Genomic DNA, 72,089 nt, shown 5'->3' on the forward strand with positions numbered 1-72,089 from the left:
ACAGTACCTACCGACAGTACCTACCTACATAACCTACCTACAGTACCTACCTACCTACAGTACCTACCAACAGTACCTACCTACCTAAAGAACCTACCTACCTACAGTACCTACCTACAGTACCTACCTACCTACCTACAGTACCTACCTACCTACAGAACCTACCTACAGTACCTACCTACAGTACCTAACTACAGTACCTACCTACAGACCTACCTACCTACAGTACCTACCTACCTACAGTACCTACCTACAGAACCTACCTACAGTACATACCTACATACAGTACCTACCTACAGTACCTACCTACCTACAGTACCTACCTACAGACCTACCTACCTACAGTACCTACCTACCTACAGTACCTACCTACAGAACCTACCTACAGTACCTACCTACCTACAGTACCTACCTACAGTACCTACCTACCTACAGAACCTACCTACCTACAGTACCTACCTACCTACAGTACCTACCTACAGTACCTACCTACCTACAGAACCTACCTACAGTACCTACCTACAGTACCTACCTACCTACAGTACCTACCTACCTACAGTACCCACCCACAGTACCTACCTACCTACAGTACCTACCTACAGTACCTACCTACCTACAGTACCTACCTACCTACAGTACCTACCTACAGTACCTACCTACCTACAGTACCTACCAACAGTACCTACCTACCTACAGTACCTACCTACAGTACCTACCTACCTACAGTACCTACCTACAGTACCTACCTACAGTACCTACCAACCTACAGTACCTACCTACAGTACCTAACTATAGTACCTAACTACAGTACCTACCTACAGTACCTACCTACATACAGTACCTAACTACAGTACCTACCTACAGTACCTACCTACCTACAGTACCTATCTACAGTACCCAACTACAGTACCTACCTACAGCACCTACCTACAGTACCTACCTACAGTACCTACCTACCTACAGTACCTTCCTACAGTACCTACCTACCTACAGTACCTCCCTACAGTACCTACCTACCTACAGTACCTACCTACAGTACCTACCTACAGTACCTAACTACAGTACCTACCTACCTACAGTACCTACCTACAGACCTACCTACCTACAGTACCTACCTACCTACAGTACCTAGCTACCTACAGTACCTACCTACAGTACCTATATACAGTACCTACCTGCCTACAGTACCTAACTACCGTACCTTCCTACAGTATCTACCTACCTACAGTACCTACCTACAGTACCTAACTACAGTACCTACCTACCTACAGTACCTACCTACAGACCTACCTACCTACAGTACCTACCTACCTACAGTACCTAGCTACCTACAGTACCTACCTACCTACAGTACCTATATACAGTACCTACCTGCCTACAGTACCTAACTATCGTACCTTCCTACAGTACCTACCTAGAGTACCTATATACAGTACCTACCTGCCTACAGTACCTAACCATACCGTACCTTCCTACAGTACCTACCTAACTACCCTACCTACAGAACCTACCTACCTACAGTACCTACCTACCTACAGTACCTACCTACAGTACCTACCTACCTACAGAACCTACCTACAGTACCTACCTACAGTACCTACAGTACCTACCTACCTACAGTACCTACCTACCTACCTGCCTACAGTACCTACCTACAGTACCCACCTACCTACAGTACCTACCTACCTAGTACCTACAGTACCCACCTACCTACAGTACCTACCAACAGTACCTACCTACCTACAGTACCTACCTACAGTACCTACCTACCTACAGTACCTACCTACAGTACCTACCTACAGTACCTACCAACCTACAGTACCTACCTACAGTACCTAACTATAGTACCTAACTACAGTACCTACCTACAGTACCTACCTACCTACAGTACCTAACCAGTACCTACCTACAGTACCTACCTACCTACAGTACCTACAGTACCCAACTACAGTACCTACCTACAGCACCTACCTACCCTACAGTACCTACCTACCTACAGTACCTTCCTACAGTACCTACCTACCTACAGTACCTCCCTACAGTACCTACCTACCTACAGTACCTACCTACAGTACCTAACTACAGTACCTACCTACCTACAGTACCTACCTACAGACCTACCTACCTACAGTACCTACCTACCTACAGTACCTAGCTACCTACAGTACCTACCTACAGTACCTATATACAGTACCTACCTACCTACAGTACCTACCTACAGTACCTACCTACAGAACCTACCTACAGTACCTACCTACAGTACCTACCTACCTACAGTACCTACCTACAGACCTACCTACCTACAGTACCTACCTACAGTACCTACCTACCTACAGAACCTACCTACCTACAGAACCTACCTACAGTACCTACCTACCTACAGTACCTACCTACAGTACCTACCTACCTACAGAACCTACCTACAGTACCTACCTACAGACCTACCTACAGTACCTACCTACAGACCTACCTGCAGTACCTACCTACCTACCTACAGTACCTACCTACAGTACCTACCTACAGTACCTACCTACCTAGTACCTACCTACCTACCTACCTACCTACCTGCCTACCTACCTACAGTACCTACAGTACCTACCTACAGTACCTACCTACAGTACCTACCGACAGTACCTACCGACAGTACCTACCTACATAACCTGCCTACAGTACCTACCTACCTACAGTACCTACCAACAGTACCTACCTACCTACAGAACCTACCTACCTACAGTACCTACCTAGTACCTACCTACCTACCTACAGTACCTACCTACCTACAGAACCTACCTACAGTACCTACCTACAGTACCTACTACAGTACCTACCTACAGACCTACCTACCTACAGTACCCACCTACCTACAGTACCTACCTACAGAACCTACCTACAGTACATACCTACATACAGTACCTACCTACAGTACCTACCTACCTAGTACCTACCTACAGACCTACCTAGTACCTACCTACCTACAGTACCTACCTACAGAACCTACCTACAGTACCTACAGTACCTACCTACAGTACCTACCTACAGAACCTACCTACCTACAGTACCTACCTACCTACAGTACCTACCTACAGTACCTACCTACCTACAGAACCTACCTACAGTACCTACCTACAGTACCTACCTACCTACAGTACCTGCCTACCTACAGTACCTACCCACAGTACCTACCTACCTACAGTACCTACCTACAGTACCTGCCTACCTACAGTACCTACCTGCCTGCAGTACCTGCCTACAGTACCTGCCTACCTACAGTACCTACCAACAGTACCTACCTGCCTACAGTACCTACCTACAGTACCTACCTGCCTACAGTACCTACCTACAGTACCTACCTACAGTATCCTACCAACCTACAGTACCTACCTACAGTACCTAACTATAGTACCTAACTACAGTACCTACCTACAGTACCTACCTACCTACAGTACCTAACTACAGTACCTACCTACAGTACCTACCTACCTACAGTACCTATCTACAGTACCCAACTACAGTACCTACCTACAGCACCTACCTACAGTACCTACCTACAGTACCTACCTACCTACAGTACCTACCTACCTAGTACCTCCCTACAGTACCTACAGTACCTACCTACAGTACCTACCTACAGTACCTAACTACAGTGCCTACCTGCCTACAGTACCTACCTACAGACCTACCTACCTACAGTACCTACCTACCTACAGTACCTAGCTACCTACAGTACCTACCTACAGTACCTATATACAGTACCTACAGTACCCAACTACCGTACCTTCCTACAGTACCTACCTACCTACAGTACCTACCTACAGTACCTAACTACAGTACCTACCTACCTACAGTACCTACCTACAGACCTACCTACCTACAGTACCTACCTACCTACAGTACCTAGCTACCTACAGTACCTACCTACCTACAGCCTACAGTACCTACCTGCCTACAGTACCTAACTACCGTACCTTCCTACAGTACCTACCTAACTACAGTACCTAGAACCTACCTACCTACAGTACCTACCTACCTACAGTACCTAAGTACCTACCCTACAGAACCTACCTACCTACCCCTACAGTACCTACCTAACAGTACCCACCTGCCTACAGTACCTACCTACAGTACCTACCTACCTACAGTACCTAGCTACCTACAGTACCTACCTACCTACAGTACCTATATACAGTACCTACCTGCCTACAGTACCTAACTATCGTACCTTCCTACAGTACCTACCTAGAGTACCTATATACAGTACCTACCTGCCTACAGTACCTAACTACCGTACCTTCCTACAGTACCTACCTAACTACAGTACCTACCTACAGTACCTAACTACCGGACCTTCCTACAGTACCTACCTACCTACAGTACTTAGCTACCTACAGTACCTGCCTACAGTACCTACCTACCTACAGTACCTACCTACAGTACCTACCGATAGTACATACCTACCTGCAGTACCTACCGACAGTACATACCTACCTACAGTACCTCCTACAGTACGTACCTACCTACAGTACCTACCTGCAGTACCTACCTACCTACAGTACCTACCTAACTACCTACCTACATACATACCTACCTACCCTACCCCTCTGTGGAGAAGCCTGGCTGGCCATTGAGCCCCAGCCCGGCCATCCCCTCATCTATCAGTGACACCACTGGCTGACAGAGCACTTATTCACACTCACTCATGAATATTCAATTTACTCCCACTTCAAGGGTACAAAATATATATCTATACACAAGAGAGAGAAGGAGAGACATCCCTCTTTCTTTCTCTCCGTCTCCCTCTCTTCCCCCCCTCTTTATATCTCTCTCTATCTGTCTCTCTCTCCCTTCACTTTCTCTCTCTCTTGCCTCAGCTTGCATAACCAAAACACAGCAAGCAAATGTGGGCTCTAATTTCATGTGCATGTTTCATTAGAGGTGTCGACCAGTAGACATTTTTCCTGACACTTTGAGCAACTCCACACAATCCTGCACCATTTGCTGGAAAAAAAATCCCATTTGTCCTTTGTCAGCACAAACACTTTAATTTGATGCTTTCACTCTTGAGTAAGCAGCAGATCTCCTCAGAAGCCCTCAGAGACACAGGAAATGCATGTGGGTCCTTTCCTCTACCTCATCAGCAGCACACCAAATACTACATGGCCTCTATGTTTTATAAATCATTTGAATCATGCATAAGTGGAAATACTGTAGAGGGCAAAAGTGCAGGTGTGTCAGTTTTCAAGTGGCAAAAACATCACAATAACTATGTCTTACTTTATAAAATGGCCTTTGGTATGCTTAACTGGATTCAATAAAATAATATATGGTATGCTATACTGCATTCAGGAGAAGAAAAAATGGTATGCTATAGTGCATTCAGTAAAATATATATATATATAGTATGCTATACTGAATTCAGTAAGATGTATACAGTATGCTTTGCTGCATTTAGTTTTTAAAATATATACAGTATGCTATACTGCATTCAGTTTCAAAATATACTGTATGAAAGTAATAATGTACTGTAACATGTCTTATATTATTAAATGAGGAAACATTGACATACAATACTGATTGTAACAGTGATTGCATTTATGATCTCAGAAAGACTGAGCTGTACATATTTGGTTTTTCTCATCATAGGAAGTATACGACTGAGATGTGAGCCCACTCCATACTCTGAGCTGATCCCTGCCAGGACCTGCAGTCTGAGAGGAGCTCAGATACAGTGGTCAGCAGCTTCATGAAGCTGCTCTCTGTCCATCTTCTCGCTGTCCTTCCTTCCTTCCCCTTTAGTGTTTCTACGATGACTGGAACACTGTGCTTCTGAAACTCTTAAGAAATGCGATCATTTAGCAGATGTTTTGATCCGAAACAACTTCCAATTAATAGTAACTCATCCAAACCATCCAGATGGTATATTTGAAGTGTAGCCCATATGGGAATCAAACCCATTGCCTCGATGTTGCCACTTGCCAGCGCCGTACTCTAACCTACTGAGTCCTTAGGAACATGAACCATGTTCAATGTACAGTATATTATATATACACACACACAGGGCTTATAGTACAGTATATACTGAAACCTCCAGTAGGTCTATGGGGAGTCGTGGATCTGTCACAGCACACTGAGCTGCCAAGCCCCTGATGCCCCTCTGCCCTATCAGATACAGCCACAACATAGCAAGTGCCACTGTCTGACACAGTTCCACCAAACAGCCTGTCAACCACAGCCAATCACTTCCTCTGCTTTATACATAGCATAACGTTACACACAGGGTGACAGAGGGTTGGGGACATACTCATCAGCTGATATGTAATAACAGACCTACTATACAGTACCCGAACAAGAGATTCAGTACCATTCAGTACCATTCCTACCGACATCACACATTGTATAGCTTGCCTGGACTATTAAGGTTCTAGGATTTCCTCTGTAATGAATATAGCAATGAGGGGTAGATGTTTGGCATTATAAAACTTGTCAAGGTGTGCAGAATTGAAATAGCCCATTCTGACATGCATTTTATGGAAATCAGCATGTTACTCTCCAGGTGTGATGAGGCCTTCATTAGCTGTTTGTGATGGCTGCTGTGCTGTGGGTTGCAGCACGAGGTGAGCCACGTCACCGGGGCAATGAGTGGGCGAAGTGCAAACCTCTGTTCTCAGTATTTGCACAGCTGTTTCACAGTGTCGGCGAAAGGTAATTGTTTCCTCCCCATCTCATTCATATCCGCAGTAGTCTGTGACTGCAGGTGACTGCAGTCAGAGCAGGTAAACCTGAACAGGGAAACCTGTCTCTCCTGTGATTTCCTGAGAAGTCTACAATAATATCTCATTATTGACTCACAAGCCAGTGCCACTGAGCATTGAGTCCTTACACAACAGCAGCACCTAGTGGACATGTGCATAATTTTAGCTTGGAATTGGTGGCTCTGAGGTAGTATAATATTGTCTGCAGTTAATCGTAAATTTCTTAATGTGTGGGAATTCTTTCAGAAATTTCAATCAAATCAGCGCTTTTTGATTTCTCAGTCAGAATTGATCATTTGTAGTGTATACTGTAGGTGGCAGGTGCTGGTCTTGTGGCCACTTACATGGTATGTATACAACATCCTGCCACTTGGTGTCAGTGTGTCAATAGGAATTGCTGTCATGCTCTGTGACTGTCCCTTGCAGAGCTCAGAGTTCAGTGATATCCTAATCACATGTTTTATCTCCTAATGTTTTTTACATCCGCCAAGCCTGCAGTGACAAACTCAGTTCAGTTGAACTTTTCTTACTTGACAATAGAGATTTACTGCACCTGATAACTAGGAATAATAGTTCAAAATTGAGGGTGCAGTTAGAGAGTGACACATTTGATCATTTTTCTATACATTATCATGTGCACACAATATTGAATTAAAACGCCAAAAGCCAGTCGATTAATCAGCTGTCGAGATCCCCACAATTTGATGGGGGAAATCTGCACTTGACTAACTCATTCAAAATACAAAGTATCATGTGTTTTACTCAAGTGGAGGCCTTGGGGTGCCTGAAAAGTGGACAGACCTTCACACGTAACATCCACATACCTCTCCTTTCTAACTACAGCTCAACATATTGTCCTCCAGGAATCCTCACAATGAGAGTCAACTCTTTACTGTAAGAATTTGTTATTTTTTCAATACGTTCTTCAAGAATGCAATTTCCAATGGGAAGCCTTTCATTTGGAGTGGCAGAGCGCACTAAATGTATGATAGATGTGGACAGAAAGACACAATAGTTCACATTCAGAGAGAGAGAGAGAGAAATGTCATAGATTAACAGATTACACCATTTCAATTGTTCTCAGACCATTCATCACACATCTCTATTGTGTATCTGTTTCTTAGCTATTCTACCTCAAAATCCTATTAAACCATCCCATAATAGGTTTGTATTGAAGTGGCATAGGGAGGAAGTGGCTGAACATAATGTTTTAACGCTCCATGATTCGTTGCTGAGGACCACAACCGCCAGTTGAACAAGCTCACCACTTTTGGTTTTCCTTCATGCAAAATGCGAAGGAAACATTTCTATGAATTCAGGGAGTGGCCAAGGACCAAAGTTTGAGTTCAGTTTTAAACTTTAAAGTTTGTCATTTAAGTTTAGAATGTACGGTAGTCTCTATCAACATAAGTTGGTTTGCTCTATCACTGACTGAGTGAGTCCACAGTAGAGTCCAGCACAGTTTACATTATGCATTGGTGCTTTTTAGTGAAAAAGAGGTCTGAAATGAGCAGTGGATATGTATGAGAGGTAAGTAAGGTCAGACGGGTCAGTGGCAGAGTGCTCTGAGATAAAGCTAATAGCTCATGTTAGCCTGCACCAAGTGACTCCACCCCCCCACCCTTCTGTTTTTGTCTCAACCTAATGCCCGTACAACATTTATGGCGCTGCTTTTAAAGGCGGTCTCCATAGCGACGGTGTGAACCTCTCTCCAACACTGACCCTTTCCCCAGCAGAGGTTCTGATTGATGGTTAAAGGGGCGGTCATCAAGACTATCTGCTCTGGCCAGATTAGGCAGGACAAACATGCCCCCGAATGGCCGGCCAGGCAGGAATGTTTGTTAACGAGGTGAAATTCCACCATTTTCTGAACCGCAGATTTACAAACATGTACCCTTTAATAATTGCATAAATCTCATCTGAATGTATTCTTGTCTTTAGGTTATTTTTTAACCTTTGAATCATCTCTTAATCTGAATACAGGTTAGTCTTGTCTGTCAGAGGACTCACACAGTCGTTGTTAGAATTTGCCATATGGGCTCCTGAGTGGCGCAGTGGTCTAAGGCACCGCATCGCATTGCTAGTAGGCATCACTACAAAGCCCTGATTTGATCCCGGCTGTATCACATGATCGAGAGTCCCATAGGGTGGCCCACAATTGGTTTAGGGGAGGGCTTGGCCAGGGTAGGCTGTCATTGTAAAATAAGAATTTGTTCTTAACTGACTTGCCTAGTTAAATAACAACAAATACAAGTAGCTTTTGCTTTGTAGAGAATTCACTGGACTCCGGATGGTTAATTTACTGCAGGGTGCTAAATCAGGGACACACAGTGTTTCTTGGTAGTCTTAAACAAATCTACTTTTTTTAAAGTATACACCTCACACACATGGTTATGGGCTTAGAAAAAATAAGACAGCTGTACCATGTCAGATATAGAGTTTAAACGTATTCAATTTTGAGTTTACATCACAATATTACACTTTAAATATATCACAGAACACTAAAACATAACAAAACTGTTTGACATATAAACACCGGATTTTCTGTGGGTTTACAGTGATCTGGCCAGACATTCCCGAGCAAAATGTCCAGACTCCTTCTGTATCCCATGGATCTACCACTTCTATCACCTCTTTGGAAGATATCAGTCAGCAGCCCATTGTAGTAGAAATCACTCTGTAATGGAACGGCACAGCAGAACTGTGCAGGTATCCCCTCAACTCTCAACACATTGTTGCCCATTTTACATTCAAATCAAATCAAATGATATTTGTCACGTGCTTCGTAAAACAACAGATTACTCATGGGTCCTTTTCCAACAAATCTTGACATTTTTGTAAGTCATTTGACACTTTGTTTCAACTCCAGGTAGCTTTACGTATTACAGGTATGTGCAGTTATGTAATACCATTCAGCTTCATCATATAGAATCTTATTGCTGGACAAGACAAAGACTTTGGGGGTGTCAGTATCCCAGGGTGCCTGGGCATGCAACTGTGGGCTGGTGCTTCTGGGAAAAGTGTTCATCCTCTCACCACATGTAGCTCACTGGCTCTTTGTCTCCTCTGATGTGAGCCTGCCGAGCCCACTGTTTGACGTTTCCATGCCGTTCTTACAACCCCCAGGTTGTCATGGAAATACACTGGGTGGCAGTTGCCACAAAGTTAGAGTGGATGAAAGGGTTGAGACAAGATGGTGAAAGGGGGGGGGTCAATTATTCCGGGCTCTTTTGTGTACGTCTGCAACATCATAGTCAAATGTTGATTAAAAGAAGCTGTTGACTGCTTTACTATGGATATTTGTTGACACCAAGCTAAAGAAGGTGTGTACAGAATATTCAGTGCAGTTCAGAAGTCTAAATGTTGTACTTTATTAGTTTTACAGTACATGGATGTCTTAATGAAGGTAAATGTTTAATGTGATTCAGTCACATTGATAAAATATGTTTGATTTAAGTGTTGTCATGGACTTCTTGACATTGTAAAACAGAGAAACTTGAATAGCCTCACAGTCTCTCTATCCCCATCCTAGTCTCTCCATCTTTGTAGAGCAGTGTTGACTTTGTTTGAAACAAGGCTGCTCTGAGGAAAAGCCCACAGTGGCCAGACAAGGCGACTGAACACGTAGGCGCTTACATAGGGAGCCCAACACAACCAGCTTACAAAGCCTTCAAAAACACAGCATTCAGTACAGTGTAGACCAACAAACAACATAATATCTATTGTCTGTGTTGGTGTTATGTTTGTACTTGACGTGTGTATGAGTGGGTAGATGTGCTTGGGATGTACTGTATTTTCCCACTCCAGACCACAAGACAGACAGATATTTCTCCACCATTTCTAGTGTAATATAGAACTGTAATCATTATGTCCTTCAGTTTGCAACATTCTAATAACAACATCACTGTTTACAGACCTTCTCAGGTTCCTAACCTTGTCTGATGTATTGTACAGTATCTGACTAAAATCGATTGGGAGGTTACTGAAATACTGTCAGCAAATCAGTGACACTCTCGTCCCCATATCTACAATGACAGTTATGATCTGACATAGCTTATCAACCACAGTTTGTGTGTGGATAGGATCAGAATCAGGGTACACAATGTCACATAAAGTGCATCGGAGCCTCCTCCAAAGTCCTAGGCTCTTTCTTTACCATGAACATGCAGCTGTTAGGGAGGCGCTTTTTCAACCACACGTTTCTCTCCTTGCTCCTGATGTGGTTAGTCTGTTGCTCTGGGATCCCCCGGACAATGCTGTGGTTAGTCTGTTGCTCTGGGATCCCCCGGACAATGCTGTGGTTAGTCTGTTGCTCTGGGATCCCCCGGACAATGCTGTGGTTAGTCTGTTGCTCTGGGATCCCCCGGATAATGCTGTGGTTAGTCTGTTGCTCTGGGATCCCCCGGACAATGCTGTGGTTAGTCTGTTGCTCTGGGATCCTCCGGACAATGCTGTGGTTAGTCTGTTGCTCTGCTGGGTTATCCTCTGGGATCCCCCGGACAATGCTGTGGTTAGTCTGTTGCTCTGGGATCCTCCGGACAATGCTGTGGTTAGTCTGTTGCTCTGGGATCCCCCGGATGCTGTGGTTAGTCTGTTGCTCTGGGATCCCCCAATGCTGTGGTTACTGTTGCTCTGGGAATGCTGTGGTTAGTCTGTTGCTCTGGGATCCCCCGGACAATGCTGTGGTTAGTCTGTTGCTCTGGGATCCCCGGGACAATGCTGTGGTTAGTCTGTTGCTCTGGGATCCCCCGGACAATGCTGTGGTTAGTCTGTTGCTCTGGGATCCCCCGGACAATGCTGTGGTTAGTCTGTTGCTCTGGGATCCCCCGGACAATGCTGTGGTTAGTCTGTTGCTCTGGGATCCCCCGGACAATGCTGTGGTTAGTCTGTTGCTCTGGGATCCCCCGGACAATGCTGTGGTTAGTCTGTTGCTCTGGGATCCCCCGGACAATGCTGTGGTTAGTCTGTTGCTCTGGGATCCCCGGACAATGCTGTGGTTAGTCTGTTGCTCTGGGATTCCCGGACAATGCTGTGGTTAGTCTGTTGCTCTGGGATCCCCGGACAATGCTGTGGTTAGTCTGTTGCTCTGGGATCCCCGGACAATGCTGTGGTTAGTCTGTTGCTCTGGGATGCTGTGGTTAGTCTGTTGCCTGGGATCCCCGGACAATGCTGTGGTTAGTCTGTTGCTCTGGGATCCCCGGACAATGCTGTGGTTAGTCTGTTGCTCTGGGATCCCCCGGACAATGCTGTGGTTAGTCTGTTGCTCTGGGATCCCCCGGACAATGCTGTGGTTAGTCTGTTGCTCTGGGATCCCCGGACAATGCTGTGGTTAGTCTGTTGCTCTGGGATCCCCAATGCTGTGGTTAGTCTGTTGCTCTGGGATCCCCGGAAATGCTGTGGTTAGTCTGTTGCTCTGGGATCCCCCGGACAATGCTGTGGTTAGTCTGTTGCTCTGGGATCCCCCGGACAATGCTGTGGTTAGTCTGTTGCTCTGGGATCCCCCGGACAATGCTGTGGTTAGTCTGTTGCTCTGGGATCCCCCGGACAATGCTGTGGTTAGTCTGTTGCTCTGGGATCCCCCGGACAATGCTGTGGTTAGTCTGTTGCTCTGGGATCCCCCGGACAATGCTGTGGTTAGTCTGTTGCTCTGGGATCCCCCGGACAATGCTGTGGTTAGTCTGTTGCTCTGGGATCCCCCGGACAATGCTGTGGTGCCTCTTCCACATTATGTGTTCACCAGCACTGCTTTTATCACTCTGTGAATCATTGCATTGTAGTTGACATACCAGCGTACCAAGGTAGTCATGCCTCCACTGCATCCCACAACTCCTACCTCAGTCCTACTCTGTTAACAAGGCCGTCTCCTACACACCACATTCTCCTCACACTCTCAGCGTGGTTGTCACGCTGTCACCCTATAGTACATCTCATCTCAGTACCTTTTCAACAAGCCCTGCAGTTAACCCAAATTATATTAAGAACAATATGGATTGAAGTGGAATAAAGATTGATAAGTGTTGCTCATTAGTTGGTGTCAGTAAACCATCAATCAATATGTTGGTGAAGGGTATATAACCTGTCTTATGCATACAGAGACATTTCTATAATGCAGTCAACCAGGGTAGAGATGGTTATCACACCCCTGTCTCACCAACACACAAGATCCCTTCTCTACCTCCATGTTAAACGTACTACTTGTTTTGTAAATTCAAATGACATAATCAATACTCCTCTAAAGATCATGAGTTTCAAGTATCTGCTTGTGTGTCCTTTTTCTGACACACTGAGTCGGGGGAAACATCACAACTGTACCCATTATTTTTGTCAACTCAGTGTGTAGAGCGAACAGGTGGTAGTTAAGTTTTATACCTCAACCCCTAATGTGTTTTACTGCAGTGGGTCAGCAACACAGGGCTTAGCATTATGCTCTAACTATACCGTTTACACAGAAGGTGGACAGAGACACACACTTAGAACCACATTAATAGTCTTCCTAAAGCCTGTTGAGAATTATTAATAGTCAATTCAGATGATGGTTATCTACACTGTACATTTTCTTCAATGAACTGAGTCATTTTAATTATCTGAAGGTGAAAGAAGTATCCTGTTCTACTTCTTCAGTTGATCAGTACAGATGTAGGATCTTAACTTGATCACCCTGTTGCAGGATAAATGTTCTGCAATGTAGGACATTTAAAACTTGTAGTGTGTTTTAAACCTCAAAAGGCTTCGGAAGTTTGTCATTTCCACTTTGACATTTCAGACTTGATTTACCCGTATGACGTGTCAACTCCTACAAAATGTCCATGAATTATAATCCACATAATTATTCACATTTCCTGTTGCTGCAGGATTATTTTCCCACTGTAGCAAAGTGGCTCAAAATAAGATCCCAAATCCACACATTTTGTTTACACAGGATTGGCGGATCCCCCGTGGGACGGTTGAGCTAACATGGGCTAATGTGATTAGCATGAGTTTATAAGTAAGAAAAACATTTCCCAAGACATAGATATATCTGATATTGGCAGAAATCTTAAATGACTGTTAATCTGACATACCAGTAAATGTAAATGGTAAATGTACTTTCCAATTTACAGTAGCTATTAGAGTGAAAGAATACCATGCTATTGTTTGAGGAGAGTGCACAGTTATGAACTTGAAAATGTATTAATAAACCAATTAGGCACATTTGTCACACTCTGACCTCAGTTACCTTTGTTTTCTTTATTATTTGGTTAGGTCAGGGTGTGATAAGGGTGGTGTGTTAAGTTGTTGTATTGTCTAGTTTTATTTTGTATGTCTAGGGGTTTTTCTAGTCTAGGGGTATATGTCTATGGTTTATATGTCTATGGTTGCCTAGATAGGTTCTCAATCAGAGGCAGCTGTTTATCGTTGTCTGTGATTGGGAACCATATTTAGGTAGCCATATTCCTTGGTTTATTTGTGGGTTATTGTCTATGTATAGTTGCCTGTGTCAGCACTAGTGTTTATAGCTTCATGGTCATTTTGTTAGTTTGTTTAAGTTTTCTTCCTTTAATAAAGAGGAATGTATTCTCATCACACTGTGCCTTGGTCTTCTCATTACAACGAACGTGACACATTTGGGCATTTTGAAAAGAAATGCAATGGTTCATTGGATCAGTCTAAACCTTTGCACGTACACTGCTGCCATATAGTGGCCAACATCTAAATTGCGCCTGGGCTGGAATAATACATTATGGCCTTTCTCTTGCATTTCAAAGATGATGGTACAAAAAGTAATACAAAAAAACATGTTTTTTCTTTGTCTTATCTTTTACCAGATCTAATGTGTTATATTCTCCTACATTAATTTAACATTTCCACAAACTTCATAGTGTTTCCTTTCAAACGGTATCAAGAATATGTATATCCTTGCTTTAGGCCCTGTGCTACAGGCAGTTAGATTGCAGTATGTCATTTTAGGCGAAAATTGAAAAAAAAAGAGGCAGATCCTTAATTAAATTGTTTCAAACGCAAACTTGCAAAAGATGCTTACATGTTCAAACCAATGTGTATGGTCTGGGTGAAGGGAGAGGCCGCAGGCTGCTGTTCAGACAGCAGATTAAGGCGAGTGGTGCCCAGTTTGGTGCAGCAGCAGGCTTTGTTAATCGGGGTCTGTGGTGTGGCTTTCAGTCTGTGTGTTGGTTGGTGCTCAGGGGAATACTAATGCAGCTCTTTATCTTCCAGGGCATTAGTGATTAGTGGCTTTTGTGTGGGGTCTTACACTCAAGCACACGTGTGTGGGCTTGGGGGCACACGGGAGGCTCCCTCTACAAAAACCAAAAGCCGAGGGTGGTCCATACTATTTATTTCATTTCATATACAGTAAAGGAATGTATTCTGGTTGTAAATGTCTATGTATGCTGTTCACTTATGTGCATCTAAGAAGAAAGTATGTGTCACATGCAGTATGTTAAACACTCAGCATACAAAACATTAAGAACACCTGCTCTTTCCATGACATAGACTGACCAGGTGAATCCAGTTGAAAGCTACGATCCCTTATTGATGTCACTTGTTAAGACTTTTTAAAGAAATGAGACAATTGAGACATGGATTGAATAGAGCGCATCTCTTATTCAGATGGGTTGGGTTAAATGCGGAAGACACATTTCAGTTGAATGCATTCAGTTGTAAGACTAGGTATCCCCACACAATACCCCATAATGACAAAGCGAAAACAAGTTTTGGGACATTGTTGCAGAAATACCTTATTTACATAAGTATTCAGACCCTTTGCTATGAGACTTGAAATTTAGCTCATGTGCATCCCTTTTCCATTGAACAACCTAGAGATGTTTCTACATCTTGATTGGAGTCCACCTGTGGTAAATTAAATAGATTTTTATGATTTGGAAAGGCACACCTGTCTATAAAAGGTCCCACAGTTGACAGTGCATGTCAGAGAAAAAAACAAGCCATGAGGTCGAAGGAACTGTCCGTAGAACCTCAGAGACAAGATTGTGTCGAGGCACAGATCTGGGGAAGGGTAACAAAAAAAGGCTGCCTCATTGAAGGTCCCCATCACTCTTAAATTGAAGAAGTTTGAAACCATCAAGACTCTTCCTAAATCTGGCTTCCCGGCCAAACTGACCAATGCTGCCTTGCACACTCTTAACTGCATCTAGCTGATAATGGGTGTAATCATTAGTCCAACCGTTGCACACGAGAGTTTCTATTGGACGAATTCAGGTATGTTTATCCCCTTTTTGTTCCACATTTAACATTACATTTAAGTCATTTAGCAGACGCTCTTATCCAGAGCGACTTACAAATTGGTGCATTCACCTTATGACATCCAGTGGAACAGCCACTTTACAATAGTGCATCTAAATCTTTTAAGGGGGGTGAGAAGGATTACTTTATCCTATCCTAGGTATTCCTTAAAGAGGTGGGGTTTCAGGTGTCTCCGGAAGGTGGTGATTGACTCCGCTGTCCTGGCGTCGTGAGGGAGTTTGTTCCACCATTGGGGGCCAGAGCAGCGAACAGTTTTGACTGGGCTGAGCGGGAACTGTACTTCCTCAGTGGTAGGGAGGCGAGCAGGCCAGAGGTGGATGAACGCAGTGCCCTTGTTTGGGTGTAGGGCCTGATCAGAGCCTGGAGGTACTGAGGTGCCGTTCCCCTCACAGCTCCGTAGGCAAGCACCATGGTCTTGTAGCGGATGCGAGCTTCAACTGGAAGCCAGTGGAGAGAGCGGAGGAGCGGGGTGACATGAGAGAACTTGGGAAGGTTGAACACCAGACGGGCTGTGGAGTTCTGGATGAGTTGTAGGGTTTAATGGCACAGGCAGGGAGCCCAGCCAACAGCGAGTTGCAGTAATCCAGACGGGAGATGACAAGTTCCTGGATTAGGACCTGTGCCGCTTCCTGTGTGAGGCAGGGTCGTACTCTGCGGATGTTGTAGAGCATGAACCTACAGGAACGGGCCACCGCCTTGATGTTAGTTGAGAACGACAGGGTGTTGTCCAGGATCACGCCAAGGTTCTTAGCGCTCTGGGAGGAGGACACAATGGAGTTGTCAACCGTGATGGCGAGATCATGGAACGGGCAGTCCTTCCCCGGGAGGAAGAGCAGCTCCGTCATAGTTCCGTTTGCTTCTGTTTAAGAAAAGTTTTTCAACAGAATCGTCAGAATGAATACACCCCTGATCACCCTTAAACACAGTTCACTGTAGCCACGTTGTATTCCTTCTCACGTCTACGTTATGCGCTCTCCTCCTTTCACCTATTCCGTTCTATTCCCTTCAATGCACAACACATCAGCTGTATGTGACCAGGCGAAAAAAAACTTTCCAAGACATACAGCCTACAAACCCTAACGACACTGGGCCAATTGTGCACCGCCCTATGTGACTCTCAATCACTGACAGTTGTGATTCAGCCTGGAATCCAACCAGGGTCTGTAGTGATGCCTCTAGCGCTGAGATGCAGTGCCTTAGACCGCTGCACCACTCGGGAGCATCTCTGGAGAGACCTGAAAATAGCTGTGCAGCGACGCTCCCCATCCAACCTGACAGAGCTTGAGAGGATCTGCAGAGAAGAATGGGAGAAACTCCCCAAAAACAGGTGTGCCTAGCTTGTAGCGTCATACCCAAGAAGACTTGATGCTGTAATCGCTGCCTAAGGTGCTTCAACAAAGTGCTGAGTAAAGGGTCTTAATACTTATGTAAATGTATTATTTACATGTTTTTTTTATATAAATTTGAAAACATTTCCAAACAACTGTTTTTTTATTTGTCTTTATGGGGTATTGTGTATAGATTGATGAGAAAAAACAAACATTTAATCAATTTTAGAAAAGCGCTGTAGTGTCACAAAGTGTGGAAAAAGTCAAGGGGTCTGAATCCTTCCCGAATGCACTGTATGTGTGCCATTCAGAGGGTGAATGGGCAAGACAAAATATTTAAGTGCCTTTGAACTGGTAGTAGTATGGTACTAGGTGCAAGGTGCGCTCAACAGTTTCCAGTTTTATTGTGTATCAATATTGGTCCATCACACAAAGGACATCCAGCCAACTTGACACTACTGTGGGAAGCATTGGAGTCAACATGGGCCAGCATCCCTGTGGAACGCTTTCGACATAGTGTAGAGGCTCCATTCGCTCCAGCGAATTGAGGCTGTTCTGAGGGCAAAAGGGAGGGTGCAACTCAAATTTAGGAAAGTGTTCTTATTGTTTGGTTAACTCAGTGTATATATACAGAGTAACCTAAATAAAATAGATGATGCTCTATGGTTTACCGTAGAATTGGAAGTCATTCATTATCATCATAGTATTTTTTAGTATGTTTTTTATTTAACCTCGTTTTTATTTTTTATTTTGGTTTGTTTTGAAAATATTTTCTCAACTCTATTTCTTGAACTGCATTGTTGGTTAAGGGTTTATAAGTAAACATTTCACGGTAATGTCTACTACACCTGTTGTATTTGGTGCATGTGATAAATAACATTTGATTCGATTTTTGACCCAATCTAACTTTATTTTTTTACCTTTATTTAACTAGTTAAGAACAAATTCTTATTTACATTGACAGCCTAACCCAGCTAAACCCTAACCCGGATGACGCTGGGCCAATTCTGTGCCGCCCAATAGGTAGTAAATGACGTCTCATTGACTATGTAATGTACTGATACACTATATGTACAAAAGTATGTGGACACCACTTCATATTGGTGGATTCGGCTCTTTCAGCCATACCCATTACTGTCAGGTGCATAAAATCGAGCACACAGCCATGCAATTGCCATAGAAAAGTATTGTCAGTACAATGACCTTACTGAAGAGCTCAGTGACTTTCAATATGGCACAGTCATAGGATGCCACCTTTTCAACAAGTAATTTCTTCACATCTTTGTACCTGCTAGAGCTGCCCCCGTCAAGTGTAAGTGCTGTTATTGTGAAGTGGAAACATTTAGGAGCAACAAGGTGAAGAGGTAAGCCACATAAGCTCACAGAATGGGGCCGCAGAGTGCTGAAGCAAGTAGCATGTAAAAATCGTCTGTCCTTGGTTGCATCACTTACTACCGCATTCCAAACTGCCTCCGGAATTAGTCGGGAGCTTAACGAAATAGGTTACAATGGCCAAGCAGCCGCACACAAGCCTAAGATCACAATGCGCAATGCATTGGTCCCCGCTTTGCTGCTATAACAGCCTGGAATGGTGTAAAGCTCACATCCATTGGACTCTGGAGTGATGAATCACGCTTCAGGCTGTCCAACGGACAAAATAAGTTTTGGTGGATGCCAGGAAAACTCTACCTGCCCCAATGCATAGTGCCAACTGTAAAGTTTGGTGAAGGAAGAATAATGGTCTGAGGAAGGATTTCATGGTTCAGGCTATGCTCCTTAGTTCAAGTGAAGGGAAATATTAACGCGACAGCATACAATGACATTCTAGACAATTATGTGCTTCCAACAGTTTGGGAAAGACCTTTTCTTTTTCAGCATGACTATTGCCCCCGTGCACAAAGCAAGGTCCATACGTAAATGGTTTGTCGAGAACTTGACTGGCCTGCACAGAGTCCTGACCTCAACCCCATCGAACAACTTTGGGATGAATTGGAAGGCTGACTGCGAGCCAGGCCTAATCGCCCAACATCAGTGCTCCACCTCACTAATGCTCTTGTCGTTGGATGGAAGCAAGTCCCCGCAGCAATGCTCCAACATCTAATGGAAAGCCTTCCCAGAAGAGTAGCAGCAAAGCGGGGACCAACTCCATATTAATGCCCATGATTTTGGAATGAGATGTTCAACGAGCAGGTGTCCACATACTTATCGTCATGTAGCATACCTTGATGTATACAGTAAATAGCAGAAGCAGCAGCAGACAATAAGAGTGGTGCAGAAATGCTTGCCACCCTGCAGGTCTTGATGAAATCTCCATGCCAAACACTTGGCACTGCTTGCGTAAGTAGGGTTCTTAAAAAAATGGCCCGATTTGCATGACAAAGCATGCTGCTGATTCAAGGGTGCTGAAGAGTGTGGTGGTGGTGTTGGTGCTAGGGAGGGGGGGCTGGCTGAAGGCAGAGGTTGACTGTTGGACAGAAAGGCAACGGACAGATGCTCCTCACAACGCACAGCAGAGACTTCTCCATAGAGACCAGTCAGGCAGGAGATACTGGAGGCTAAAGCGGCTGGACAGTGGATGAACTGACTAGACTGGACAATGGTCAGAGCACACGCAGGAAATCAGAATAGTGATCCTCAGTATTTAAGGAGAGTTACAGCAGCCTTGGAGTAGCACTAGGCAGTAAGAGCTGGAGACGGAGCAGTCTGTTCTCTACGAGTCTACAGTAAGCCCAGTTACACAAATAAGGGGACATCACCTGTTGCAGTGTGGGTCTTTGAGTAACTGGGTAACTTTGATGTGTGTTATACGGTAAGATAAGTAGCCTATCGCTATTTTATTTGAAGTGGATCTCTTTGAAATATACACAAAATATAGTATAATATCTATAACACTTCAAATATTGTTTATACAGTATGTTTTTGCACTGTGTTAGTCATTGTATTGTTGAACAGAGGTGTATTGGTCTTTGATATGAATAGAGGCTACAGTATAATCCATTGAAGAAACCTCCGTGTCTCCTGAAAGGCAGAGACCAGTTAGCATTGTGTTTTGTTTCAGCTGTGGAACACTGAGACATAGAGATGACTGGAGCTCTCTTGTCTGGGCTTCTGCTCTGTTGCATAGTGGTAATGTCTATTCCTTTCTTATATATAAAATTACATAATGTGGAATATGAATCCATTCATTGTTTTCAGCGTTTTACTGTAGATATTAATTTATTTATTGGTAGATCTGATACGTTTCATAGGCTAAACACAACTATTCATTTGACTCCATGGTTCTGCTTGTTTCTATACTGAGTTCATTGGAAAGTACATATCAAGGATATTACATGTCTATGCACTAGCCAACAGAATAAAGCAGAGTAAATGTTTCCTCTATTGTAGGTGCTGTGTGAATGTGAGCCAACACAACCGGGGCCAGACAAAGGAGAGATGGACTCAGGTGGTGAGTTCTGGAACTGTCAATCACTTTCAATGCGATGGCAGCAACTCTTACAACCTGATGTATGATGCTAGAATGTCTTTAGGATATCATGTCATTTCCCTGTTGTTTCCATAGAGATTTTCTCAAAGAGATGATAGAGGAGTTCCTGTAAAGTGTGATCCATGCCTATTTGTGGTTTTGTGGTCATAATGACAGAGGGCAGTCTGGTCCATCAAACATCAGACTGGGTGTTCCAGCTGGTCAACGTATCCCTGGACCTCTCCCAGGCAGAGAGCTTCTGCAGCGGCCAGTTCAGCTCCCTCACCACCCTGGGCCAGCCTGAAGATGAGGAGGGAACCCTGGCGCTCCAGAGGCAGGCAGGCCTGCATGGACCCATGTGGGTCAGGGACCCCAACAGACCAATGAGCAGGCCTCTGGCACTAGCCAAACAGTGTGAGTTTAGCAACTACAACACCTATGTCTTGATGCCATATTGCATTAATCTCTTCCACTCTATCAAGTTGTCTATAAATGATGATCTATACCTTGGCATTGTGTTGTGATCAAGGCCAGCATAGAGAGTGATGATCTTCTTCTGTCTCTACCTGTTAGACATGCTCTTCCAAGCCCTGAACTTTCCCAGGGATTCTCAGGAGGGCTACGGTCGTGTCAACATGATGTTCCCGGCCCTGCCAGCGGTGAGCGTGTGTGTCCGCGTGCAGTGGGACCCCCAGTGGGACCAGGTGTCCACCATGTACTCCTACGCCGCACCTGTCTTCACCAATGAGTTCCAGCTGCGCGGGCAGGTGGACAGAACAGGACGCATACTGCTGGCGCTCATTGTCCACGGGCAGCACTTCCCCTACAAGGCCTCCTTCCTCAACGATGGGGCCTGGCACCACCTCTGTGTTACTTGGCGCAAGGCTGACGGCCACTGGGCCATCTATGTGGACGGGGAGAGAGGGGCCATGGGCTCAAGGACTAACACCCCCAGGGACATACATGGAGAGGGCATACTTATCCTGGGGCAGGACCAGGACTCATTTGGAGGGAACTTCACTGAACCCTTCGTAGGGAATATCACAGATCTGAATGTCTGGGACACATCCTTGGAGCAGAGGCAGTTCCGTGCCCTGGACGGCTGCTCACCTTTGACCCAGAAAGCTATATTTACCTGGAGTAATGATAATATGACCCGTCACCCAGTGGTAAAAGAGGTGTCAGCCAATCTGTTCTGCCCAGGTGAGACTGCACCAACACTCACACAACAATGAGAAATCCCTACATAATATATAGCTGTAATCTGATCTTTATTGGATGTGCTTTTTATCAGTGCTTTTGATTCAAGGTTGATATATTTTTTGGTTTGGTTTGATTGTCATCTTAGCAGTTGAATCTTGGCTGTTTAAACTTACTGTCAGCCATTTTGTTTCACATGCCCCTTGTGGTCTCTTGGTCCGAGTTAGGTAGCCTACTTTCCATTGAAGAAGGATTTGTTCACACAAAAAAATCAGAATAGATTATTGGGTGGCCTCCAGCAGATTTAAAATCAGAATGTAGGTATTTTGTTTCTTTCACATAGCTTTTTAATTCTGATATGGTACCTTTATAAAGCTTTCTATTGCAAATCTATTGTCCTTCTTCCAGATCAATCCATAGCTATTACTAATCCAATACTGAGGCAGTGGTGATTGTTCCCAGTCCCCTGTCAGTTGGTTGTTGAATCATTCTGGGTGATCTACCTCAAAAGAGGCCAGTTAAACCAGTGGCTGTCTGCCTGAACACATCCAGTATGTCTGTCTGAGAGAGAGTCATGGGGAGAGGAAACTGGTTAGCGTCGTTCCCTGGCTAACGGCCATGTGGAGGGCAGAGGAGGGGGATTCACACAAGTATGAGGTATGTGCTTTACGAAGAGAATGGAGCTCTACTCAATAGTGAAAAGCAACAAAATGTTAAACCGTCACGAAAGGGATTCCATTTCTGTAAGTAACAAGTTGACTGGCTTTTTGTTGGCAGCCATTTTCATTAAAAATTTCAAACACGGTTAAATTAATTGCAAGTAATTGTCTGTGTTTTTCAAAGGTTGTTGAATATGAATATGAAAATATGATAGTATTTTACTTATACATGTAAATTGCTTTAAAGCATGTTATGCTATAGCATGCTAAATTAAACCAAATACTGAGAGGACCATGGAGTAAACAAAGGTGTTACAAAATCAAGAGCTCACTTGACGCAAATAAGTCATTTAAATATATTTCCATGAACTTTAGTAGAATAATAAATGTATTATGTAGTTACTGGAGCTGTCTCATGCTGTATGTCTGTGTGTTGTGTTGCAGGGGTCCACAGGCAGAGGGAGATGCAGGGCTGCAGGGCTCTAGAGGGCTGGTCTAGCCAACAGCTCCCCTTGTACAGCTCTGCAGACTGCTCCACCACACTCCCCTTCATCTGCAGGACCAGCAGGGGTGAGTCAACTACTATCTAGACCGCCAATACATAGGCCTAGACCATTACTTACGTACTGTAACAAACATAGCAAACATAGTTTGTGACTAAATAACCTAACAAAACATGAGAGAGGAACCATGGACTGTTTCTGACACATGGCTCTCTGTAACAGAGCGCTATGTTAAGATGAAGGGGTTGAGTGAGTTACAGAGCTCCCATCCCAGTCCCTTCATGAACCTCCTCATGCAGCTCTCCAATGGAACACAGGTAAAGACTGATTACTATAAATCACTGGATGCCTGTCAGGATTAGGACATTTATGATTGCTCTCTAACTTATTTAACTTGACACAGCAATTTAACTTTGTTCTGTCAGAAAATGATGTCCAGTTTTCTTTGATCTACAATTTTTGATTTCCTTTACATCCTCTGCTCTTTTTGTGTGTTTGTGTGTATTTGTGTGTGCGTGCGTGTTTGTGTGTGTGTTCATCAGGGTGTGGAGGGTGTGATTGGGGAGCAGTCAGGGGGTCAGATGAGCTGGGGTCAGGTGTCCAGTCTGCTCAACATGTCCAGGCAGGCCCTGGAAGACACCAAAGAGGGGCTGCAGCCTAGAGACATGCTGTCCCTGGTCCAACTGCTAGTGCGGGCTGCAGACGTGCCCACAGACATGGCCACGGAGGGGAACCACAGCCGGGCCACCAACAGCGCTGGGGAGCTCAGCCACACCTTCATCACTGTGGCTGACAGCATCATCAGCCAGGACAACGTCCCCAAGTGGCAGGCCATCAAACAGGTATCAATCAATTATTTAAAGTGATTTACGAAGCCCTGTTTACATCAGGTACCAGAGTGGCAGACTACAGCAATGACTGGGAACAGGAGGAGGCAGAGACAAGGTGTTAAGAATGTAGTACTGGAGTATGATTTGAGCATTTCTCCACTAGAGGACAGTAAGATGTATACTGTGAATGACCGAGAAACTATCAAATGAATGGTTACGCTTGGCTTAATTAGTTAGTGTACATGTACAGAACACATAAGGCTGAATCTTGATCAATCTTAATTGCACATACACTAAATATAATCTCCTCTAAATCTCCTCTAAATCCATGAATATATAGTGTAACAATAAACAGGTCTAATTTATATATTGCTGCAGCACTTTTTCACAGACTATTATGATCTCTGAACAATTTTTATTTAATATCCAACAAAGACCATATTGAATGTTCTTTAAAGAAAGCACTGTGTGCTTTTATGGTTAACAGACCCATCCAAAACAATGACATAGAACATGTATATTATATGTCTATGTATCCTAGTGGTAGCCATATGATAAGTGTTCATATTGATGCAGCGCTCGCCTCCCCCACTTCACCCACCTCCCCTCTCCCAGGCCTTTCTACCCTTCAAGGTCACAGCAGCACAGCACAGCCAGACTGAATGTATTAGAGCAGCTAGAGGACTGAAACACTGTGGCTTTCCTCAACCACGTAGCACTGCTTCACTCACAGTGTCTGCTCTTCTCCAATTACTACAGCCAGGAGTCTCTTGACCAGCTGACCAAACTCTGTGTCCTAGTTATAGGCTTAATATCCTGGTCAGTTCACATGGTCAGGGCCCTACCAATGACCAGTATATTGCTATGATGAACCCCATACCCTTATCCCTGCCCTGTGCCCCAGGTGGTGAGTGGACCGATGACTGTGGTCAGGAGTATTGACCGCATGGTGACCAGTCTGAGCACTCGGCTGATGGCAGAAACCGACCATCTGCTCATTCACAGCTCCAGCATCAGTAAGTCACTTAGTACAGTACATTCTCTAGACTGTTACAGTGTGTTCTGTGTGCTTCGGAAAGGCTGAGAGAGTGGGCAGACATACTACACAAAGCAATATTGAAACAATAACATCTAATTCAGAATTAGCCACTTAACATTTTTATTGGTTCAATATTGCTTTGTGTACCCACATGAAAAAAGACTAAAGTATACTATAGAATATTACAGTACTTACTATAGAATTCTGTAGTAAACTTAGTATACTGTAGAATACCATACTAATTAGTACATACTGTACCCTGCCCATTCCCCACCCCATAATCTCAATTTGTGCCACCCATAAGTGAGAAACCTACATGCCAATTATAGACCATATATTGTGTTACCTACAGTAGGTTTCCAGTAGGTTTCCTGAAGGACAAAGCCTGTACTTCTATGTCATAGATGATAAAACAAAAACACTATAGTAAATACTACAGTCATGTCAGTAGAAACACTCCAGTAAATAACACACTATTTACATTACATTTACATTTACATTTAAGTCATTTAGCAGACGCTCTTATCCAGAGCGACTTACAAGTTGGTGCATTCACCTTATGACATCCAGTGGAACAGCCACTTTACAATAGTGCATCTAAATCTTTTAGGGGGGTGAGAAGGATTACTTATCCTATCCTAGGTATTCCTTAAAGAGGTGGGGTTTCAGGTGTCTCCGGAAGGTGGTGATTGACTCCGCTGTCCTGGCGTCGTGAGGGAGTTTGTTCCACCATTGGGGGGCCAGAGCAGCGAACAGTTTTGACTGGGCTGAGCGGGAACTGTACTTCCTCAGTGGTAGGGAGGCGAGCAGGCCAGAGGTGGATGAACGCAGTGCCCTTGTTTGGGTGTAGGGCCTGATCAGAGCCTGGAGGTACTGAGGTGCCGTTCCCCTCACAGCTCCGTAGGCAAGCACCATGGTCTTGTAGCGGATGCGAGCTTCAACTGGAAGCCAGTGGAGAGAGCGGAGGAGCGGGGTGACGTGAGAGAACTTGGGAAGGTTGAACACCAGACGGGCTGCGGCGTTCTGGATGAGTTGTAGTGGTTTAATGGCACAGGCAGGGAGCCCAGCCAACAGCGAGTTGCAGTAATCCAGGCGGGAGATGACAAGTGCCTGGATTAGGACCTGCGCCGCTTCCTGTGTGAGGCAGGGTCGTACTCTGCGGATGTTGTAGAGCATGAACCTACAGGAACGGGCCACCGCCTTGATGTTAGTTGAGAACGACAGGGTGTTGTCCAGGATCACGCCAAGGTTCTTAGCGCTCTGGGAGGAGGACACAATGGAGTTGTCAACCGTGATGGCGAGATCATGGAACGGGCAGTCCTTCCCCGGGAGGAAGAGCAGCTCCGTCTTGCCGAGGTTCAGCTTGAGGTGGTGATCCGTCATCCACACTGATATGTCTGCCAGACATGCAGAGATGCGATTCGCCACCTGGTCATCAGAAGGGGGAACGGAGAAGATTAATTATGTGTCGTCTGCATAGCAATGATAGGAGAGACCATGTGAGGTTATGACAGAGCCCAGTGACTTGGTGTATAGCGAGAATAGGAGAGGGCCTAGAACAGAGCCCTGGGGGACACCAGTGGTGAGAGCGCGTGGTGAGGAGACAGATTCTCGCCACGCCACCTGGTAGGAGCGACCTGTCAGGTAGGACGCAATCCAAGCGTGGGCCGCGCCGGAGATGCCCAACTCGGAGAGGGTGGAGAGGAGGATCTGATGGTTCACAGTATCGAAGGCAGCCGATAGGTCTAGAAGGATGAGAGCAGAGGAGAGAGAGTTAGCTTTAGCAGTGCGGAGCGCCTCCGTGATACAGAGAAGAGCAGTCTCAGTTGAATGACTAGTCTTGAAACCTGACTGATTTGGATCAAGAAGGTCATTCTGAGAGAGATAGCGGGAGAGCTGGCCAAGGACGGCACGTTCAAGAGTTTTGGAGAGAAAAGAAAGAAGGGATACTGGTCTGTAGTTGTTGACATCGGAGGGATCGAGTGTAGGTTTTTTCAGAAGGGGTGCAACTCTCGCTCTCTTGAAGACGGAAGGGACGTAGCCAGCGGTCAGGGATGAGTTGATGAGCGAGGTGAGGTAAGGGAGAAGGTCTCCGGAAATGGTCTGGAGAAGAGAGGAGGGGATAGGGTCAAGCGGGCAGGTTGTTGGGCGGCCGGCCGTCACAAGACGCGAGATTTCATCTGGAGAGAGGGGGAAAGAGGTCAGAGCACAGGGTAGGGCAGTGTGAGCAGAACCAGCGGTGTCGTTTGACTTAGCAAACGAGGATCGGATGTCGTCGACCTTCTTTTCAAAATGGTTGACGAAGTCATCTGCAGAGATGGAGGAGGGGGGAGGAGGATTCAGGAGGGAGGAGAAGGTGGCAAAGAGCTTCCTAGGGTTAGAGGCAGATGCTTGGAATTTAGAGTGGTAGAAAGTGGCTTTAGCAGCAGAGACAGAGGAGGAAAATGTAGAGAGGAGGGAGTGAAAGGATGCCAGGTCCGCAGGGAGGCGAGTTTTCCTCCATTTCCGCTCGGCTGCCCGGAGCCCTGTTCTGTGAGCTCGCAATGAGTCGTCGAGCCACGGAGCGGGAGGGGAGGACCGAGCCGGCCTGGAGGACACTATAGTACAATCTGCGAAAACACCACATTAATTACTATATTATATACTACAGTTTTCCTTTACTACATTATTTATACTATAGTAAAGAGTAAATACTACAGTATGCTACAGTAAATACTTTTTGCTGACTTTAGTTTGCAGAAATGCTACAGTGAATACTACAGTAAAGTCCACAAAAGCACTACAGTGAATACTGTAGTAGTTATACCATAGTATACTTAAGCAATAAGGCACGAGGGGGTGTGGTATATGGCCAATATATCACAGCTAAGGTCTGTTCTTATGTACGAGGCAACGCGGAGTGCCTGGATACAGCCCTTAGCCGTTGTATATTGGCCATATACCACAAACCCCCGATGTGCCTTATTGCTATTATAAACTGGTTACCAATATAATTAGAATAGTCCAAATAAATGTTTTGTCATACCCATGGTATACAGTCTGATATACCACGGCAGTCAGGCAATCAGCATTCAGGGTTCGACCCACCCAGTATTTTTTCATGTGGGTAATGCGTATACTGCTATTCAGAGAAACCTGGACCTCTTTGGACCCCGCCACATGAGCTTCATACTTGTTCTTTCCTTTGTTCTTCTAGACCTACTATAGCCTAACACAGGCATCTTGCTACAATACAACGTAATTTACCAACCGCTATGGAGCACTTAGCTGTTCCTCTTACTATAATACAAAAAAGGACAGCTAGGCCTGCCCACTACACTATGTATGTTCCTTATACCACCTTTAATGACAACCTTCCTATCCACAGCGGACCTGTCTTCATCAGGTCACATGTAGGAGCATACAGTGTACAGGCCTTTCTGTCCTTTGCATGTTTACTCATTAGCACGTTTTGTAGGATGTGCTGCTGTGACTACAACCCTTCCTCTTCCTATAGTTCCACTGAGAATAGTTATTTACTGTATGTCATTCAGAGCTGGAGGTCCAGCAGAAGCGTCTGGGAGAGGAATCCAGTGGGTCTAAGTTCTGTGGTCCAGTGGTGGACAGCAACACCAACATAGACTGCATCTCAGTCCCCATACAGAACATGCAGGATCTCCATGACAATGGTGAGAGACATCCCTGAGAGCGCTGTACTGTCTGTAACTGTGCTGTCTGTAGCTGTACTGTGTCTAGATGAGAATATGCACTCCTTCAATCATAGCCAGCCGACTACTTTACAGTCTCAACCATGCATTCCTCTAACAGTAAAAACACCTACAGTAGTGAAGCAGGATTTTAAAATACATTCCAAGAATGTATCAAGTACTGTTTGAACACTGAGTGTGCAAAGCATGAAGAACACACTCCTCATATTGAGTTGCAAGTTGCACCCCCCTGTGTTTGCCCTCAGTACAGCCTTTCGTGTTGAAAGCGTTCCACAGGGATGCTGACCCATGTTGACTCCAATGCTTCCCACAGTTGTGTCATGTTGGCTGGATGTCCGTTGGGTTGGTGGACCATTCTTGATTCGCACAAGAAACTGTTGTGCGTGTAAAACCCAGCAGTGTTGCAGTTCTTGACACACCAGTGTGCCCGGCACCTACTACCATACCCCGTTCAATGGCACTTAAATCTTTTGTCTTGCCCATTCACCCTCTGAATGAACGAATGGCACACACATACACAATCCATGTCTTAGTTGTCTCAAGGCTTAAAAATCCTTCTTTAACCTGTCTCCTCCCCTTCATCTACACTGATTGAAGTGGATTTAACAGATGACATCAATAAGGGATCATAGCTTTCACCTGGATTCACCTGGTCAGTCTATGTCATGGAAAGAGCAGGTGTTCTTAGTGTATGTACTAGTACACACTTGGTGCATGGTACAGACATTGTGTTTTCATCCATTCGTAGTACCACTTGACTTCATACAACTATTCACAATCTATATTAGCTGGTTATTGTGAGACAATAATATTGCTCTGTTTCCACTTTGTGCTGCATTGTTAAACTGTCTAGTGTTCTTAGAAGTGTTGTTTATGTGGATGTTGTTGTTTATGTGGATGTTGTTGTTGTTTATGTGGATGTTGTTGTTGTTTATGTGGATGTTGTTGTTTATGTGGATGTTGTTGTTGTTTATGTGGATGTTGTTGTGTATGTGGATGTTGATTTTGTTGTTTATGTGGATGTTGATGTTGTTGTTTATGTTGATGTTTATGTGGTTGTTGTTTATGCTTATGTTGATGTTGATATTGTTGTTTATTATGTGGATGTTGATGTTTATGTGGAAGTTGATGTTGTTGTTTATGTGGATGTTGATGTTGTTTATGTGGATGTTGATGTTGTTGTTTATGTGGATGTTGATGTTTATGTGTAAGTTGATGTTGTTGTTTATGTGGATGTTGATGTTGTTGTTTATGTGGATGTGTATGTTGTATGAGCAGGCTTCCAGATGGTGACTGTGGTGAACACATGGTACAGTTCCCTGCGGCCTCTCTTCAACTCACAAGAGAACATCACCATGTTTCCCATCGTCACCGATGGCATCCAGAGGTAGGGAAGACGAGAACTCTGAACTGTTTTAGGCCATGGTGACACTGACTAGGCACGAAATGAGAAGAAATCATTTGAAACAGGACAATTCTTTTTTTCATGAATTACTGTAGATATGAATCAGTCCATTAAGAACATTACTTTCCATTTTCCATAAATACTTTTTTTTCCATTAGTGCCTACTGAGCATAAGCCAGTGTTGATATCCAGCCTTATGTGTGACTGTCCCTATACGGCCTGTGCTTTGCTATGTGTGTCAGATACCTGGGCACCATCCTGGGCTCTTCTGTCATCTCTACTACAGTCCTGGGTGACGGACAGCCTGTCAGCATGGCTGTACGCTTCCAGCTCCAACATAGAGCTCGGGTTAGTCTCACACTCACATGGAACACATTCCTCTATACACTATATACCTCTGCCTCGCTCACAGAGAATATGATATATGCCCCTTGTTCTCCTCCATACGTCTGTCCTTTACTGTAAGTGTGAAAGGATGTCCTGTTCCATTGATTCCTTTAGAATCCTGTAGGGACCGTGTATGACCCAGTCTGTGCATTCTGGGACTTTGATCTGATGTAAGTATAATGACAGCAAATGTTCTGCCATTACATCAATAGAAATCAGTGTTTGAATCATTAGTGTAAAGGTTACCGTACATTGCGATGAAAGTGTAAACTGTTGTCCCTCTCTAGGCCAGAGGCAGAGGGGTGGTGGTCTACTAGAGGATGTGAGGTCATCTCTAAACAATACGACTCCACTGTCTGCTTCTGCAACCACACCACCAACTTTGCCCTGCTGATGCAAGTCTATGAAGTCCAGGTAAAGGTCCATTCTATCCTCCACAAGTCCTCACATTCCACATTGTGAAATAGTGCACTCGATAGAGAATAGTCAACAGACACTTATAATCAGTTCAGTTTCTGATAAATACATATGTGTGTGTGTGTCAGAGGAGCCCAGAGAATGAAAAAGCCCTCCAGGTGATGACGTTCATCGGCTGTGGAGTGTCCCTGTGTGGCCTACTCTTCACCTTCATCCTCTTCATTGCTGTAGGGTGAGTGGTGCTCTGCTCCAGGGAATAATCTACTAGCATGTGAAGGGTACAAGACATGTGTTTGTTTGAATGATTAGCTCTGTCTGTACAATATGTCTTCTTTACCATGCTGAGCAGACCTATTGCTGCTGTGTTTAGTATTTACACTATGTATGATTACTGACTCACAGATGAGCTGCATGTTGTTCTGACCTTGATCATCTCTCTGTGTCTGTCTCCCCTCTCCCCTCTCCCCTCTCCCCTCTCTCTCCCCTCTCCCCTCTGGCCTGGTGTGGTGTGGGTTCAGAGTTCCTAAGTCTGACCGCACCACTGTCCATAAGAACCTGATCGTGGCTCTGGGAATAGCTGAGCTGCTGCTAATGTGCAGTGACTGGGCCTCTGCTAACGAGGTGGGACTCTTTACGTACAGTAGCTCTGTCTGTCTTCAAACATCTCATTCTCTGTATGGTTATGGGTACTATGAACTAGAGGAGGGCATAGGGTCAGAAATCCATGTGCCTGTAGGCTTTTATCTGCTTTTGTCATTGAAAGTATGATAGGACTCCATTCTCTTCTCTAGACCATGGTTCTATATGTGTGTTACTTAAATGGCTGACAAGTGTGTCAATGCTTTGTCCCTCCTGTCCACTAGGGGGCGTGTCTGGTGGTGACAGCCCTGCTGCACTTTTTCTTCATGGCCTCCTTCTCCTGGATGCTGGTGGAGGGGCTGCTGCTGTGGAGTAAGGTGGTGTCTGTCAACATCAGCGAGGACCGGAGGATGAAGATGTACTATTCCATCGGCTGGGGTAAAACCCACTACAGCAATAACACTGATACACTCCACACAGGACTCATCCAGTCACACAAGACACTGGCCTATATCCTACAAGCCCAGTTTGTGCACAGTGCTGTCTGGAACACAACTCATCTAGACCAAAGGCTGTGTTCCTACTGACCACATTGGAAGAGTGTATTTATTCAAATAGCTCAACACACTCATGATGCTGTGTTATAAGATGCTCATCTATAGGCCAGCTGTCTGAATAAATAGAACGGCTGGTGAATGATGTCTACTGCAGTGCCTGTAACACAGCAATGTCAACTCTCTTCATTAAAGACATTCCTGTGTTATATTCCTTTAAAAAAACATATTGTTGCTTTCTTTTTGCAGGTCTACCTGTTGTGATTGTTGGTGTAACCTTGACGATATCCTTGGACAAGTACAAAGCAGACAATCACTGCTGGCTCAATGTGGAGACTGATATGATTTGGGCTTTTGTGGGACCTGTTCTATTTATCTTGGTTGTATGTAGCTTTGCTCTACTTGTGTTACTTCACTTCACTGTGTGTGTGTGTGTGTGCATTTGCATGTGTGTGTGTGTGCATTTGTGTGTGTGCTCACCCGTGATGATTATTCATGTGTCATACATGTGTCATGCAGCAACAATATGGCATGTCCATCAGTTGTTCTAAGACTTTGTGTACTCCTAGGTCAATGCAGTGGTGCTTTGCCGGGTAGTCATAGTGACAGTGTCCAGCGCTCGTCGTCGCGCAAAGATGCTCACTCCCAGTTCGGCATCTAAACTCCATACCTTCGACCTGACCTGGTGAGTCACCACACTATCTCTCTCTCTCTCTCTCTCTCTCTCTCTCTCTCTCTCTCTCTCTCTCTCATTCAATCAATCTCTCATTCAGTCTCTTGTCCTCTTTCCCTGACTCTCCTGCTCTCTTACGCACATGCAAACCTAGGACACATACATTGGTGGCTTTTCATGGTATGTTTTATACGTGCATACAACGAGACAGAGAGCTGTCAGAGGAATTTTCCTTTGAAGCACAATCTGTGGAATAGGTGATTTTCAAATCCACAAGTGACCAATCCACACAGCCAAACTTAACGGAACTAAACAGAGAGACTGTAACTGCATGAGAATGAGGTCGTTTGAGTCTGAAGTAGTGGGAGTTGTTATAGGTCTTATCAGCCTAACACCTGGTCCTAGAGAGACGGAGAGGCAGACTGTGTGGGTGTGTGTTGGTCTGTGTGCTCTTCACTGAGCTCATTGTCTGGTCAATGTGGACTCTAAAACAGGGACCAGGGCATAGGGTTCAGTCCTGTCCCAATATAGACAGGGTCTAAACATGCCATACTCATATTTAGCTGCCTACATGCAGAGACAAGACAAATAAAACAATGATATTGTGCACACTGCACATCTATGAACACCAAGACAGTATTTCATTGAGATATTTATTTTCAATCATCACCTCTTCATTTCCTTGTAAAGAGAGTGAAGGAGTAAGCAAGCCATCTCTGCCCCCTCCGCAGTCTATCTGTTCCCCTAAGAATGTGATGAGATGTCACAAGTTTGGAAAAAAGACTCAATTGAGAAAAAAAGCAAAGGAAGAAGAGGAATTGCTCACTTTGTCCTTGTAGACAGAGTTCAACGTGAACTCAATCTCCTGGCCCAGGTGCAGCAGGACGACAACAAATCAGAGACACAGAGCATACATGATAATAATGTCATGTGATTATTATTATTATTTTTACTAATTTCAATTGAATACACTCGCATCAAGTATAGCTGTGGTTGTCAAATAACTACATGTTGTGTGTGTGTGTGTGTGTGTGTGTGTGTGTGTGTGTGTGTGTGTGTGTGTGTGTGTGTGTGTGTGTGTGTGTGTGTGTGTGTGTGTGTGTGTGTGTGTGTGTGTGTGTGTGTGTGTGTGTGTGTGTGTGACAATAGCTAGACCTCATAATGGACATCTATTCAGCATCAGCTGAGTCCTGCCAGGAGAGTGTGTGTGTGGGGGTCGGTGAGTGGGTGTGTGTACTATACTGACAGTCTGACGTCTGCAGGGCTGTGACGCGACCAGTCCTTATTCTCCTTCCAGTGCTGGGCCTTACCTGGCTGTGTGGAGTCCTGGTGCACCTATCCATGATGGTGGCCTATGTCTTCATCGCTCTCAATGCTTTCCAGGTGAGCAAAGCCATTCTTTCAAGGATCATTGTCTGTAAAAGTTTGTAGAGAGCGAGCGAGAGAGAGAGATGGGCTAGATAAGCCGATTGGTGGGCCGCGGGAGCGGTGTAGTGTGTGGGAAAGGGTGGCTCAGTCTGGACCTTTGAAGGACAGGTCATGGCAGGGCTCAAGGCTGGCCCCTCGCCAGATTCACCTCCACCTCTCTTCCCATCACACTCCTGATAAGACCTATAAATCAAATGGGGGTACTCTGCACGTCCCCTCTATTTTTCTCTTTCTACCTCTACCTCTCTTTCGCTATCTGTCTCTGTGTGCTCTCTCTCTCTCTCTCTCTCTCTCTCTCTCTCTCTCTCTCTCTCTCTCTCTCTCTCTCTCTCTCTCTCTCTCTCTCTCTCTCTCTCTCTCTCTCTCTCATATAAGCTTCCTGCATGGTTGTTAATTCATGTGAATGAGCTGGCCATGGCCCCGGAGTAACCCTCAGAGAGCTGCTAGTTAATTTAGATTTATTGTGAGGCTTCATCCGGAGAAAGGGGAGGTAAACCTCATCATCCTCAAACTATACTTAGGATGTTGAAGGGTCCATAGAAATAACTCACAATATTGTACATTGTCTTCTGTGTTTTCCTTCCTGTAGGGCCTGTACATATTCCTGGTGTATGCGGTTTACAATAGTGAGGTATGTTTTCTAAGAACTCTGTTTCAGCGGGGCTTCTTTCTCTCAGAATGCAGTTGTCTATCTGTGGCATACCAACCATTTGACAATGCCAAACACGTTAGTGGCAGCACTGAGTACTGAGTGTATTGTCTGCTTTTCTCAAAGGTGAGGAATGCCATAAAGAGGATCAAAGAGAAGAGGAAAGCCTTGTCTTTCACGGTGAGCCAAAAAAGCATACAGCGACATCCGTACTAACATTTTGATTATTCTCAACTTGGAGAAAAACATTATGCTAATTCAGGGTGAACATGTATTGAATACACAATCAGACAGCGTCATGTAAACTTCTCAATGCAATCTCATTGGTTGTAGAACTGTTCCCAGCCAATCAGCTTTCTGCCGTCCCAGAGGGGTCCAGCCCAGATGTGGACCCAGAGTCTGCCACCTCCCTCCAGCCCAGAGACCAGCGACATCTCAGGCCCCGGCAGCACCACCTCCACCTCACTGGTCATCAAGAGCGGTAGGAGAGGCTGGCCAGAGTGGGGTGGGTGGCTCTGGGGTTGGAGTGAGGATTGGGGCTATGGAGGGTTGGGGTGGGTCAGGTTGTCTGGTTTTGGGTAGGCTGGGTTGGGTTGGGTTAGGGTTGGGTAGTGGTGGGTTGTGGAGCAAGGAGTCATGCAGTCTGGATATTACACTTAGGTGTTCAACATACCTGACATGAATGCCATTAAAGGCATTAAAGGAAAGTTTACCCAAAACTCTCAAATGATTCCATACATTGAAACTAGTTTAGTTTGGAGTTTGCCCTCTCCCCCTCTCTCTCCCTGTAGTGCTGTACTGAAACAGCTGCAAAAATGGGTCACATGACTTGTGACTCGCGCTGGATGTGAATTCATTATTCAGAAATGTGTTATTTTATTGAAAGTGTACTGCCGAATGAGCTATTTTTGTCAAAAGTTCTATCGGTTTTGAGTCAGGAAAGTTGTATATTTCAACCTAAAATATTTGCGATTATTTTATATTATTATCTTATCTAGCCGACTGCCACAGCAGCGGAGATGTCTAACAACTGCACACGTGCGTCCTCATGGGGTAGACCGTGCTATGTAAAAACGTCACAATATACCCTTATTTGGAGCTTGACGTCACAAATTAAATTCTTTAAGGGGTGAGAAATAACCTGGTGCGAAAGTTAATAGTTAGAAAAATCATAGGTAAAGTTAGTTACATAAAGTGGAAAAAGACATGTCAGCAAGAGCTAGCTGATGTCCGGTCCCTGACTGCACTATATAGTAAATCAAGGGAAGAAGCCACCAAATGTCACGGTGTTCTGATAAAAGATATGGAGTGATGCAGAAGAAGGTTAATAGCAATTCAAAATAGTAAACACAATATAAATACTCCTGCAGCCAACCTTGCATGGCTACATGTGTGTAGCAAGCACTTCAGTGGGGATGTATATGAATAAGATATGCAATCTGAAATTATGGGGACAAGAAACTGAAGGATACTAAAAGATACAGCTGTTGCCACTATGTTTCCATGGGCTGGATATGGCGCAGTGCCAAAATATAAAGGCGCATTTGAGAAGAGAAGGCGACAGACAACACAAGCTTTTGGAGGTAGGTAGACTAGCCTGTCCGAAGTGTTCTTATTGTGTTATTGCCATTGCATCATATCATGTAGACATATAGACCTGGGTTCTCTACAGGTTAGAATATGTATTTATGACAGGGCGGGTTGAGAAACAATACACCTAAAATCACCTTACATTGCAGAGTATAATATCCCAAAAATATTTTGATAAATAAACATATGATATATAGTGTTTTGGGATAATGTAAAACCCGCTAACGGTCTTGCTCATAGAGCAGTGATGCAATAAAGTAAAGTTTAGCTACTAGTTAGATAACTCTGCATTTGCCACAGCTGAAACAGATGTGTGCTCCAATTTGTTTTTTGAATATATTTTTTTTCAGGACACCAGAGTTTATGAGGGCAGCAAAATCCCTCTGGTCACAAAAGCAAACCAACTGTTTCTCATCATCATTATGTTCCTCCATTTCTGTAAGAATTGTAGTCATTTATTCGAATTCTCTCTGCAGCACAAACGTTCTTTATTTGCAGCATTGGAGTGAAATTGCCACAACTGCACCACCGTCTGTGTTGATCCTGGAGATGGGATGGGGCTGTGATCCAGCTACTGCTGCAATTTGCCTCAATTCTCCGTCTGAATACTCAGGCGACGACACCATCAGCACCCCTCCCAGTAGCTTTTTTTTGGTCGTCAGACATTTTTGGAAATTGTCGTTTACTTTGTATAACTAATGTCTAACATAGTCTTCACTTCACTGTCCTTACAAAAACCTGTATCTGTGATTACGGCACCCATCTCCACTGCTGTGTCAGACGGATATATCAAATTATGATGTAAAATAATCGCTAATGTTTTGGGTGGAAAAGTACACATTTCCTGATTCAAAACCGATGATACTATTGACAAAAATAGCTAATTCTGCAGTACGCTTTCAATAATACAATGAATTTGTCCACAATTTGCAGATTTCTGTATCATAAATTCATTGGCAACAGCGCAAAACGAGGCCTGCACCCAGCAACTTCACCAGTCAGTTGAACTGCTTTTGCAGCTGTTTCAAGTACAGTGCGACAGGGAGGGAGAGGGGGAGAGGGCAAACTCCACGGAACTAGTTTCAATGTATGGAATCACTTGGATTCATGATTTTGGGTAAACTTCTCCTTTCGTACCAGGTGAATAAATGCATCTATGTGAGATTTTGCCTTTTTGTCTTTCAGAGAGTTTTGGAAAAGAAAGTAGTTTCTCCTTGAAACCTGCATCAGGAAACCAGGTATGTTTGGTATTATGCATCTATAGAGATTTATCCTCTTATTTGGCCTGCCATCACTCCTAAATGGTTCATTGTGTATTTGATGAATTCTGATCCATCTCCCAGACATCAACACGTCTGTTTTACTTTACCAGGTGGTTCAACTGACTGCTTTCAAGCCCTCAGGTATTTTCACCATTTCCTAGGCAGCTGAATCTGACTTTCATTTAATCTTGCTTTATTAAAAATAATGTGGCTGGTAAACATATAATAAGGAACCAGGTTACATTGTCTACTGACAATTTGGTCATCATTTAATCCCTTTCTGCTAGTATCTATATTTTCTTCAGATTTAAATGATTTTTGATTGGACAATTATTTTGACTTACATGTAATAACATCAGGTATGTGTTTTGTAAACATATTGGCAGCTCTTTTTTGGTTTTTGAAGTGGGCCAGGTCATTTCACCATGTCGAGAGCCTGGAACTATAATGTTCTATCTGCAAAAAAGAGGATTCTAAGATAATTGGCTTTAAAGTTCTGAATACTAATCGGTTTGAATGGTGTCAGCAATTTTTATTGTGTATTCTTTTGAACATAGCAACACGAATTGGGTATCTAGAGTACTATATAAGTTGAGAACACTGAACAGAACAAGGCTATATCAATAACTACATTTTGACAAAAATGCAGATGGAACCTTATAGTGTCAATCAAATCAAACCAACTCAAATCAAATTTATTTATATAGCCCTTCATACATCAGCTGATATCTCAAAGTGCTGTACAGAAACCCAGCCTAAAACCCCAAACAGCAAGCAATGCAGGTGTAGAAGCACGGTGGCTAGGAAAAACTCCCTAGAAAGGCCAAAACCTAGGAAGAAACCTAGAGAGGAACCAGGCTATGTGGGGTGGCCAGTCCTCTTCTGGCTGTGCCGGGTGGAGATTATAACAGAACATGGTCAAGATGTTCAAATGTTCATAAATGACCAGCATGGTCAAATAATAATAAGGCAGAACAGTTGAAACTGGAGCAGCAGCACGGCCAGGTGGACTGGGGACAGCAAGGAGTCATCATGTCAGGTAGTCCTGGGGCATGGTCCTAGGGCTCAGGTCCTCCGAGAAAGAGAGAGAAAGAGAGAATTAGAGAAAGCACACTTAAATTCACACAGGACACCGAATAGGACAGGAGAAGTACTCCAGATATAACAAACTGACCCTAGCCCCCCGACACAAACTACTGCAACATAAATACTGGAGGCTGAGACAGGAGGGGTCAGGAGACACTGTGGCCCCATCCGAGGACACCACCGGACAGAGCCAAACATGAAGGATATAACCCCACCCACTTTGCCAAAGCACAGCCCCCACACCCCAAAGGGATATCTTCAACCACCAACTTACCATCCTGAGACAAGTCTGAGTACAGCCCACAAAGATCTCCGCCATGGCACAACCCAAGGGGGGGCGCCAACCCAGACAGGATGACCACATCAGTAAATCAACCCACTCAGGTGACGCACCCCTTCCAGGGACGGCATGAGAGAGCCCCAGCAAGCCAGTGATTCAGCCTCTGTAATAGGGTTAGAGGCAGAGAATCCCCAGCCAGGCAGAGACAGCAAGGGAGGTTCGTTGCTCCAGAGCCTTTCCGTTCACCTTCCCACTCCTGGGCCAGACTACACTCAATCATAGGACCTGCTGAAGAGATGAGTCTTCAGTAAAGATTTAAAGGTTGAGACCAAGTTTGCGTCTCTGACATGGGTAGGCAGACCGTTCCATAAAAATGGAGCTCTATAGGAGAAAGCCCTGCCTCCAGCTGTTTGCTTAGAAATTCTAGGGACAATTAGGAGGCCTGTGTCTTGTGACCGTAGCGTACGTGTAGGTATGTACGGCAGGACCAAATCAGAGAGATAGGTAGGAGCTTTATCCGGGTAGTCGGAAAGTAGAGCATTGCAGTAGTCTAACCTAGAAGTGAGAAAAGCATGGATTAATTTTTCTGCATCATTTTTGGACAGAAAGTTTCTGATTTTTGCAATCATCAGAAAGGAGAGAGGTGAAAGTTTGTCCTTTGATTTGCTGAATGTTTTCTCTTTTATGGCAAACACCTGATCGGTGGTGTGTGAGTGGCACTTGGGGTCCGATGTTGACAGTCAGAACAATAGGAAACATAATTTTCCTCAGTAGTTAGACAATCAGGCCGCTCATCCACTCAAACACCTGCTCCCACAGCTTGACTGTGTCACACGCATGTATGCACACACACATACGCATTCACGCGCACACACACACAGACAAACAGACACACACGCAGGCACGCATCCACACACACTCAATCCACCCAATATGTTGTGTTGGGGCAATAATGAAGGTTTTACAAGGTCTAGTCTTTAGTTTTCTTTTTTGCAAAGAAAGAATAATCTATTATATTGGACATAATGTGTTGATAGAATAATACATTTTGTGTTACTTTTCTGTTACAACAGGCTGCTGATGGAATGTTTGGAATTGGACACAAAGGCACATTTATCATATAACCTGGTGGGAAGAAAGCGGAATTGCACAGTGGATACCACAAACAGATACACACAATAGATGCATCCTCTCTCATACAAATATTGTAGATGGTGTAAATAGACACACACTCAAAAACTGCACATATAGAATACACACACACAGAGCATGTGAAGCAGGAAGTGTTTTTTTAGGGCGACAGCTCCTCCTCCACCACAGTGTCCCATTCCCAGGGTCAGGAACCATCTGCTGTTTAGGAAATCGCTGTTCCAGAGAGGCAACACAACATTTGTCGTGTGCATACAGACTTCAGTTTCATTCTCTTTTGCTGAGTGGCTTATCACACCTTCAGTCTTTTTTTTACAGTCATCTTTTTGTGTATGTGTCATTTTGGTTTTTACAGACATAACTAGACAGTAGACGTTACTGTTTTTACAGACATAACTAGACAGTAGATGTTACTGTTTTTACAGACATAACTAAACAGTAGATGTTACTGATTTTACAGACATAACTAGACAGTAGACATGACTGTTTTTACAGACATAACTAGACAGTAGACGTTACTGTTTTTACAGACATAACTAGACAGTAGACATGACTGTTTTTACAGACATAACTAGACAGTAGACATGACTGTTTTTACAGACATAACTAGACAGTAGATGTTACTGTTTTTACAGACATAACTAGACAGTAGACATGACTGTTTTTACAGACATAACTAGACAATAGACATGACTGTTTTTACAGACATAACTAGACAGTAGACATTACTGTTTTTACAGACATAACTAGACAGTAGACATGACTGTTTTTACAGACATAACTAGACAGTAGACATGACTGTTTTTACTAACTAGACAGTTTGTTTTACAGACATAACTAGACAGTAGACGTTACTGTTTTTACAGACATAACTAGACAGTAGACATGACTGTTTTTACAGACATAACTAGACAGTAGACGTTACTGTTTTTACAGACATAACTAGACAGTAGACGTTACTGTTTTTACAGACATAACTAGACAGTAGACGTTACTGTTTTTACAGACATAACTAAACAGTAGACATGACTGTTTTTACAGACATAACTAGACAGTAGACATGACTGTTTTTACAGACATAACTAAACAGTAGACGTTACTGTTTTTACAGACATAACTAAACAGTAGACGTTACTGTTTTTACAGACATAACTAAACAGTAGACGTTACTGTTTTTACAGACATAACTAAACAGTAGACATTACTGTTTTTACAGACATAACTAAACAGTAGACGTTACTGTTTTTACAGACATAACTAGACAGTAGATGTTACTGTTTTTACAGACATAACTAGACAGTAGATGTTACTGATTTTACAGACATAACTAGACAGTAGACATGACTGTTTTTACAGACATAACTAGACAGTAGACGTTACTGTTTTTACAGACATAACTAGACAGTAGATGTTACTGTTTTTACAGACATAACTAAACAGTAGACATGACTGTTTTTACAGACATAACTAGACAGTAGACATGACTGTTTTTACAGACATAACTAGACAGTAGACATGACTGTTTTTACAGACATAACTAGACAGTAGACGTTACTGTTTTTACAGACATAACTAAACAGTAGACATGACTGTTTTTACAGACATAACTAGACAGTAGACATGACTGTTTTTACAGACATAACTAGACAGTAGACGTTACTGTTTTACAGACATAACTAGACAGTAGACATGACTGTTTTTACAGACATAACTAGACAGTAGACGTTACTGTTTTTACAGACATAACTAGACAGTAGATGTTACTGTTTTTACAGACATAACTAAACAGTAGACATGACTGTTTTTACAGACATAACTAGACAGTAGACATGACTGTTTTTACAGACATAACTAGACAGTAGACATGACTGTTTTTACAGACATAACTAGACAGTAGACGTTACTGTTTTTACAGACATAACTAAACAGTAGACATCATGACTGTTTTTCAAGGATTAAAGGCCTATACTAGAAGATAATAGACCAGACAACATTACTGTTTTTCACAGAACGTGGATAACTATGACAGATCCTCTCATAGATCAACAGCATTATATAGTTTTTAACTCACTGTGCACTGACATAAAAGAGACTAAACCTGTTGTACAGTACTGTTAACCAACCACTGTTTTTGGAGGCTGTGCTAGCTAACTAAACAGTAGACATTTCCTCTGTAAACACTGGAAACTTTGAATCAAGGATTAAAGGCCTATATCTCCACTGTGCAAACCGATATTATACAGCTGACCAGAAACAACAGAAGAATATGTGGGCAAATTGTCAACGTGTGAGTATTTCTATACATATATTGTGGATGGGGAGTAGGATGACAAACACACTCCTCTCATCCCCAGATCAACAGCATTATATAGTAGAGATTCTCATTTGCTGCTAACTCACAGTGTGAACAGACAACACAGAGTCTGGGTAAACAGCTCATAACACAGTAGACTTTATACAATGCAAAAGGCTATCACCTGTTGTTAACACTGTACTGATAAATTATCAACCAACCACTATGAGATATTGGAAAAGAGCAGAAAAGTAAATAAATAAAAACAGTATAAAAACAGTAGGGAATGCAGGTGAAAAAGGGTGAGCTATTTCCCCAAGACTTTCCTCCCTCCCCTGCCCTGGCCTATCATGCCTTACAACAAGCACAGGCAGAAATACTGGCCTCTCCCTATCTCCACTGCTGGAAGGTGCACTGGGTGTTGCTGACCAGTGAACTGAGACACATTTATTGGACATAGATGACCCGGAGCCAGCTCAAATGATGAGGGCCAGCATGAAACTCTTTGGTTGTCCCAAAACGGATGGCACTGAAGAATATTTGCTGGGCAAATATAATTTTGTAGATTAATGTTTGATATAATTGTATTTCTATACATATATTGTTATGAGATGGGGAAGATTATTGTCTGGAGGACAGTTTGCACAAACACCTAGGTACTTATAGATGTCCACACACTTGGAACCATCCAGGGTGGTGATGCCCCAGTCGGGCATGCGGGTGCAGGCCTGGTTCAATTTGGTTTTATGCTTAGCCAGGAAGTCTTGTGGAGCCTTATGAAGTGTTGATTGGGCACAGGTGCAAGGAAATGAGATGAGACAGCTATTAGAGCCGTTAGGCTGATGTTTTTTCTTGGTAACCATGTGAGCCCTTGGTTTTGTTTAAAATCTTTTGCTTGGGAATGTTTTTAGTTTTTTTGCATATATTTATTTTTGTCACCTCTGAACAATCAAAAATCTGCTTGGACTGGCTAACCAAGAGGTCATGGAGGAGCTGGCCCTAGACCAAAGGTAAGGTTGCTGTCTTCTGGGTACATGTACATACAACACAGTCCTTATACTCTGATTTCTCACATAGGTGCACATCTTAAATCAGGTTATAGACCATGTAACTAGGACTAAGACCCCTAGACTTAGAGAGTGCAACAGTATTAGCAGGCTAGTCAATCGATTTTGTAACAATACATTGTAAGATTTGTATGAAAACGATAGCTTTTCCAAAGCCCTTAAACTTCGTTCCTTAAATGTATTGTTTAATTACTGTTAATGGCCTCCAATATTTGCACTCATTGTAGCCATTGGCTGAAATGTACATTTACATATGTATTTCTGAAGTAGCACTGACTTTTCAGCCCAAAACCATAGACTTTCACATTAATATGAATTGCTTTGTCATGACTCATAAATTGCTACCACTATCCTGGATAGCCTCCAGAGTATTTGAAAATAATGTATTATGTATATATGACCCCCATGGTCATTGAACAACAGCGGGATGGTTCAAAAGAAATGGACAGAACATAGGTAGCGCTTTACTTAATTGCATTTATTGATTTGATGCTATTACAATAAAATATATTTAAAGAAAAGTATGTTTTGATTGTTTCTGTTTGAAAAGCATTCATATTGCTGACAGAGGTAACCAAGTGGACCATCACAGACAGTTTGAGAATGAGATCTTAAACAGACCTCATCACTTCACCAAAACATCCAAGACTGGGACTGCACAGAATTAGGTGAAACTCAACAGAAGCAAAAGCAACATATAGAGAACCAATTAAACAATGAGCATCTTCAACCTTAAGAAATAGAAAAGTATGTGTGGTGAAACATCTGAGCTTGATGTATTCCTCACTGTGGCATTTCTTTTCCTGCTTCACAATATAAATGCACTGTACAAAGAGGTACAGATGACAGTCATTTCAGTTAGGAAAAGGTCAATATATTCAGACAGACAGGCCAGGGTTATCTTAAGGCAGGTGTTCTGATTGTCTCCAAGAAGTTAAAAGAGCCAACCCTGCCATGTCTGTATGCGAGAGACAATTCTAACATGTTGCTTCATGTGTGGTATGTGCTGAAATTACGCAAACGGATATGTGGGTGTTACATGTTAGTCCTGCCATTTCTCAAGTACGATAAGTCTATTTTCTCTTTACACTTGAATCCAACTGGATTTCCCTAGATCTCTTTCAAATTTAGGTTAAAAAGCAACCATTCCATAGATTGCCAATTGCGTGTTTTTCTTCATTCTGCGAGTACAAAATGTCTGGAGCACATCCACAGTGCACGACCCCCTATCCTTGACCTGGCTCTGTAGTCCGGGTGGACAGAAGAAGCTAGAGGACTTATACAGTTAAGCTTACCAAGAACATTCATTTTTAACACATCTACTTAATAAGAGATTGCTTTCTTTGTTGTTCATTTTTCTGTCCACACACGTGGGTGTCTCTTTCTGGGGCCGTCCTCCATTAATCTGCTAATAAGAGACGACTGCAGCCAAAGATGGCTTTCATTCTCTCCCACACATCAGCGCCACATTCAGGGCTCTCTCCCTCCCTCTCTCTTACGCCATCTCTTCCCCCTCCCTCTCTCTCTGTATCACTCTCTTTCTATCACTTTAAGTCAATCTCTCATTGGGGTAACAGACAGTCATTAAACATAATATGAGTATGCAGATTTAATTCTTGAAACATATGTGTAGTTCATATATTAGAATATCAATATCTAATAGAAAAAAACTATATTGAACATAACATATTTTTCACATACCACATTTTTTGGTAAAGTTGGTGACAATGTACAAAGGAACAAGTGCTCAAATAAATGTAGTGCTTCCACTATATTTGAAAGGCTAAGACATGTCTTAATGACATGTTATAGGGCCTCTTTCATCTGAAAGAGGCCTTATAACTCTGATATAACGCTGATATAAGACCTCACTCTGCTGAATTCAACAAAATGTTATATTTACTACATAAAGTATCATAGCATAGCTTTCTTTGTACATTTTATAACTATGTACATTTAAAGGACTGCCAAAACAATGAGTCTATATTCTGTTTACACACACCTTGGACAGAGGGGATACTCATGCATGCACGGACACACACACACAAACACACAACTCATTTTCTCCGAGCTGTAATCATAAATCCCCTCTTTGCTTCCACACCATCGGTCCCACAGACAGTCTGCTGGTGTATAGTGATGGTAGCGTGGTGTTCATATACAGGCCTTCTTGGCATGCAGCATCTCAATGAGCAGGTTGTTGCAGGGCACCTCCCCACTCAGGTGTTTGTAGCGCAGGTAGTCCTCTGCCTGGGTGCTGAGGGCACGCAGCTCTGGCAGATGCAGCACCAGCTGGCTGAATTTGTCCAGATACAGGGGGTAGGTGCACACAGTGTACTCCAGCAGAGCCCCGTTCACCTGCTCCTGAACACTCTCCACAAACACCTGGTTCTCCAACAGCTTCACATCTGGACAGGGACATAATAAAGAGATTTAGAGGGGATTAATTTACTCTGCAGATGTCACATAAATGGGAGAATATTGATATATTTATTTGAAACTGTTCCTCAAATCCCTGTGTTAAGGCTCAGCATTAGTTACTTGTTGAGATCAAGTGTAGGCCTAATCTTTAGCATTGAAATTGCAACAGTTTATTACTAATATTCAATTTCTGGTACATTGGATCTGTACAGCGTGGGTTGGTTGTGGGTTGTGTGTGTGTGTGTGTGTGTGCATATGTGACAATACCTAGACCCTATAAAGGACTTCTATTCAGCATCAGCTGAGTCCTGCCAGAAGAGCCATTCACACAGTAATTAAATATTTTGAATAATCTTTTCAAACCACTTAAGGGCAACTAAATTGCCCTGATAAACCGGACTCATTGATTGAAGGAGAGAGAGCAAGAGAATGAAACAGACAGCGGAGATGGGAAATATTTTCTGCATGTGACGAGTGCTCTCATTATTCTAAAGCCTTTTATTCCCAGCTCGCTGGCGCTAAATAGCAGTCGCTTAAGGGAATCTGGGCAACTCTCGTCAATACACACTCCATATGCAGAAGCTACAGCATGAATGTCAGTCAGATTATTGAATGATAGACCCATCCATTAAGGTTCCATTGAATGCTATTAAAGAATAATGGGTGAGGTTGTCTTCTTTGTTAATGTTGCCTTTTGACAAGGCACTATATTGAATTATGAGTGTACCTGAAAATAAAGGACTGGTTCAGATAACAGTTGGAACCTTCTGGATAAAAAAACATAGATCAATGGCTGTGAGTTTTCCATTTAAAATGCCATTTCTGCCTTTCAAAATAAATGGGACTTGTCAACTAAAACCTATTTCCAACAAAAAGTTTGAAAAAGTTATTTGCTCATTCTTAAGTACTACACATCACTGGGTTATACAAACCACAGCTACGATACAAACAAGTATGAAGTACCTCAAACCTAATGAAATTCAAATCTTTGAAGGACCATAGTAGTTTTCAAAGATGATTATTCCATTCTTGAGCTAATAATGAGCTATACATGACCTGTATGTATGCACGCATGACTGTAAGTCGCTTGGGATAAAAGTGTGTTATATTATATACATATTATAAGACTAATAATCACCGTCTAATGTAGAACAGCATACAGCGTATGTCCATGTGGTCTACTCACTGGGATTGAAGAGGAGGAGGAACTTGAGGCAGGCAACCTCTCTCCTGTCCACCTGCAGGGCTAGTAGCCTCCCAGCCAGCTCCTGTCCTCTCTGGACCAGGCCTGACAGACTCAAGCCCGCCTGTGACCCCACGGATGAGAGATCCATCTGCAACACAACACAAAAGGACAACATGAATTATTATTGTATATACAGGTTTTAAAGGCCAATTCCAGCACTTTTCAACCTCATATACATTTTCTCCAGCACCGAACCAGTGTCTGCATATGTAAAAACACCGCATTTCTACGATCTATGGTTAAAAAGATAAAAAAAGGTCCCAAAAAATGCTTCTCTGTGACAGGTAGCCTAGCGGTAAGAGTGTCAGGCCAATAACCAAAAGGTTGCTGGTTCAAAACCCTGAGCCAACTAAATGAAACATCTGTTTGTGCCCTTGAGCAAGGCACTTAACCCTAATTAGTCTGGATAAGAAACTCTGCTAAATAACTAAAATGTAAATATACATCAAAGGGTAGGCTTAAAAGTAAGAAAAACTGTGATTTTCAAAACAGAGGGAGGGTATTTTCTTACTCCCTACATCACCGTGACTCTCATAGTGTTCAAAAATCACTGTTTTTAATGTCATGGGGTAGAACCTTGTAACTTCATATTTTTTTTCTACAAAAATGTGCAGTTTTCACATATGTAGACACTGTTATTGTGCTGGAGATAATGAAAATGAGGTTGAAAAGTGGTGGTGTTGCAACTTGAATTACAGTACAGTACAGCTTCAGTACAGATTCATAGATGCCATACATTGAGTCTGCAAATGAATGCGATTGGCATTTTATGTAACATATTGGACGTTAAATCCTCAAATTCCACAGTAGCTTCTAGAATGATACAGTGCAACTTTTAAGCTCCTCTTCCTTCTGTTCTCACAAACCTAGTACAGTTTGTAGATAAAAATGGCCAGTTTTCCATTGCAGTCTTTATGAGAAAAAAATAACTTGATTTAAACACGAGGCAAATAAATACCAGCGGCCATCTTTCACCTCTCCTCCCTAAACCCAGGAGTCAGTTACAAGCTGCAGAGACAAGCTGATGGCTGTTTTTTCCTTTTCTGTTCTGCATCTTCCAAACACAAGAACAAGAGCAGGCAGCAGAAAGTGTTCTCAACTCCTTGAATTTTTAAAAACTTTTTGTTGTGTTACAAATTGGGATTAAAATGGATTTCATTGTCTTTTTTTCTCAACGATCTACAAAAAAGAGCTTTGCACACCTGGATTTTACAATATCTGCCCATTATTCTTTTTTAAACTCTTCAAGCTCCATCAAGTTGGTTGTTTATCATTGCTAGACATACATTTTCAAGCCTTGCCATACATTTTCAAGCTGATTTAAATCAAAACTGTAACTATGCCACTCAGGAACATTCAATGTCATCTTGATAAGCAAATCTGATGCATATTTGGCCTTGAGTTTGAGGCTATTGTCCTGCTGAAGGGTGAATTTGTCTCTCAGTGTCTGTAGGAAAGCAGACTGAACCAGGTTCCTAGGTTCCTAGGATTTTGCCTGTGATTGTAGCTGTATTCCATTTATTTTCATCCTAAAAAAAGGCCCTAGTCCTTGCTGATGACGAACTGATCCAAACCATGATGCAGCCACCACCATACTTGAAAATGAATGGTGGTACTCAGTGATGTGTTGTGTTGGATTTGTCCCCTAAAAATTGCTAACAGGTTTTTGAATATTTTCACTCTTTACAGACTTCCTTCTTTTAACTCTGTCATTTAGGTTAGTATTGTTTAGTAACTGAAATGTTGTTGATCCGTCCTCAGTTTTCTCCTATCACAGCCTTTAAAGTCTGTAACTGTTTTAAAGTCACCTCATGCTTTCCTTCCTTTCCGGCAAATGAGTAAGGAAAGACGCCTGTATCTTTGTAATGACTGGGTGTATTGATAGATCATCCAAAGTATAATTGATAACTTCACCATGCTCAAAGTGATATTCAGTGTCTGCTTTTATTTTTGTACCAATCTACCAATAGGTGCCATTCTTTGCAAGACATTGGAAAACCTCCCGGGTCTTTGTAGTTGAATCTGCGCTTGAAATCCACTACTTGACTCAGGGACCTTACAGATAATTGTACGTGTGGGGTACAGAGATGGGGTAATGATTCCAAAATCATGTTAACCACTATTATTGCACATAGATTTCGTCCATGCAACTTATTATGTGACTTGTTATGCACATGTTTATTCTTGAACATATGTAGGCTTTCCATACATAACAAAGGTGTTGAATACTTATTGACTCAAGACATTTCAGCTTTAAATGTTTTATCCATTTATAAATATTTTAACAACAACAAAAATCCACTTTGACATCGTAGGGTATTGTGTGTAAATCAGTGGCACAAAATCTCAATCCATCATAAATTCAGGCTGTAACACATCAGAATGTGGAAAAAGTCAAGGGGTGTGAAAACTTTCTGAAGGCAATACACTGACCATACAAACATAAGGAACACCTTCCTAATATTGAGTTGCACCCCCTTTTGACCTCAGAACACTCTCAATTCGTCGGGGCATCAAATCAGATTAAATTGTATTTGTCACATGCGCTGAATACAACAGGAGTCGACCTTACAGTGAAATGCTTACTTACAGGCCCTTATCCATCAATGAAGTTTCAAGAAAATACCAACAAAAAAAGTAAGAGATAAAAATAACAAATAATTCAAATGCAGCAGTAAATAACAATAGTGGTGGTACAATAAAGGGGGTACAGGTACAGAGTCAACGTGCAGGGTCACTGGTGTCGCGGTAATTGAGGTAATATGTACATGTAGGAAGAGTTATTAAAGTGACTATGCATAGATAATAACAGAGAGTAGCAGCAGCGTAGAAGATGGGATGGGAGGATCCAGTTGCAGAGGGAGGTGTTTATTCCCAGGGTCCTTAGCTTAGTGATGAGCTTTGAGGGTACTATGGTTTTGAACACTGAGCTGTAGTCAATGAATAGCATTCTCACATAGGTGTTCAGTCCAGGTGTGAAAGGGCAGTGTGGAGTGCAATAGAGATTGCATCATCTGTGGATCTGTTGGTTTGGTATCTTGGGCACAGGGACTATGGTGGTCGGCTTGAAACATGTTGGTATTGCAGACTCAGACAGGGAGAGGTTGAAAACGTCAATGAAGAGACTTGCCAGTTAGTCAGCGCATGCTCGGAGTACACGTCCTGGTAATCCGTCTGGTCCTGTGGCCTTGTGCATATTGACCTATTTAAAGGTCTTACTCACATCGGCTGCAGAGAGCGTGGTCACACAGTCATCTGGAACAGCTGATTCTCTCATGCATGTTTCAGTGTTACTTGCCTCGAAGTGAGCATAGAAGTTATTTAGCTCATCTGGTAGGCTTGTGTCACTGGCTGTGCTTCCCTTTGTAGTCTGTACTAGCTTGCAAGCCCTGCCACATCAGGCGAGCGTTGGAGCCGGTGTAGTACGATTCGATCTTAGTCCTGTATTGACGCTTTGCCTGTTTGATGGTTCGTCGGAGGGCATAGCAGGATTTCTTATAAGCTTCCAGGTTAGAGTCCCACTCCTTGATAGTGGCAGCTCTACCCTTTAGGTCAGTGCGAATGTTGCCTGTAATCCATGGCTTCTGGTTGGGGTATGTATGTACAGTCACTATAGGGACGACGTCCTCGATGCACTTATTGATAAAATCAGTGACTGACGTGGTGTACTCCTCAATGCCATCATAAAAATCCCGGAACATATCCAGTCTGTGCTTGCAAAACAGTCCTGTAGCTTAGCATCTGCGTCATCTGACCACTTTTTTATAGAGAGTCAATGGTGCTTCCTGCTTTAATTTTTGCTTGTAAGAAAGAATCAGGAAGATAGAATTATGGCCAGATTTGCCAAATGGAGGGGGAGGGAGAGCTTTGTACGCATCCCTATGTGTGGAGTAAAGGTGGTCTAGAATTTCTTTCCCTCTGGTTGCACATTTAACATGCTGATAGAAATTAGGTAAAACTGATTTAAGTTTCCCTGCATTAAAGTCCCCGGCCACTAGGAGCGGCGCTTCTGGATGAGTGTTTCCTGTTTGCTTATGGCAGTATACAGCTCATTGAGTGCGGTTTTAGTGCCAGCATCGGTCCGTGGTGGTATGTAGACAGCTACAAAAAATACAGATGAAAAGTCTCTAGGTAGATAGCGTGGTCTACGGCTTATCATGGGACACTCTACCTCAGGCGAGCAAAACCTTGAGACTTCCTTAGATATCATGCACCTGCTGTTGTTTACATATATGCATAGGCCCCCGCCCAGAGGCTGCTGTTCTATCCTGCCGATAGAGTGTGTAGCCAGCCAGCTGTATGTTCTTAATGTCGTCATTCAGCCACGACTCTGTGAAACATAAGATATTGCCGTTTTTAATGTCCTGTTGGTAGGATATACGTGCTTTCAGTTCGTCCCATTTATTTTCCAGCGATTGAACGTTAGCTAGCAGGACGGAAGGCAAAGGCAGATTAGGCACTCGTCGCCTGATCCTCACAAGGCACCCTGATCTTTTCCCGCAAAATCTCTGTTTCCTTCTCCGGCAAATGACGGGGATCTGAGCATGGTCGGGTGTCTGAAGTATATCCATCCCATCCGACTCATTGAAGAAAAACTCTTTGTTAATCTGAGGTGAGTATTCACAGTTCTGATGTCCTGAAGCTCTTTTCAGTCATAATAGACAGTAGCAGCAACATTATGTAAAATACAAGTTACGAACAAAGTAAAAAAACAAACAAAATAGCATGGTTGGTTAAAAGCCTATTAGACGGCAGCCATCCCCTCCGGTGCCATCTTCAGATGAACTCTACAAGGTGTTGAAAGCATTCCACAGGGATGCTGGCCCATGTCAACTCCAATGCATCCCACAGTTGTGTCAAGTTGGCTGGATGTCCTTTGGGGGTGGATCATCAATGATACAAACGGAAAACTATTGAGTGTGAAAAACCCAGCAGCGTTGCAGTTCTTGACATACTCAAACCGGTGCACCTGACACTTACTACTATATCCCGTTCAAAGGCACTTAAATCTTCTGTCTTGTACATTCACCCTCTGAATAGCACACCTATACAATTCATGTCTCATTTGTTTCAAGGCTTAAAAATCCTTATTTAACTTGTCTCCTCCCCTTCATGTACACCGGTTGAACTGGATTTAACAAGTGACATCAATAAGGGATCATACAGTAGCTTTTACCTGGATTCACCTGGTCAGTCTTTGCCATGGAAAGAGCAGGTGTTCTTAATGTTTTGTACACTCAGTGTAGTCCCACTTTATATTATGTCACTAAAATAATGTGTGGTAATTCCACTGGTACAGCGTAATAACAGTAATTACTGTGTAGATACACATTACTGCAACAACAAAGTGTGTGTGTGTGTGTGCGTGTGTGCGTGCATGAGTGCGTGCGTGTGTGAGTGTATGTATGTCTGGTATTCATGAATGTATGTTTGTATTAATTTTATGTTGGAACTGCAAGGCTGCTTACCTCCTGCCCAGTAACCAGCAGCAGGCTGCTCTCCTTCCCATGTTGCACTTGTCTGAAGACATGGTCCAGGACCAGCAGCTCAGACCAACAGTTGTGAAGAAGCTTCATCTGGTCCCCCACCTTAAAGTAGAATCAGAAAACAACAGGTCACATCAAAGCTCAAACTCATTCCACACAGCTGGCCAAGCATAGGAATAGTGGAGAACCAATCTAATGTCAAACCCAATGTCAAATAAAACAGCCTACACTGATATTAAAATCTCAAGCAGGCATCAATCTAACATCAACCCCCTTAAAAGCTATCATCCACATGGGATAGCGTGGTCCCACCTGAAACACACATAGCTACATGGACAGATAAATGGGGTGACCATAAAACCAAGAGAGGAAGATGAGGGTCCTTGTGCCATATTTCCAGCATCTGGGGCTGGTGTCAATGTCTCGCGCATCAACACCTTGTATTTACGAGCCACAGAGATGACCTCTCCCACCTCCTCACCGCTCCCTGTCCTCCCTGTCCTCCGTCACCTCCCTTGCCCCCGCCCAACGGGGGGGGTTGATTGGATGCTCCTCAATGCTAGCACATATTACCCTGGGTGCCGAAGGACGACACTGTCAGTAATTCTGCAGCTGGTGACACAGAGTGTTCCTGAAGCCCCCAAATAGCACCAGGACACACATTCATCTGGCATGGGGATGACAGAATTACTACCCCTTCAATGGAACTATATATCTGTCTAGAGGAGGAGTCCAATCTTGCTCCCAGTCAGAGCTACAGGACCAACACACAACATCTTGATTCATCATACAGTACCTCTTCTCAAGGAGGATTCAGCACACAGACACAACATTTCACACACACACACTCACATACACACAGTGAACGTTCAGTGAAGGAACATTCAGTCTTGTCCCCCCTGGCTGGCAGAAACAGGGAAGCATAAACCTGCCTCACTCAGTGCCATTACATAACTGTCAGAATTTGGCTTTGAGACCAATACAGATGTTTTGGAGATCAGACAGACAGGTCTAAAACCATCGAAAAATAAATATATATCTTTCTTTTCATCAACATTTAGTAAAGGGCTGCTATAATGCACCAACCCTGCATGCACGTAATGGTGTTTGATCAAATGCTACAGGTATGTCAATGTCAGATACTGTATGTAAAAACTCAAGTAACGGGCAGCTTCTGACACAAACATACTGGCAATGCCCAAGGTAAATTTAGCAGATGATAGCTCAATTTTTCCTGTGCAAATATGAACAATGAGAGACAAAATACTGGGCCGTGGACAGAGAACTGACATTCCCCTGTTATCGTCTGGATGGAATGTAATTACTCAGAGAGATAGCTCTTTCTGCAGGAGGCTCTCTCTCTCCTGGCAAACATCCACCGCTTTGTGCTCGCCTCGCCTCACACTGTTTCACGTCTACAACCTCACAATTGGTTGCAATTTAGCCAGGATACATCAGAGGTACGTAACATGACTGAAATCCATGCAGTTCAAATTTTACTGTTGGCTTTGCACGATCAACATGCCGGAGGCAACACTAAAGTGGCTCTCCAATTTTCCATAATCATAATCCCATAGCTAGATTATATCACACACGATTACATCAAATAATATATGCTGGCCATTTTCTTATATTGTATTTAAAACAAAACCCCATCACTGTCATTTATGCTATTTTTCAGACTGTTGTTTATCCAGGAGCAGAATCCTCCTCGCCAGTCAGGTCTAACTCCATAGTACTGATGATGCTGCCATAACTACTACTGGCCACAGATCACTGCATCAGATCATTGGTCCTCAGAGGCATATAGGCCCACCGATTATAAAATAACCCAGTTAAAAGAGTAAAGTGAAGAATGGGACCACTGTGTGGGTCCCCATGACACAGTCCTTATATAGATACTATGTTCCTATCTCACCACACAATGGACTCGCTGTCTCACAGATAAGGCTAACAGACAAATAACAATAATGTGACAAAAAGTTGCTTCTAAATACAGTAAATTCAGATGGGTGCTAAATATTTTTTGAATAATACATGTCAAAGAGCAAACAATCTATTAGTAGGTTCCCGTCGCCAGCCATTCTCTGGCCGATGGCAGCATCAATAAAATGAATAGCATAGTGAGCATTGAGCAATATCACTGGTCAGCCTTCATCAACACCAGCATGCACTGTCTCCTTTAGACCCCCTATCTGTAACATGCCCAGAGGCCCATACTACCAATCAGGTTTGAGGAGTTATCGAGGTAATGTTGGTCAACCCTGAGTTCATCTCGGGATAACCGGTACCACGGAAGTGGCTAACCTTTTAACCAGGTACATTTCTATGGCAACGAATCCTCAGAACTAACCTGCAGGTTAACTCAGAGCTTACTCCATGTATCCTGAATGAAGTGGCTGAGCCGCGAGTTGAGGACCAATGAAATCAGATTCCCTCCCTTTCGCAAAGATTGCGTCATCATCCCCTTCATATTTTTTGTTCTTTATTTACAATGTTAATTTTAAAATACCTATCACATTACACATTTAGTAATGACAGAACGCATTTCAAACATCACGCACCGTAAAACGTTTGTAGTTATGACTTAATATCATTATTTTATAGATGGGAGTGGGGGAAATGTTGCTTGTGCACACCAAAGCCGCTATTAATGATAAGTAATCAAATAAAGACGGCCCTTCTAAAAGCCTATTTCACACCATAGCCTGCTGAATATGCTACATAAATTGTATTTCATTTTGATTTCTACACAAATTAAAACGTGGCACTGACTCGCCCATGGATTGTTGCTACAGCACTGTCTCCATGAAGAGTTCTGCATTCGACTAGCCACGTGGCAGATGAGCGATATCCACCATCGTAGAATACAGATGAAGCCTTAGATGGAATGTGAAGCTAACTGAAGCTGGCTAGCTTTAGAAAACCCTGAGTATATCTTGCTTCCTTCGTAGTGTACCCCTCTGGTCAGTCACCACAGTGTCAAACAACAGTATTGATTTCACTCCCCTCTTGGGGCCGGGGAGTAACATATGACTGGAGCCATAACTCATGCTGTACAAGTATGACACAACTCAATTACACCCTTCAGTTGACAAAGAGACTCAATGTATAAGACCTATCTGACATGGACAGTGATGCATCCCAAATCATTACCCAGAGGGAGATACACTGGGTTATGATGTCACCTCTTTAACTGCTGCTCTATTTGAGGGCCCCCAACAGAAACAAGGAGGGACAGAAACAATGATAATTATCTGTCATAGTAAATCTAACATTTTTACACAGGCCTTTGTTCTTTACTGCCATAATGTGTGTGTGTGTGTGTGTGTGTGTGGGTGCAGGGTTTCAGAAATAGGATCAAGAAACATTAAGATATCAAAGCTAAAATTGTTTATCTTCAATATTCTTGATATCACTTATGAATGAAGTGGAATAATACGATCATCACAATGATAAGATATGATACTGTGATCATTATTCTAAGAATAATTTCTAAATGTGCATGTCTCTCCTATCATTTCTGTGTGGACAGGGTCTGGGATGCTTACCTTGAGCTCCTTGAAGAAGATGCAGCTCCTGGCCCACTCCACTATGGAGAACAGAGTCTGGTCGGCCATGCGACACATGAGGCTGAAGGTGCTGAGCCTGTCCTGCCGGCCCCGGCCACTCTGCTCCTGCTGCAGGAAGGCCATGATCTTACTCTGCACCTGCATCTCATCTGGGTCGCAGCGCAACAGCTCTAGCACCAGGGGGGAGAGGGGGGGAGGCTGTGGGGAGCCTCCGGAGGGGTACACATCCGGAAAGGGGTACCCCACCAGAGACTCTGGGGAGCTTGTGTGGTGGTCAGAGTACTCAGACTTGATGGCCCTGCTGGGGAATGCTGTGCACAGGTACTGGGTAGGCAAGGGTCCATGGGGCTGCATGGCCACCCCCAGGGAGGAGGGTCCGTAGAGGCTGGCCTCATAGTCTGTGGGGGTGATGGAGGCTGGGATGGAGGGCATAAGGCCTTTGGGGACGGATGGGAGGCTGTGCAGGGTGCCAGTGAAGCCATAGTTAGTCTGTACAGGGGAGAGCTGTGGAGGAGCAGACTCCAGCTTGAAGCCCGTGGAACGGATCAAAGCCTTCTTCTGCTGCTTCATGGCTCTGTCCCGCTTGTACATGGGGCCAAACTTATTTCTACCCCCACGCATGCGGTCTGCACGCACAGCTGTCACAGAAAGAGACAAGGAGTGGGGAAACAGAACTATGTCAACAACAGTGGGTCGTTATATGGAAATTGTTACTATGCTACTATAGCGAGAAGGATATCATGGTAAAATGCTCCTGGTCAAAAATTATTATTTATTATTATTTTATTATTCAAATATATATCATTGCAAATACAGCACAGGAAAAGTGCACAGGAAAATAGCCTAATTTAGTCAGGAATATGTGTTTGGCAGTTTCCTGAACCAAGTTTTGGGAAAAGCAATGTAAAAACAACCACACGGGTATCATACTACTTTATTCTATTACACAATTCTCTTTTTGACATTTTACTGTACACAACATGTGCTATTGCCTTTGCAATTACACAATGGTACCGTGTTGATGTAAATATTAAGTATCCTTTTAAAACCACAGCGAGAAGCCCAGAGTCGTATTAGCAAATCAAGAATGTGTAATTTCTCCGCGGAAACAGGTGCTTAATTTTCGCATCACAGCCTGGGTGGGAATCACTGGTGTACTCCGCGCTCTGGACACATCATGTTTTTGCGTCCCATAAAACCACGGACGCTAAACTTCTCTACTCTGTATATTGTCTGTCCCTAATTCAAAACAAAGCTACCACTACAACTTTTGCGAAAATATTGAACAATTCAGAAGCAACTGATACTAAGACATTAGGCTATTGCATCCCCTGAGGCCTACAGGCCATATGCTGGACATATTTCGGGCATATAGCAAATTATAACAAATGCATATAGATTCAATCATATTCAAATGAAAAAAAATATGCCAAAACATTAAAGGCTTCTTTTTTTCTGGGCAATAAGGTTGAAATCCACTCAATGATAATGTCAAATGAAGGGGTGAGATGAAGAGAACCATACCTTCTAATCTCATGCCAACATCAAGGCATTTCTGGAATCGGCAGCAGGGACATCTCTTCCGCTGGGTTTTGTCTATTTTACACTCCTGGTTTTCTGCACAAGTATACCTCTTCTTGTTTTGGACTGTCCTCTTGAAGAAACCCTGGAGAAAACATCTATCCTACATTAGTTTGATGAGCCACAATACCCACAAAGGAAAGGACATTGAAAATGAGTAATTCCAAATGAAAATACCTTACAACTTTCACATGTAAGGAGTCCATAGTGGTATCCTGAGACCTTATCTCCACAAACAGGACACAATTCTTCCAAATCTTCATCATAGTTGTAGTCCATTACGCCTACCATCAATGGGACGCCTGGTTCGCAAATAAAAGCACGGGTCAAGAAAAACGAATGAAGCAGGGATGTAACGAATAAATTAATTCAAATAAATGTACAGTTTCTTAATCAAATTCATTTACGGCCCTTGACAAATTTGAAAATGCAGTACGAAATTGTAGGATTCTGTGCAGCTGTGAAATAATATCTGCTTTAAATCAAACTTCCAAAAGGCTTAAAACATAATATATATATATATATAGTTTCGCTAATAATAATCTTCATGTGGGTTAATATATATATTGCGAAAAATAGAAAAATAAATGTATTTCCACAATAAATATGTTAGATTGATGATACGGTGAGAGCTGATTGACAATAGTTTCAGTCTATTTCACAAAAATAAGACCGACGATTCCATAATGCATGGAAGCAAACAAAAACACATTGATATTTACGATTTATTAAAATCCAATGTAAAACCTTAAAAAAAGATATGATAAGATTGGCAAATGTTTAAACGGATTCGACCAAATTTAACGTGTATTGATTGGTTGATTACCTTTATCGCCCCCTTCTTCCAAGTGGTTATTCCTATTAATCAAGAAATGCCTCAGACTAGGATAGAATAACGCGTTTTATAATCCACACCTACAACACGGCCGACGCGCGCTTCGACACGAGCACATGTCCTTTACTCAGGGCTCTCTCACCTTCTACTGGGAGGTTGGCCAAAGAGCGGTGGATGCGACCACCTATCTTGAGAAAACAACCTATGTGTGGTACAGTACACCCTTTCTTGCAACATAATAAACGGAGATGTCCCATTTTAAGGAGAATGTCTTTAACCAAAACAGTGTCAAATAGGAACGGTGGATGATCGAAAGTGATAATAGCCTATCCATTATTATGATTATTGATACTGTTATGATTATTATTATTATTGTTATTGTCGTTGTCGTTGTTATTATTATTACTGCTATTATAGCATAGTTAGGCTATAACGATTGTTATTACATTTTTGTTATTATTCATGTTGTTTGTTGTTATCGATATTATCATAATCATCAGTCGTTTTGTTATCGTAATTAAGATCCAGAGTTAGTTTTAATTCTGTGACTAAGTTATGACTTTAGGCCATATGTATGTGAACAGCAATAACAAACAAGAAATTAGTAGACCTATGGTTTACGAATCAACGGTCCTTTGGCGTAATTATTTCACATTTATTCCTTGCTCTTTTTTATAATAATTTTTCATGAATCAATAGACTCGATCTATAATAGGAAACGCAGACCCAATGCATGAGTTAATTATATTCCAAGGCCGTTTAAACAATAGCCTACATTTCGACAAGGGGTGTTAGGCTAACTAGCTTTTATAATTATTTTTGACAAAATAGGAAGATAATATCCAATAAGTAGGCTTAATTGTTTTGTTTTTCTATAGGCTATTTTGTAGAATTCATTTCGATTCACTACTTCACATTGGACTATATTTGCTGTTTTGGCAATTACTTTAGATGCAAACGGCTTAAAAAAATATATCTCCATCTATTAGCCTAGGCTACTCTATACCTCAAGGTCAGACATCAAGGGGAAGCATTGAATTTAGTACCATTTTCATTTCAAATGCAGAATAAAACTGTCTTTTTTTCTTATTATTTCCCTTTTTCTTATTATTTTCTTTATTCTCCCCCCCAAAAAGTTTGCAAGGAGAAATAGTTTGGAACCTATTGAATAGCTATTCCTTGAATAGACTGCTGAATATGCCAGGTTCATATAATATAATAATAATAATAATATATGCCATTTAGCAGACGCTTTTATCCAAAGCGACTTACAGTCATGTGTGCATACATTCTACGTATGGGTGGTCCCGGGAATCGAACCCACTACCCTGGCGTTACAAGCGCCATGCTCTACCAACTGAGCTACAGAAGGACCAATATTTGTCTTGCAATATGGTTAATGTCTTGCAATATGGTTAAATGCTTCGACATAAACAAATGAAGTACAGACTGAATATCTTTATTTAAATGTTGATCTATCTGCTTACTAAATTATTTTAAATAGCCTATTCTATATGAACGTGCAACAACAAAATAGAGGCATATTACAAAATTAAAGATTGCATAAGCTTACAGTATCTGTGGGTTTACAAATATCAAATAACTAAAAGTTCATGTAGGCATATCCGAAGCTTCAGACAATTGTACACATTCCGCTAGCGTATTTGTTTACTTACCTTGTACCTTTTCTCCCAACATGATATTACCTATGAGGCAGGCTAGACGTCGACGACAATAAAACCTATTAAAGAAGATGCTGCAAAACTTTGACCACTTTGTATGTCATATACAATCCGAATCTGCAATACAAATTCGCAGCCTAATAAACAAATAATTCAGGATAATGGTGATCTCCACGAATAACTGCAGTCATTTCCAGCGTTCTCTTTGCTTTTCTTTCTTTATCAAATAGCAAAAAAGTTACTAAAGTTCTTATTGGTTATCGTCATGTGACGAGCACGGAAATGATGCGCCCTTTTTCCCATCCAAGCATGCAGATAATAACTGAGATGCACATATACATGAGTAGACAGACACACAGTGTATCGGATGCGTCTGTTATGCCAAATTTATTCGTTTATTTGATTTCAAACATTTATATTATTCATCACTGATAGGCCTCTTATGCCTCTTATGCTTTCAGGCCTCTTATGCTTTCAGTATATTGTAAGACACAATGCATTTGGAAGAAATGTATGTAAAACAATCAGAAAACATTTACTTTTGATTTACATGTCATATATATTTCATGCATGACATTTCAGACATTTTTCTGAGAGATTATTCCAGTATCAGTACCTGAGAGGTTGTACCTGCATGGTCCCTGCAGGAATGAGCTCTATGAGAAAAATGTCAGTTAAAAACGTCTGTTGTCACAAGGACTCTCTATCCGTATGATATATCTGTCCTTAACCACTGTGTATGCCAGTTCAATAAACTCATGTGATTATTCATGGAAACTGGCATACTGTGGCTATGAGATGAGAGGTCTTCAGTTGTATAAAATGTGTATTCAATATGCAGTACCAGTGAAAAGTTTGGACACACCTACTCATTCAATGGGTTTTCTGTATTCTTACTATTTTCTATTTTCTATGAAATAACACATAAGGAAATATGTAGTAACCAAAGAAGTGTTAAACAAATTAAAACATATTTTATATTTGAGATTTTTCAATGTAGCCACCCTTTGCCTTGATGACAGCTTTGCACACTCTTGGCATTCTCTCAACCAGCTTCATGAGGTAGTCACCTGGAATGCATTTCAATTAACAGGTGTGCCTTGTTAAAAGTTAATTTGTGGAATTTCTTTCCTTAATGTGTTTAATTAAGCCAATTGGTTGTGTTGTGACAAGGTAGGGGTGGCATACAGAAGATAGCCCTATTTGGTAAATGACCAAGTCCATATTATGGCAAGAACAGCTCAAATAAGCAAAGAGAAACGACAGTCCATCATTACTTTAAGTCATAAAGGTAAATCAATCCAGAAAAGTTTCTTCAAGTGCAGTCACAAAAACCATCAAGCACTATGATAAAACTGGCTCTCATGAGGACCACTACAGGAAAAGAAGACCCAGAGTTACCTCTGCTGCAGAGGATAATAATGGCACAGGGCTGGATGAAATGCCAGGCTGACTTCTTGTCCCAGTCCGGCCCTGCCACCCATTGTTTATGGTCATACAGTTCGAGGACAGGATCAATGCAGGAGTTTCCACTATTACATTTCTGTTACATTATTCACATACGGTTCACGGTTGCAAAGACGTAATGAAAATAACTCAAATTGGTCATTATTATATCAGCAGCATTATAACAGAAACTCAGTAACTATAATAGGGAAATTAGCTCTTTGGGACTAAGGCTAAGGAGACATCTATCCATCACTCTATGTTGTATGTATCATAAAGTGCACTGTCCCCATTGCAGTGAAGGATCTTAGTATGGAACAGTGACCCTTCAAGGTCTCTGATTAGGCACAAAAAGGTCCTTGAATAGGTTCTCTACACATCCATTTATTATATCCAAGAGGCAGAAAACAAACATTGAGCCCACTGTCAGGACGGGGTGATGAGGAGGAGGAGGGCCCGCAGTTGCAGACATCAGGCCTCTTGTCAATGAATCACAGAAATATGGCCTATCTAATGTTTTTCTCCAGGACTCTTTTGTTTTGCAAGTGTGCTGTGGCTACAGGTCAATGGTGCCCCAGCATCAGAAGTCCTCTGTCTCTGTCTCTGAGATATATTAGTATAATAAGTAAAGAGCAAGATTGGGACAGGGATATTGTTTTGACTTCATCGTTTATATTTTACTCATTGTACCCTCTGCAGCGATTTTCTGCCAAAACAGTAGAATCTCTGCAATAAAAAATGATAGGAAAACAATTGCTTTATAGGTGAAAGTGCATTCATGTTAATCTGATTTACATGTCATTTAAAAAAAATGAAGAGTAAATATGTCACAAAAAAGTTGAAGTATTATATTTTTAGAACATTTAATTGAATACATTTTGATATTATTATGCTACAGAAAAGATGTGCTGTCTGATGGTTCAGACATGGATGGAAATACAATAGGACAGACTGACTGGGTGTAAAGGCCTTTAGAAACTATTCACACCATTTTTCCACATTTTGTTGTGTTACAGCCTGAATTTAAAATGTATTAGATGAATATTTTTTTGTCACTGGACTACACACAATACCCCATAATATCAAAGTGGAATGATCTTTTCCTAAATATTTACAAATTAATAAAAAATGAAAAGATTAAATGTCTTGAGTCAATAAGTATTCAACCCCTTTTGTTATGCAAGCCTAAATAAGTTCTGGAGTAAAAATTTGCTTAACAAGTCATATAATAAGTTGCATGGACCCACTCTGTGTGCAATAATGGTGTTTAACATGATTTTTGAATGACTACTTCATTTCTGTACCCCACATATACAAGGGTCAATTGTGTACCCCACACATACCCCACACATACAATTATCTGTAAAGTACCTCAGTCGAGCAGTGAGCCTGCAGTGAGAAGTTGGTAGATGGGTAAAAATGTCAAAAGCAGACATATCCCTTTGAGCATGGTGAAGTTATTAATTACACTTTGGATGGTGTATCAATACACCCAGTCAATACAAAGATACAGGGGTCCTTCCTTACTCAGTTGCCGGAGAGGAAGGTAACCGCTCAGGGATTTCACCATGAGGCCAATGGTGACTTTAAACAGTTACAGTGTGTAATTGCTGTGATTGGAGAAAACTGAGGATGAGTCAAAAACATTGTAGTTACTTCACTAATTACTTCAATACTAAGCTAATTGACAGAGTGAAAAGAAGGAAGCTTGTACCGAATACAACTATTCCAAAACTTGCATACTGTTTGCAACAAGGCACTAAAGTATTACTGCAAAAAAATGTGGCAAAGCAATACACTTTTTGCCCTTAATACAATGTGTTGTGTTTTGGGCAAACACAATACATCACTGAGTACCACTCTGCATATTTTCAAGCATAGTGGTGGCTGAATCATATGCATATTTTTTTTTAACCTTTATTTAACTAGACAAGTCAGTTAAGAACAAAAACTTATTTTCAATAACAGCCTAGGAACGGTGGGTTAACTGCCTTGTTCAGTGGCAGAACGACAGATTTGTACCTCGTCAGCTCAGGGATTTGATCTTGCAACCTTTACAGTTACTAGTCCAATGCTCTAACCACTAGGCTACGCTGTCACCACTTGTAATCGTTAAGGACCGGGGAGTTTTTCAGATAAAAAAGAAACAGAATGGAGCTAAGCACAAGCAAATTCCTAGAAGAAATCCTGCTTCAGTCTGCTTTCCACCAGACACTGGGAGACAAATTCACCTTTCAGCAAGACAATAACCTAAAACACAAGGCCAAATCTACACGGGAGTTGCTTACCAATAAGACAGTGAATGTTCTTGAGTGGCCGAGTTACAGTTTTTACTTAAATCTACTTGAACATCTATGGCCAGACCTGAAAATGGTTGTCTAGAAATGATCAACAATTAATTTGACAGAGCTTGAAGATGTTTTTAAGAAAAATTGGCAAATGTTGCACAATCCAGGTGCGGAAAGCTCTTAGAGACTTAACCAGAAAGACTCACAGCTGTAATCACTGCCAAAGGTGTTTCTACAAACTATTGGCTCAGACATGTGAATACTCATGTAAATAAGATATATGTAAATAAGATGTTTTTATTTTGTTATTATGGGGTATTGTGTGTAGATGGGTGAAGAAGAAGAAAATATTTAATACATTTTGAATTCAGCTTGTAACACAACCAAATGTGGATAAGTCAATGGGTTTGACTACTTTCTGGAGGTACTGTAACATGTAGAACATCAGCCCACGTATAACCATCTCAACCCATGGTGTAGCAACCTTTACAAGTTATTGATGGATCAATTTTGCCTCAATGAGAAACTATTGGAAAATGACAGAAGAAAGTGTAAGGAGACTGCTTTCTCGGAAGAAAGTGGAGACCGCATTCGAAGAGGAACATATATGGAGCGACTACATTTTGTACTTGACTAAAACAAATGACAATGCAAGCTTTAACAGTATAGGAGAACCTCAGGCTTAATACATATGTCAATGTATTCCATCTATCCTTGGGGTAAGGGTACTACACAAACTTAACAAAACACTTAAAGAAGGAAAATAGATGGTTTAACTACAATAGCATCTTAAAAGAAAGCAAGCGTGCAAGGCTTTCCCCAAGTGTCTTGTCACAAGGTCAAACCATACACAGTTTTCTAAGAGCTAGAATTACTTTGGAAGACAAATAATTATATATCAGTATTAATTCCATTTAGAATAGACCATGGGATTGGTTGAAATGTGATGGATCGGATGAATATGTGTTTCTGAATTATGCCCTCTGCTGGTCTACTCTATGCTTTGTATTTTGATGCATAAAGACTACCAAGGACTACAAACCATACAATCTTTCTGTAGTGGTTGAAGCACGTACAGCAGGCCTAAAGTGTGCATAAGGGATTGTAATAGTTACTTATTATTATAATAAGGCAGTAAGTAAGTAGTAATGATAAGGTAGTAGAAATAGGCTAATTGTGAGAAACCAATAAAACAATGCAGCGCTTTCAGTATTTGTAAAATGCTTAGCCTCATTTATACTCAAAGCTGGGAGATGTAGGCCTACAGCATAGATGGAGGAGCACCAAGCCTTGACTTATAACTGAAATCTAACAGATTTATTCCCGTTAGTGCGCCTTTGAGAAGTCAGCTTTGTGCTCAACAACAATAGAAAAATGGTTATCATCAATTGCAACCTTGCACACAATTAAATATATCCCAATTTTTCGTTGTTGTATGATAATACATTATAACAGTCAGAGTAATTTCACGCAGTAGAAACTTGGTGTGCATCAATAGGCCCTAAATATATATAGTACATTGTCACATCTCTATTCAAAATGTTATTCTTCTGTCACTTTAGTCCAGAAATTCTTTGTCCTTCACATTTGAACATGCCGCAAATCTTTTGATGTTTAAAATAACAGTTCTTTGGCAAAACATTCAGTATTGGAGAGACAGGAGCTACTCAGTTGCACAGAACAGTGTATGGAGGTCTGTGGTGGGCCTGTCAATATGGACTCCACTCTCTGGACACTTTAGGGCGGCGGGTGGTTAGTGACGTTGGTCAGTAACCAAAACATTGCTACTTTGAATCCCTGAGCCGACAAGGGGAAAAATCTGCCCATTGTGCTCTTGAGCAAAATACTTAACCCTACATTTTCCAGTGTCACCGTTGATAATGGTAGACACTGGCCGTGACAAATAACCTTGCATCATAAATAACTACTCATTCCAAGGGTGTTTCAGAGAGAGTGGGATATGCAAAACATTTATTTCCAATTAATGCAATTGTATTAGGACAAGCATAAGCACCCACCTAATTATTATTTTATTATAATAGGTACAGTAAAAATATTACTGTTACTTCCTGACAAACCTCGTGGAGCTGTCCTTGACCAAATCTCTCCTCTTACAATTTGGAGAATGATCTAAAAGTCCTCATTCCCTTATGCCTCCAAAGTATTATAGACACAACTTTAAACAAATTCTCATTTGTTTTCCCTCAATTTCATTTCCTGGCCCTGAGAATCATGGTTACAGTGCCTTGTGAAAGTGTTCACCCCCCTTGGCATTTTTCCTATGTTGTTGCCTTATAACCTGGAATTAAAATGTATTTTTTGGGGGGGGTTGTATCATTTGATTTACACAACATGCCTACCACTTTGAAGATGTAAAATATTTTATATTGTGAAGCAAACAAGAAATAAGACAAAGCGTAACCCCCCAAAGTCAAAACTTTGTAGAGCCACCTTATGCAGCAATTACAGCTGCAAGTCTCTTGGGGTATGTCTCTATAAGCTTGGCACATCTAGCCACTTGGAATGTTTCCCATTCATCAAGGCAAAACTGCTCCAGCTCCTTAAAGTTGGATGGGTTCCGCTGGTGTACAGCCATCTTTAAGTCATACCACAGATTCTCAATTTGATTGAGGTCTGGGCTTTGACTCGGCCATTCCAAGATATTTCGATGTTTCCCCTTAAACCACTCGAGTGTTGCTTCAGCAGTATGCTTATGGTCATTGTCCTGCTGGTAGGTGAAACTCCGCCCTAGTCTCAAATCTCTGGAAGACTGAAACATTTTCTTATCTTGGATATAATGCCCCGTTGGGATGTTCAAAGTTTCTGATATTTTTTTATAACCCAACCCTGATCTGTACTTCACCACAACTTTGTCTCTGACCTGTGGAGAGCTCATTGTTCTTCATGGTGCCACTTGCTTGGTGGTGCCCCTTGCTTAGTGGTGTTGCAGACTCTGGGGCCTTTCAGAACAGGTGTTTATGTATATACTGAGATGATGTGACAGATCATGTGACACTTAGATTGCATACAGGTGGACTTTATTTAACTAATTATGTGACTTCTGAAGGTAATTGGTTACACCAGATCTTATTTAGGGGATTCACAGCAAAGGGGGTGAATATATATCCACGCACCACTTTTCAGTTTAAATGTAAAAATGTATATATTTTTAAACAAGTAATTTTTTTCATTTCACTTTACCAATTTGGACTATTTTGTATATGTCCATTACATGAGATCCAAATAAAATTATATTTAAATTACAGTTAGTAATGCAACAAAATACTTTTGCAAGGCACTGTATATCGCTCTTTGTTTGATATGAGAATTTATTAAAATGTTGTTGCCATTTATGATCATGCTCTTGTGAAGGGGATCAGGTTGAAGTGAATGGCCATGTTTGGGTAAATTATGACTGACTGACCTACAAATATGAATAAGTAGTTATTTATGATGCAAGGCGATTTGTAGATCAGTCAGTTGGCAGCCGCCTGCACTATCAACTGTAATATCGAAAAAAGTCCATTAACTGGACAAGCAGATATTAAAATGTTGGCATCTGCCAGAAACACATTCACATTCAAGGTTACAACAGCCTGGTAGGTAGCCTATTCATTGGGGGGCTGATTCAGCCTTAGGAAACGTGTGCCTTTCTTACACCTTTTGATTTAAGCACTTCTCAGTATTTGTTATTCAGACACCCTATGGATGTGCTTAACGAGGTTTGTGGTGTGGCTCCCTCAGCAACAACCACACAAACGTGACAGTGTTTACAAAGGAAGCAAATTAAGGTAAACAAAACAATGGAATGAAATGAAATGATATGAACTGTAGGCTATACTGAAGGGAACTAACAATAAATTGGCAGTAAGATATGTGTGTTACTAATATTTAACATATAATATCTAACACACGCATACACCAACTGACACTCATTGACTGACTCTATTAGTCAAACAATGTTTTATGTCTATCTCCGATAAGCTACCCAGGAAAGTAGCTGGCCATCTCTGAAACTCACTTAGATAATTCCTTAGATCAGGTATTCCCAAACTGGGGTACACGTACTCGCAGGGGAACGCACAATGACGTCGGAGGTATTCCAAATAAAATGTGATTCACACTTAAACAATTTTGGAAAACATTTTTTCTTCACATTTTCAAACAGTCCATTTATATTTTGCAAAGGGGCTATACATTTGGGTGAGGTTTTTTTCTCGCCTGAGTAGCCTCATTTTACTGCCAAAAATAATATTAAACCATCTAGTGTTCAGCAAAATAACAACACAACGTGAAATACAGGTAGCCTAGTCAAATAATGAACATCCAATCATATTAACCATTACTCTTTCGCAGGAATTCCACTAGCGGTCTGTACGCAGCCAAACGTAGTTGCTGCTCATGTTGGTATCTGTACTGATGGCGCAAAAGCCATGACAGGGAGACATAGTGGAGTGGTAATGCACGTGCAAGCAGTTGCTCCAGACACCACTTGGGTACACTGCAGCATCCACCGAGAGGCTCTTGCTGCCAAGGGAATGCCTGACAGATTGAAAGATGTTTAGGACACTACAGTGAAAATGGTCAACTTTGTTAAAGCAAGGCCCCTGAACTCTCATGTATTTACTGCATTATGCAATGATATGCGCAGCGACCATGTAACGCTTTTACAACATACATAAGTGCGCTGGTTATCAAGAGGCAAAGTATTGACACATTTTTTAAAATTGAGAGACGAGTTTAAAGTTTTCTTTACTGACCATCCTTTTCACTTGTCTGACCTCTTGTATGATGATGAGTTTCTCACACGACTGGCCTATCTGGGTGATGTTTTTTCTCGCCTGAATGATCTGAATCTGGGATTACAGGGACTCTCCGCAACTATATTCAATGTGCGGGACAAAATTGAGGCTATGATTAAGAATTTGGAGCTCTTCTCTGTCTGCACTAACAAGGACAACAGACAGGTCTTTCCATCATTGTATGATTTTTTTGTATGAAACTTATGGACAATGTCAAGTGTGATATAATGAAGCACCTGAGTGAGTTGGGTGCGCAATTACACAGGTACTTCCCGAAACTGATGACACAAACAACTGGATTCGTTATCCCTTTGATGCCCTGCCTCCAGTCCACTTGATATCTGAACAAGAGAGCCTCATCGAAATTGCAACAAGTGGTTCTGTGAAAATGTAATTTAATCAAAAGCCACTGCCAGATTTCTGGATAGGGCTGCGCTCAGAGGATCCTGCCTTGGCAAATTGTGCTGTTAAGACACTGATGCCCTTTGCAACCACGTGGATTTCTCGGCCCTCACTAGCATGAAAATTAAATACAGGCACAAACTGTGTGTAGAAAATTATTTAAGACTGATACTCTCTCCAATACAACCCAACATTGCAGAGTTATGTGCATTCTTTTAAGCACACCGTTGTCATTAACCTGCGGTGAGTTATTCACAATTTTCGATGAACAAATAAGGTTTTTGAACAAATAAAGATGGTTAAATAAAGAGCGAAATTATTGATTACTATTAAGAGATCACTATTTTGTGGAAGATGTAAAAATGTATGTTTGTATGATGTGTACGGGGAAGTGAATCCAGATGCAGCACTGGAAGCATTTGTAAAATCATTCATGCCAATTGTTGACAACCATGCACCTGTTAACAAATTAACTGTGAGAACTGTTAAGAGTCCCCTGGATTGATGATGAATTGAAAAATGTTACGGTTCAGAGAAATTATGCAAAAGAGACAGCAAACAAGTCATGCTGCTCAGTTGATTGGTTGACATACTATGAATTGAGACATTTGGTGAATAACAAAAAGAAGAAGAAACTGCATTACCTCACCAAGATAAACAACATAAAACACAATGGAAAAATACTTTTTGGAGTACCTTAAATAATATCATGGGCAGAAAACCCAATTCCTCGTTCATTGAAGTTGATGGGTCATTTAAAACAAAACCTTTCGATATTGCCAATCATTTCAATTACTATTTTACTAGTAAAGTGGAAAAACTCAGAAGTGGAATTAACTTTGAACAGTGAAACATCATATTTTTGCATAAAATATCTAATCATGAAAGACAAGGGTTGCTGTTTCGAATTTACTTAAGTTAGTGTGGGAGAGGTGGAAAAACTATTGTTATATGTTAATAATGATAAACCACCCGTCACGGATTCCCCTGGTACTGTTGCTCATTCCGTTCACCAGCTCCGGAGGTCTATGTCACCGGCCTTCTAGACGTCACTGAACTGGATCATTACTACCAACCCGGATTGTCTTGTCTCATTATGCACACCTGGTTCCCATTCCCCCTGATTAGTATGTGTATATATGTGCCCCCTATTCTCTGTTGTATCGGCTTTCGTGTTACCGTGTTAGTGTGCACTTGTTATTACGGGTCTCGTCCTGTGTATTTATTAAAGGTTTACACCTCGCTCTTTGCTTGGGTTAAAACCTTGTGTTATATATATATATATACATGTTCGTTTTGGGCTTTGTCCCCGTCATGTTCATGATGTATTCTATTGGGTAGAGAAATTTTTAAAACTATTTCGTATTCCTGCGCCAGTCTCCTATCATTATACAACGTGACAGAATAATCAACAAATCTAATGGAGACAGCGGGAAAGGCCGAGCTGGCAACCATAGAAGGGACAGTCCAACATCACAAGGACTATTTCTCCAGACTCGGCAGCGCCATGGACAGCATATTGGCAACCGTCCTGCGTTTGGAGGAGAATGTGCAGTCCCTCCAGTATCCAGCACCTGTTCCGGCACCAGCCCCCACACCACCACCTGCCTCCGTCCCATCTGAGCCAGTCCATGGAATTCCCCTGTCCCTACCGGGGCACTTTGACGCACCAGCGAGATGCAAGGGATTCCTTCTGCAATGCAACCTGTACATCGCTCACTACGCCGAGGCTGTCTCCGGGAGAGACAGGGTTGCTACCATCATCTCGGCAATGACCCGGACGGGCCCTGAACTGGGGTGCCGCACTCTGGGAAACGGGCAGACCTGAGGTCGAGTCCTACGAGTGCTTCACCCTCTTCTTCCACTTGGTGTTTGATCATTCTGCGGATGGCCCGAGAGGGGGGTGCGGGTTGTATGGAACTCGCACCTGCACAGTGCCTGGTGAACCGCGCCTAAGTGCCCACGGGTGTGCGGGACTGCCTCCTTACCTGGACACACACAGCCTGTGTCGGGTCATCCTGGGATAGGTTGTACCATCGCCTGACTGACTGAGAAGTACTGGTGGCCCACCTTGGCTAGGAACACCCGGGTTTACGTCTCTTCCTGCTCCATTTGTGCCCAGTCTAAGACACCCAGACACCTCCATTATTGAAAGCTCCTTCCCTACCGGCTCCACACGACCCTGGTCTCACCTCTTGGCAGACTTTGTCATTGACCTTGTACCAGGGAAACACCACCGTTCTGTGGACCAGTTTTCCAAAGCCTTCTTTTCAGGCACAGCATCCGGCACGACAGGATCAGGCCGTGGCCCTCAGTTCAAATCATGCATATGGAAGGCGTTCATGGAACGCCTGGGTGTCACCTCCGGGTACCGTCCTCAAGCAAATGAGCAGGTGGAGAGGGTCAATCAGGAAGTGGGCAGGTTCCTGACATGTTACTGTCAGGACCGGCCGGGGGAGTGGGTTGGCCTGACTGTCACAGATTCCTCCGGTACCGCTACTCATTCATTCCGTTCACCAGCTCCGGAGGTCTACATCACCGGAATTCTAGGCATTACTGGACTGGATCATTACCACCAACTCCGGACTGTCTTGTCTCATTACGCACACCTGGTTCCCATTCCCCCTGATTAGTATGTGTATACATGTGCCCTCTGTTCCCCATTGTCCTTGATGATTATTGTTCCATGTCATTTTCGTCTTGTATCTGCTTTCGTGTTTCTGTGTTAGTGTGCACTTGTTATTATGGGTCTCATCCCGTGTATTTA

The 72,089-nt window shown here is 42.5% G+C and overlaps 2 protein-coding genes across 3 annotated transcripts; one reads left to right on the plus strand and one right to left on the minus strand.

Annotated features, from left to right (window-relative positions):
* The first annotated feature begins 19,800 nt into the window (after positions 1-19,800).
* On the plus strand, positions 19,801-40,991 carry adgrd2 (adhesion G protein-coupled receptor D2). Its single transcript, XM_035785244.2, has 26 exons — positions 19,801-20,147; positions 20,397-20,464; positions 20,726-20,786; positions 20,982-21,218; positions 21,378-22,007; positions 23,108-23,233; positions 23,389-23,483; positions 23,709-24,008; positions 24,901-25,012; positions 28,569-28,703; positions 30,021-30,129; positions 30,390-30,495; positions 30,649-30,704; positions 30,822-30,948; positions 31,080-31,183; positions 31,470-31,572; positions 31,815-31,968; positions 32,334-32,467; positions 32,654-32,769; positions 34,020-34,140; positions 34,775-34,816; positions 34,961-35,014; positions 35,168-35,315; positions 37,610-37,662; positions 37,797-37,827; positions 40,126-40,991. The coding sequence occupies exons 2-26, from the start codon at positions 20,420-20,422 to the stop codon at positions 40,131-40,133; spliced, it is 3,207 nt and encodes a 1,068-aa protein (XP_035641137.1). The 5' UTR covers positions 19,801-20,147; positions 20,397-20,419; the 3' UTR covers positions 40,134-40,991.
* Positions 40,992-44,018: 3,027 nt separating this feature from the next.
* On the minus strand, positions 44,019-60,587 carry LOC118393044 (steroidogenic factor 1-like). Of its 2 annotated transcripts, none has more exons than XM_035785246.1 (7): positions 60,379-60,587; positions 58,045-58,169; positions 57,811-57,952; positions 56,266-56,924; positions 52,697-52,816; positions 47,169-47,316; positions 44,019-45,969 (listed from the first exon to the last, which is right to left on the minus strand). In XM_035785246.1, the coding sequence occupies exons 1-7, from the start codon at positions 60,398-60,400 to the stop codon at positions 45,716-45,718; spliced, it is 1,470 nt and encodes a 489-aa protein (XP_035641139.1). In that variant the 5' UTR covers positions 60,401-60,587; the 3' UTR covers positions 44,019-45,715. The 2 variants fall into 2 exon arrangements, with proteins under 2 accessions (XP_035641139.1, XP_052317347.1); XM_052461387.1 differs by having other exon boundaries at positions 45,825-45,969; positions 47,121-47,316.
* Between the last annotated feature and the right edge of the window lie 11,502 nt (positions 60,588-72,089).

The sequence above is a fragment of the Oncorhynchus keta genome, chromosome 14, assembly GCF_023373465.1.
Source record: "Oncorhynchus keta strain PuntledgeMale-10-30-2019 chromosome 14, Oket_V2, whole genome shotgun sequence".
Classification (NCBI taxonomy): domain Eukaryota; kingdom Metazoa; phylum Chordata; class Actinopteri; order Salmoniformes; family Salmonidae; genus Oncorhynchus; species Oncorhynchus keta.

Bases quoted from the DNA above. Each gene is read 5' to 3' on its own strand.
- adgrd2 (XM_035785244.2), top strand. From the start codon at position 20,420: ATGACTGGAGCTCTCTTGTCTGGGCTTCTGCTCTGTTGCATAGTG. The intron at 30,130-30,389 runs GTAGGGAAGACG...TATGTGTGTCAG, and splicing joins GTCACCGATGGCATCCAGAG to ATACCTGGGCACCATCCTGG. The intron at 32,468-32,653 runs GTATGTAGCTTT...GTGTACTCCTAG, and splicing joins CTGTTCTATTTATCTTGGTT to GTCAATGCAGTGGTGCTTTG.
- LOC118393044 (XM_035785246.1), bottom strand. From the start codon at position 60,400: ATGTTGGGAGAAAAGGTACAAG. The intron at 52,817-56,265 runs GTAAGCATCCCA...TTCTACTTTAAG, and splicing joins TCTTCTTCAAGGAGCTCAAG to GTGGGGGACCAGATGAAGCT. The intron at 45,970-47,168 runs GTGAGTAGACCA...GTCCCTGTCCAG, and splicing joins CCTCCTCCTCTTCAATCCCA to ATGTGAAGCTGTTGGAGAAC.